Consider the following 72,089-nt stretch of genomic DNA (forward strand, 5'->3'; position numbering starts at 1 on the left):
AAATTAACACAATTTAGCAGTTTCTAGTATATCTAACTATATAATTGTACGTGTTTGAGATCCCATAAATAGTAAGTACTAAGTTACACAAAATTACGCCTCCCTAGAGTTAGATGACTCTTAAGTGAGCTTGTTGAACAATATTTTAACATGGCATCAAAAGGTCACATATATACTCAGATTTCACGTTAGGATAGGACAGGGGTACAGCACACCAGCAGGATAGTATTTGAAATTTCACTTTTACAGAAGGAGTTCTCATAGCCGTCCAGTTGTTAGACTTTTCCCTTCCCCTGCAAAGTGACACCTTAGGGGAAAAAAGGTGAGATACGGAGGAGGGTGTAGGATTCACCTTGGCTTAGACTATACAACCACCATAGGAGTCAGTATCTCCTGTCACAGCTCCATCAACATAGCTTCCAGGGTCCCTCTAGTGACATGTCTAGTCACTAGAGTTACTGTTCTCAGGAATGCCCAAATCTATGGCTTCTCACTAAGAATTAATAGGTGATTCATCATCTTTTTACTCCAGACAAATTTACCAATTAAACCCTTTTTTCCCTAAGAAATATTTCTTAGTAGAATAGTTGACAGTCCACCATTATGAGGTTTTCAGTGAACAGAGCTAGAAAATTAACCCAAGATAAAATTTATCCTTAGAAAAAAATATTTGCAGGTACTTTAAGACAAATAAAGTTCACTTTCCTTCAAACTTCAACTTTTTTCATCTCAAGTTTTGTCCTTTATCACTTTATTTCACATCCTAGCACAACCAGACATTTATACTTTAAAACAAATAATCTTCTTTGTTCTTAATAAACAAAAATTTGTCCACTATTTGGCGTATACATTTATATTTCCTTGCTACCAGTGTATTTAGTAGAATCTCAACTGCCCGTGTTAATTACAGACTTTAACCAAAGTAATTGCTGTAGATTGAATGTTTGTGATCCCTCAAAATTCATATACTGAGACCTAACCCCCAGTGTTATATAGTATTTGGAGGTGAGGCCTTTGGGAGGTGAATAGGTCATGAGGGTGGGGCCCTCATGAATGGGATTAGTGCCATTATTTAAAAAAAAAAAAAAAAAAAAAAAAAGGAGCTCTCTTGCCCCTTCCTCCCTGTGAGGACACATCTTTGAACCAGGAATTGGGCCCTCCAAAAACCAGATCTGGCTACACCTTGATCTTGGACTTCCTAGCCTCCAGAACTATGAAAAGTAAATTTCTGCTTTTTATATGCCACCCGATCTATGGCATTTTTGTTATAGCAGCCCGAATGGACTAACACAATAATGAACTTCTATTTCCTCACTAGCATAGAGAGAAACAGGAGGTTGATACTTGAGAATTTCTGTCACACACAAGCATCTCAGCAGATCAGCAATTACCACACATTTTATGAATTCCTGCAGTCACACACATCCTGTTCCATGTTTCTTAAAGAGGTGAAAATAAACATATGCCTTAATATGGTCTAAAGGTAGCTAAACAGCCTATCAAACTTATCTGATGGCCATTCTCCAATATATAAAAATAGTAGGCAAGTTAAAACTATATCTGATAATCAATGCTTTTGCATTCTATTTTATTAAACATTGTCTAGGTATCCAAACATTTTTCATTAATTTTCAATTTAGTGTTAGTCCAAGGTATGAAAGCTAACAAAGGATATTGGAAATTACATATAAGATGATACATTACAGAGCAACACAACTCCTGTTGATAACAGAAACATTTATCAGAAATAAAATTCAGTTTGGTTGAACACATAATTTTTATGTTTTTAATAATGCTATATATCCAGAAGTAATGTTAGCTCATCTCATCAATGAAACCAGTATAGGAAGTTTATTAAATTCAGATTAACCAGTTTTTCTATGTGAAAACAAAGTCAGAAAAAATAAAATGCATGTTTGTGTTATATTCCAATCTGTCATAAAATGGTGAAGAAAAACATAGTTCTTTCTAAACCAAAATGACCAACCTGTTGCGATTTGTTCAAGGGCTCCTTCTGAATACCTGAACTTGGATTCTTTCATGTAAACGCTTCTGGGCTAGCAGTTTCTGTTTGAAGCTTTTTGGGTTTTTCTTCCTTAAAAGTCTAGCACATTTAAATTATTAGAAATTCAATTTCCTTCTTCTCTGGAAATTCCCTCATTTTAAATTTATGAGAGCACTTATTCTCTGTAGCCAATCAGAACTGGAACTGTACTAAATTGAAGAGGCTTTAAAATCTAATTTATGAGTTTTCTCCTAGAGCAAGAAAATATTTGACACTCGTATAAGGAGGATAAAATATTTTATCATTCAGGGACATGCAGAGAACTTTCAGTTTCAGTCTATAAATTCAATGATCGGTGAAAAATATGAACACAGATAACTTGTGAACACTCCTACAGAAAAAAATAAAATCAACAAAAATGAACAGCGCAAGGAAGCCATTTCCTGGGAACGCATATTTATTTATTTAAAAAAAAAAAACTAGGCTTTTACCCATTATTGAGACATAAAATGTACAGAACAGATGGCTCTGGCCCCTTCTATCTCCCATTCACTCTGGAATTTCGAGCCCTCAGCATAAGAGAGACGCCTGCAAGTTCACTGCTCTACTTCACATTTTGAAGGTTGCACAGACTTTCAGATGCAAATATTGGGCACACAGACAGGACTCCAGTCTCTGATAGGAGAAGCACTTGGCAGCCACAGGTTTGCCCTGGAGACAAGATTACTGCCATGCCCTTTCTCACCAAAGTAGGCCAGGTCTTTCATATTCTTGTCTGAAATATATACTGCCCAGTATAACTGGGTCTTCCCAGTCTCCAAGTATAAGTCACCCTTGGTTTACAAAGCATTCTCTTTCTAACTTTTGAAAGATAAAGACAATTTAGACAGATAAATGGACAGCAATCTGACTCATGACAACTCTGAAAATGAACCTCATCTGTCTTTTCTGATTAGTTATAGAACCTCTGGAATCAGGCAAGTCAAGGAGACATAAAGACTCTCAAAGGCACGCTTTTTGTGATGTTTCTTGATCCAAGGGCTGCTCTTGGATTTAAGGCTTACTTTTTAGACAAGCAGATCCTGCCAGTTTCACTAGCTGGGCTTGTTAGATTATTCTTTAATGTAGTGTTCTCATCTATTCTGTCTAATTTCTAAGTTTTTGGTAATACTTCTTAATATAGTAATATCTAATTATATTAATGTTTGTAAATTTATTGTAATCAGCAGGAAAGAGTTATTGAGCAACCTCTATGCAAGGAATGTAAAAAGTCATGATACATACTTCCTAATTGGGACTAAGAAGATGGGTACATATATAAAACTTTTATAGAAAACAAAATGAAGGCAATGTTATAAGCTTCTAAATGATGGCATTGGACAGCATTTTCCAAATTATATTCCACACAACACAAATCCTGAGAATTGTTCTGAAAGAACAATGAAAATGAAAACAAACCCTCTGGGTTCAAATAAGTTAAGAATCACGTCACCATACCATCTCATTTAGGAGATCCCCCATACATCTTAACATAGCAAAGGCTCTGAGATACCCTAGAGAAAACCAGACCTATTAAACTTTATTTAAACTAGGATTTGCCACATTTATTTCAACATCAAACTTCTTTCACCAATGCCTATTAACATCTTATGGAAATGGGCTCAAAAGAGCAAGGTTTTAATTCAACAAATATTTATTGAGCTGCAGATACATGCAAGGCACTGTGCTAATTGTTGAGGTGATTATGGTTTTGAACAGGATAGAAGAGGTACTGTTGCTCACCGGGTAAACATGTTAACATGGAAAAACGACACTGTGCAAAATAACTGCAGATTTTGATAACTGGTATGAATGAATAAAACAAGATAATGTGATTGAGAGCCACTGAGAGGGGCTAACTTTAGACTGCGTGGTGACTGAACTACAGTGAACAAGGGGGAGTATGAATTTGAATAGGGAGCCAGAAGTCAGATCCTGCAGAGTCTTACAGGTCATGGTGAGGAATTTTGGCTTTATTCTAAGAAGAGTGGAAAGAATTTGAAAGAATTTTTTAAAAGTTACTGAAATTATTTCATAAAAATTTTTATAATATCACTCTGGAAGGATCAGACAGGGAAAATGGGAAAGCAGGTAACTGGCTGCCTTCCAAAAAGGAACCAATAATAGTGTACTGGCAAAGGCAATAGGCATAAATGGAAAGATTCAATATATATATATTTCTTTTTCTCTTTTTTCTTTTTCTCTTTTTTTTTTTTTTTTGATGAGGAAGATTGTCCCTGAGCTAACATCTATGCCAATTTTCCTCTATTTTGTATATGGGATGCTTCCACAGCATGGCTTGATGAGCAGTGTACAAGTCCATGCCTGGGATCCAAACCAGTGAACCTCGGGCAGCCAAAGTGAAGCATGCAAACTTACCCACTATGCCACCGGGCCGGCCACTTAGATATTTTTAAGCAAGGATTAATGCGAAAGCAGCAGAAATGAAGAGAAACAGACAAATTATGGGGTTTTTTTCTTTTAGAGGTAGAAATGACAGGGGCTATCTCAATTACTAGTAATAGAAAACTGAATTGTTTAGATCTACTACCAACAGGAAGAAAAGATAAATAAAAAGCATCAAAAAACTAACAAGATAGAAGGAAACTACAATGCTGGATTCTTAGGGTAATTCTGGCCCCAGAGAGGTAAGCAAAACACCAGAGCACCGAGCTATCGTTTTCCCTGACAGCATTCCCAATCATGGCAAACTTGGGATTCATCTCAGAAGTTTTGCTAAGGGGACAGAAGTTAAGGCCCAGGGTCTTCCCTTGATGCGGAGCCTTATAGGAGACACTCTTCATCTTAAGCTGGGACACAAAGAGATATGTCTTCAGGATAAGTGGAAAACAGAATTAAGCTTGCCTCCCATCTGAATTCTAGAGAATTGTACAGTGGGTTGCTAGGACAATGAGCAGAGGGGGAGAAAACAAAGGAGAGGAAAAGATCTTTGAGAAGTTGGGGCCACACAGAGCCCCTCTCAAAGGTGACAAACTTAGTACATATACTGGGAACCTCAGACTTTGCCTTCGCTTAAGGATACCCCTAACAAATAGTGTCCTCAAGAGCCTAACAGGCAGAAACACAAATCCTCTGTGGATGAAGGCATTTCCTCCTAGGTCTTAGAGAATCCCACAAATAACTTTTCAAGGGCAATGTGCTGACAAAGCCAAAGATAACTGTATACTTTTCTATTACTACTGCAATGTAACAAATTTGGTGACTTGCACAAATAAATTTATTATCTATAGTTCCATAGGTCAGAAGTCTGACAAGCTCTCACTGGCCTAAAAATCAAGGTGTGGGCAGGGCTGCATTCCTCTCCGGAGGCTCTAGAGGAGAATCTGTATCCTTACCTTCTCCAGTTTTGAAGGACTGCCTGCTTTTCTTGGCTGGTAGCTCATTTGTTCCATCTTCAAAGCCCGCAGAGACGAGTCAAGTCCTCACACTACCATCCCTATTCCTGCAGCCAGGACAGGCTCACGGTTTTTAAGGATGCATGTGATTACATTGAGCCCACCTGAGTAATCGAGGATACTCTCCCCAGGTGAAAGTCCTTAATCTTAATCATATTTGCAAAGTCTATTTCCCCAAGTGATGTAGCAGGTTGACAGGTTCTGAATATGTTATTTTGAGGATTAGGCCACAGACATCTTTGAGGGCCATCATTTTATCTACCACAATATACAATGAAACAAGGTGCCATGCATTAAAAGCCAACAAGCTCCGTAGACAGATGAAACAGACCCAGACTTCAGATAATGAGCTAAGCATACATCATTTACAAAAGAACTCTCAGGCTTAGATATTTTAGTAATTATGTATAAAGAAGCAAAACACAGGTTTGTATGTTTATCAGAGTTGGGAAGGGCAGACTTTCCACCCTTATCCAGGCAGCTTTTGTTTATCATGTTATTAGTTCAGCCTTATGTTTCACAGATGTTGTTCCTGCTGGAACGACTGGTTTGGCAGTTTCCCTCCTATTCCCAGAACATTCAAGATACAATTGCATGTCTTCCAGTTTTCAATGCAACTGTTGATAAATCGGCTCTCTGCCTAATGTTGTTTTTTGGAAAGGTAATTTATATTTTTCTCATTCCTTTTCAGTTATTATTTTTTCTTTAATTTCTGTTGCTTATGTATAACTTGTAGAGGTATGAATTTACTTTTATTTATATGATTGGAATATGTTGGGCTCACTCCTTGAAGTGGTAGATTTTTGTGCTTAACCAAATCTATAAATTTTTTCATATATTATCTCTGTAAATATTTCTTCTATCTGACTCTCTTCTTTTCTCCATAATTTTCAATTAATGTAAGACCTTCACTTTTAACTTCTCTTTCCTTTTTCTCTTCTTTTTATCTATCCAGAATGCATTAATGTAAAAATTCGTCTGATGTAGTTTCTAGTTAATTTATTTTCCTACCTCGTCTCCTATCTGCTGTTAAACCAGTCCATTGATTTTTTTTGTTTTCATGAGGAAGTTTCGCCCTGAGCTGACATCTCCTGCCAATCTTCCTCTTTTTTGATTGAGGAAGACTTTCCCTGAACTAACATCTGTACCAGTCTTCCTCTATTTTGTATGTGGGTCCCCACCTTAGCATGGCTGCAAATGAGTGGTGTAGGTCCGCACCCAGGAGATGAACGCAGGCTGGTGGAGCAGAGCGCATCAAACTTAACCACCAGGCCATGGAGCTGGCCCCAAGTGGGGCCACTGAATTTTTAATGTGGGTTATTGTATTTTTTGGGGATGGTTGCTTATCATTTCTCAAAAAAATATTTCCATATCCATTAACCAGCATGTTGATACATCTACCTGGTGTTAATGGATGAAGGTGTTAAATGATAGAGAAGTTTAAATCAATTGCCATGATGGAATGGAAGAAGCTCTTGGTTCCCTCATGAGCCAAAGTGAGTAGGACAGCAGAGGTCTAGTCTTTAAAAAAATATGCTCAGGTTCTTAACTCTCTCCTACTTTGTTAGGGCTGGGAGGCTGGATGTTAAAAAGCATGCTGCCCCCTAGTTCTTACAGAGAAGAGAAGAAATGCTTCCTGGTTGCTAACTCCTATGGTGGGGAACAGTTAGCTTCCCCAAGCAGCAAGAAGAAGGAATATGTCAGCTAAAATGTATCTAAATATCATAGAAAACAAATCTACGTGCCAAATCTTTCTGTCCACTAAGGCAGAAGAAAATTCCAGTGAATTCCCAATTTGTGAAATAGAATGGACATCTTTGCAAAGTTGATGTTGTAAAACCATCTCCATCAGAATGGAAAATTTGCCCACCAGAATATATACAAAATTTGGAAATACTTGCCTCACTTCATTACAATGTGGAAATATTTCCAGCTGGGATAGTATAAAAGCCAATGGTTGGCAACCTATGGCATGCCTACTACAGATGAAGTTAAAATAGAAAGAACCTAGACAAAATTATTAAGTAGGGAAAATGTATTTTGGTTCTTGTTCATTCTACCTTTTGTACCTCCATTCCCAATCACGTGGACATATTGTGGTTCTGGCACCCCAAACTGACTCTTGATGCTTAGAGCTCCCCACATTGCACTGTAATGACCTATAAATGCTTTAAATTTTAAATATTTTTTGATCAACCTCTCACTACCGAATAGAAATAGACGTTAATAGACTGATTATATTATTGTGTGTTACTACACCTGATTCCAGAATTTCTCTAAAAAGTAATTCAGATGGTAAGATATTAAAGAAATATGTAGGAAACATGTTAGAGGGAATATTTTTGGAATATGATTATTTTCGCCCCTTATACTCATCAAAAAATAATATATACACACATATACACACAAGCTTAGAAGAACGTTGGGAATATTTTCAAGAATCTTAAGAAAGAACTCGTCATGCTATGACAGTACAGAGCTAATAAGATTAGACCATTGATTATGAAGAAAACCAAAAATGTACCATAATGGATTCATTTTATGCACTAAAAACAAAGGTCTCATATTCTTAAGTTGTCCCTTTTTTCTTCCTTACAAAAGAGAAGTATATTTTTTTAAATTTTCTACATCTCTCTGGGAATTGACTATATGTCACCTTTCCTTAGAGGAAACTTGGTTTTACGAAATAAAGGATAAGTCATAATTAGCTTTGAGTTCAGGAGACAAAGCCACATATTCATTTCACATAACTACTTATGTTTCCTAGTTCCTCTCCTGAAGGCATCTAATCACAGAAAGCAAAAGTGGATGCTGGCCTGAGAGACTAATCTGCCCAAAGGACTACTGAAATGAGAAATCACTTTTTTAAGTACACAAGGGGCCAAATCTATGGAGAAACTGACCAAAAATAGAGAAGAGAGTACTCTCCAGAACTCCATTTTCAATTAAATTTTTTTATATAACTGGTACTTGAATCATTTCTTCCAAATTAAAAATTAGAAACTACTCCCAAAGTCTCATCTATGTCATCTGTCAGACATCTCCCTTGATGAGGCTCCTGGCAGTCATTGCCAAGTTAATTGTACAAAAGGGAGGTTGTTTTTCCGTGAGTCCTGGGAATCAACACTTGAGACTGAGGCTGAGAAGAAAGGACACAGCTGGTCTGGTTCCTCTCTGGCATAGCTCCCAGGTATGCAAAAATCACATCATGTCCCCAGTCTTTTATCTCTAGAATTAGAAATAATCCTAATTTTTTGTTGCTGTTCTTGGTAAAAGATCTGAAGGACAAGGTTCAAATAGCTACAATTCTGGGCAAAGTTGCAGTGTTTGTCATTAAGGTAAGTATAGATTAATTTGTTTTCTAGCACATTAATTTTTCTATCTTATTCACAGCTCTAATAGGTTACATTGTACTCTCTTTTGAAAATAAGAGTTCAATTATGACTAATAACCTATGGAAGATAATGTTAAACAAGATTAAAAGTATTGCTTCCCTAGTTCCATTTTAGGAGCTGTATCTACACATCCTTACAGGGTTCCAGAGAGACACAGAATTGAAGACAAAAGCTACAATAAACAATCACCAGCCATGAGGAAGTCCTAGTAGGTTATGGAATTAGGAAAAGAAAATTAGTTTGTTGATGTTTCATAGATGCATTTTAAAACTACAGAAATGCTAGCTCTTCCTGTTTTGTTTTTACTTCCATGGATATATGATTTCTTAACTCTTACGTAGCCAGAGCTGGGAAAATTACAGTAACACTTTTAACTAATGAAATAGATTCCATGATATCATTGCAAGCTGAGAGAAGCAGACCCAGGCAGGAAACCCGGCCAAACCAAGTTATTGGCAGGGAGAAATTCAGAGTTCTGAAGGAAGTGCTGGACACAAATGTACTTATACCAATACAGAAGGCTCCTTGGGAGAAGTGAAGTACAGTGTTTCTTTACCTTAAGTAAGGAAACCAAGTTAAACTATTTTAGGTCTTTGTTTTCCCCAGGTTGCTATATATTTTCTTTATTGGATTGATCATCAGAAATAGATCATTAAATGATTTGGAAAATAATCAACTCAATTTGGATCAGAATACCAGCCCCTATTTCTTCTTAAATGCCAAGTCAATCTATCTCACTGGCTGCTTTCTCCAGTTGTTTCCCCTTTCCAAGGACTTAATGGAGTCTTTTTCTTCTAATAATACCTTTAGAGAAATTTGAATTAAAGTAGCAGTGGCCTAGAGGAGACTCAAGAGCAGCAAGCAAAAAGCAGGGTTCCTCAAAGGAAACCTTTGGGGTCCAAAAGTGCTGCAATTACTGAGTAATTCAGTCCTGAAGGAAAAAAGAGTATTAAAGGTACATCTACACACCCTAGGACCCTGGCCATGTATTTCCACACTGCTTATACATCCAGGGTGTGGCCTCGGTGGACGATTTTCATACTCAGCTGTACAGGGCATCAAGCAGTTCTTGGAACGTAGTTCGTGCACCCGCTTGCTGTTGTTCCAAAGTGTCTTCTCAGGACTTTCATGTGTCCTCTCAATACGCTCATGGGTCATATTGAGGCCCTTTTCTTTCTCTTTTTGGACAACTGAGAGAAAGGAAAGGACTTCAATAGGACCCAGGGGACCAGTGAATGTGCACTTTTGAGGTATGCTGGGTCAACCTCAGGATCTCATATAGGGTGACCAACCGTCCCTGTTTCCCCAGAGCTGAGAGGTTTCCTGAATCACAAGACTTTCAAAGCTAAAATTGGAACAGTCCTAAGCAAACAGGTACATTTGGCTACTCTAATCTCACACCATATTGGCCTACCACCTCCTCTTTTGGCATGCCCTTGCTCTCATATACCCCCTCCAGTCCCCTCCCAGCTTCAAGGTCTGATGGAATGGTTATTTCCTTGCATATGTGGAATGATTAAGGCTTCCAGGTAAAAAGTTAACTGAATTAAGAGTCGACTGGAGACACAAATAATGATTTATTCAAGCAATTACAAAGTACATGTTGCCTAAAAGATAGCATATTAGATACTAAAAACAATCCAAGATGATTAACATTTGTCCTCTATTGCCAGAGGTTTATAGTCTAGTAGGTAAATGAAGACAAAAAAAAAAATCCATAATATGAATAATAAGGTGTAAATTCTTTAATGTAGAAAAATACTGTAGCTGTTAGAATGTTACTTCTTATTCCTTCTAGCTTAAAAAATAGTGATGTTTTTGTTTAGTATTGATTCAGCAAATATGTTGGCATGCTTCTGAAGTAGACTGCACCATGCTAGGCATTAGTAGTATAAAGATGAAAAATACAACCTCTGCTTTCACGAAGCTCACAGACTGGTAAAGAGATAGAAAAGTGACCAGTTATGATAGGACATAGTACAGTAAATTTACACACACATACTTTGGATGCTGTGGCGGAACAAAGGCTTAGTACATGATGGTGGAGTCCAGCAACACCTAATGAGGGAAGCAATCACTGAACAGTGTACATTGCAGGTGCATTATGCAGGAGGGAAAAAGTGAGTCAATAAATAAGTAAAAAGAATGAGAAAGAGAATTGAAGGGATCCAGAAAGGATAAGAAAATAGAAAAAGAAAGAAGGAAGGAAGGAGGAAGCAACAGACATCTTAGCTAGAGAGAACAGGAGACTAGCATGTCATTTGGTGGAAGTGCAACTATTCTTACTGGGGCACAGGACTTAAGGGGACACAGGGAAAGAGATGAGGTTAAATATGTAGATAAAGACCAGCTCATGAAGGGCCTTATATGTTATGCTCAGTTTGGATTTGGTCTCATGGTGATAATGTCTCATTGCATCACAGCTTACAGACTAAATGAACATCTCTGGATCAGGATCCCATTCTGAGTCAGTGAGTGAATTCATCCTTCTGGGTTTTCCCTGCAGCAAGGAGATTCAGGTCGTCCTGTTTATATTGTTCTCCGTCATCTACTTCCTGACTCTTATGGGAAACGGAGCCATTATCTGTGCTGTGTGTTGGAACCAGCATCTCCATACCCCCATGTACCTCCTGCTGGGGAACTTCGCATTTTTAGAGATCTGGTATGTCAACTCCACTGTCCCAAACATGTTGGTCAATTTCCTCTCAGAGACCAAGGCCATCTCTTTCACTGGTTGTTTCCTGCAGTTATATTTTTTCTTTTCCATGGGTTCCACTGAGTGCTTCTTTCTCTCAGCAATGGCCTTTGATCGATACTTTGCCATCTGTCATCCTCTGCATTATGCCACAATTATGACTGGACAAAGTTGTTTCAACCTAGTGATTTCCTGTTGGGTTTGTGGCTTTCTCTGGTATCTAGTGCCCGTTATTCTCATCTCCCAACTACCTTTCTGTGGCCCTAATGCAATTGACCACTTTGCATGTGACTCGGGCCCATTGCTGACCCTTTCGTGTGCTCCTGCCCCCATATCCAAGCTTGCCAGCTACACCCTAAGCTCCCTCATCATCCTCCTTAGCTTCCTTTTCATCCTCATCTCCTACGCCCTGGTTCTACTTGCTGTGCTTCGGTTGCCTGTGGCAGCCAGTCGGCATAAGGCCTTTTCAACCTGTGGGTCCCATTTGGCTGTGGTGCTGCTATTCTATGGCACCATAATGGTGATGCATGTAAGCCCAGGATCCAGCCACTCTACCTTGATGCCAAAGATCATGACCTTATTCTACGCAATGGTGACTCCACTCTTCAACCCCTTGATTTACAGTCTCAGGAATAAGGAAATGAAAAATGCTCTCGGGAAAGTTTAAAATTTCTGTAAAAGTCTTTGTCAGCAGGCCCAGGAGGAGTGTGGAATAATCTACTTTAGTGTCTTATGGGTGAAATGGCCACCCTTTTACCTTCACTCATTTGTAAAGTTATTCATTCAATAAATAGTCAGATTGCCTCCTCCATGTTAAACACTGTGCTTGATACTGGATTATGAAGATAATTATGAAGATAATTCAGACACAGTCTCTTTCCTTAAATAACAGTCTAGTAGGGGAGAAAAGCAGGTAAGGAAATAATCACCATAAAATGCAATAAATGTTTTAATCATTATATGTACAATTTGTCACAGAAACACAAAGGAAAAACACACTAATTTAGTCTAGGGTTGTGGCAGATAGGGATTAGTGTTAGGGAAAACATCAGTCAACAAAGTACTAGAGAAGTGTATTTTGTGGTGGGGGGGAGCCTTGTATTTCTGTTCAACTTTTAGCGAGATTTCTTTTTCAATCTTGTGATATCTTTGTAAGGATATGGGACTTTAAATCAGGTATCTGGATAAGAAATCGATTCTTCCATTAATCAACTATGGGAATTTAGCATGTCAGTAAATTTCAACTAAAATTAGAATGGTAATTCCTACCCTAGAGAACAATTTGTGTGAGGTTTTAGTGAGATAATGGGTATAAAAGTGCTAAAACAATTTTTAGCACATAGAAAGTATGCAATAATTATTCATTGAAAATGAATGTTCGTGAATTCTGTATTTTCATGTTCTTTATCAGAATTAAAAGAAATTGCAGACTCCCCCATGAAAGTCCCCTCCTATTACTTTTGGCAAAGCCCTTTTAAAACAGATCTCCTTCTCAACTTTCCTTGGAACATAGATTTCTTCCATTTATACCCCAAATACCCTGTGTTTAGTTTTGTTTGTTTTGGTTTGGGTTTGGGGTGTGTGTGTGCACACAGTGTTCTAGAGAATTAGTCTTCAAACTGGGTTTTTATACCTCTGGGATACATGAAGACTTTCCAAGAGATACACAAGTATGGATAGTTCAACTTCCAAATCCTCAACTTATATATGTACATTTTCCTAAAGTTGCTGCACCCAAGAATACATCTGTTGCTGAAGTTTCAAATGGTCTGATTTCACACATCCTCTTTCACAATTACTCTTCTCCCACTTCAAATATAAACCCTGCCTTTCAGCTCTTATGACCTTAATATTTTACATTGCCTAAACATACAGACTTCTAGTTGTGGCATTAAGTGAATAATTTAAAATACCGATCTCTCTACTGTTAAAGTGAGTGAATTTAACTGTCAGGTAATAAATCCTTTTGTAACAAGTTGTTTAAAATTATTCATTTCCAACAGATTTAAAGGAGGTTGTCCCAAAAGAAGAAACTGAGGCAAGGACTTGGTGCAGGTAGTTTATCAGGAAGTGATTTTAGGAGTTAGGAATGAGGAATGAGAAGAAGCTACTGTAATCAATGAGGACTTGATTCCACTGGAACGTCTGAGAATTGTCCATCTGAATGGCATGGGGCTATGGCATATCATCTAACCATGGTTGTACATGGGGATCTTAATGCCTCATGTTTCCAAAATGCATTGCCTAGTGCACCAAGCCAGCTACTGTGACTTCAGAGAAGTCCCTAGGAAGAAAGCAGAAAGACACATGGACATGGCTTGAGGTGGGCAGGTTGCCAACAGACTGATTCTGAGCCCCCCAAGGACTGCCCACCAACTCTGCAATTAAAATCAGAGGTGGGTCAAGAGGCCCAAAATCATTCACTACATAGGCTACTAAATTGATTGGGTAGCAGATAATTACAAATAATTTTGTAGTTAATAATCAACATGTGGTAGTGATAAGAACCAGACTGCTTGAATTCAAATCCTGGCCTCCACCAATTGCATGACTTCATATATGCCTCCATTACCTTATATTTAAAGTAGAAATAATAATAGAATTTTCTTCATCATGCCGTTGTGAAGATGAAATGAATTAATTTGCTTACTAGAGAGCCTAGCAAAGAGGGAACACTAAAATATTTTCGTTATTATGATATTTCATGCTTTGGTCCACAGGGAATTTGTTCTCAGTACAGGTTCTTTTGGAAATTAATTTTCTGTCCAAAAGAAAATTTCCAATTACTAGAATGTAGCTGAAAACATGGGCATTAGAACAAAGAATTAACTAGTCAAAACAATGTACACTCAGGTAAGAGAGAGAGAGAAAGAGTATAGAGTATACCAATAATATAGACATTCCTGAATCATGAAGTGGAAATATTAGTGTGTTGAAGAAAAAGCAGGCTTTTTCAGCAATATAACTGACAAAGAGCATCTTAACATGAGTTATGGAAAACTGGAAAAACTGAATTTCCGACACAGAAAAACCCACTGTCCTTATGTGAGGAGCATAGGATATGCATAAAATTATTAGTATAGTTAAGACATTGTAAAATAAATAAATAAATGCAGCCCAGAACAAAATATATTATTATATGTTATTATTATACCCTCTTATTTCATGAGAAGAAACTAGAACTTGATGTCAAATTTCCACTTAAATAGTTTCTTGTATAATACATACAGTTTATTGAACACATTGTGTCTAAGATCATAATTATATTTCTTATTTTGATGTATAGGTGGGTCTTTCACAGCTAATCTGTTCTCTGTCTTCTTCAAATTCCTAATTAACCTCCCCACTTCAAGTATTGCTATAGATCATTGATTCTCAACTAGGAATATATATCAAAATCAGTGGGAGGTTTTTTCCAAACTAGACATGCCAGAACCCTGTCCCTGGAGATTCTAATTCAGAGGATAAAGGATGGATCTAGAGCATGTCAATCTTGTAACAAAATGTCTATAGACCAGTCTTATGTGCACACCCCAGTTGAGAAATGCAATTTTTGGTAGATATCCAAATGTATTTTACTCAACTTTTGACATCAAGATCTTGATACACAGAGTGACAAAACCAGGAAAGGAATCTCCCTTATAGAATGTTGCGTAACCAGGCTTATTTGTGTCTAAATCTGCACTTTTTTACATAGCATTTAGACTGTGAAAATCAAGTAACAAAATATTATACACCCCATACTCCACTCTACAGCATTCATTCTGATAATCCTGTTGCTACAAAATTGAACTCTTTCCTCGCTGTGGCAAGCCACAGTTCTATTTAATAGTATCATGTTCTTTGTAGAAGTGGTGTTACATATCAAAAGAAAAACTCACTATTGTTATTTGTGAATCAGAGTTGTTTCCACTGCTAAATCTGGAAAGGACCATTTTTGAACAAGGAAAATGTTTTTGCCCTGGAATCCTTATAACCTTCATGCTATAGACTGAATGTATATGTTCCCTCAAAATTCATATGTTGAAACCTCATCCCCAGTGGGATGGGATGGTATTAAGATGTGGGACCTTTGAGGGGTGATTGGGTGATAAGAATGAAGCCATCATGAATGAGATTAGTGCTCTTAGAAAGGAGACCTCAGAGTGCTCCCTCACCCCTTCCACCATGTGAGATGGATAGCGATAAGACAGCCACCTATGAACAGGAAGCTGGTCCTCACCAGACTCTAAATCTGCTAGTGCCTTGATCTTGGATTTCCCGGCTTCCAGAACTGTGAAAAAAGATTTCTCTTGTTCATATTCCACCCAGTCTGTAGTATTTTTGTTACAGCAGCCTAAATGGACTAAGATACTTCCAGAAGTAGATAGCTTTTCAGCAACATGGCCTTTCCAAGCCTAAAGCCCCACACACCCAGTCTGGTTCTTGTGGTGTCATACAAAGACAAAACCATCCCCCCTTGGCACCTTTGCACAGCCATAAAATATGTTTATAATTGAAAAACTCTCTGTACAGTTTTGGATTTTTTCCTTCTAAGCACAGTGGCCACAATCAGGATAGCATTTGCCAAATAACGAATAATCATTGTTGAGCCATCTTTACCAAATAACAAGGTTTACATGTCATCCAGTCACAGGTTCTCAAAAATGGAAAGAAACTTCTAGATAATCCCATTCAGCTATACATCTATTGCTTCACCCCAATGATTGATTGCCTAACCTATTGAATTCCCCCCAGTGAAGGGAAAGTCACTTTCTTCAGAGGTCACCCACTACATGTTTTGAAAGTTATTTGATTTCTGCCCCAAAATAAAATACTTCTACATAATTCAGTCCTTCATTAATTAAACACAATTTATAGACTTTGTAAAGTGTTTCAAATGTCCAACTAGGTCCTGAGATAATAGATCTAAGATACAAAAAATAATTCATGGAGGAAATGGACAAGTAAATCAATAACACAATATGCTTTTTTGGTTTGCTTGTTAAGAGGCAGTGACTACTCAGTGTCCTCTCCATATTCTTCAACCTTCTCCCAAACTCTCATGGCTAATTCCCAAAGAAAGAGGAGTTACTAATTTGATTAGTCAAAGCCTGAAACATTGTAGTCATACTTTACTATGGAAGTAGGATAGTAATCTCTAAAATTCTGGACCCAGTTTTCCTCCTGGTCTTTTACTTCTTTTACCCGTGAGGTAAGAAGCTCTGGTATTACCCACTCATGGAAGGACTGTCACCTCTTCTATTTCACTTCTTCTCCTTCGTGTAAAAGCAGATTTAAAAGGGCCAATCATATCTCCTTCACTTCCTATCTCCATCTGAACCAGGCCTCTCCTCTCGAAACTCTTCCTTCCTCTATTCCAGCTTATCTGGGCTTGCACCTAGATGAGTTTTTAAGCACGAGATCTGAGTTATAGACCCAGTCATCTTAGATTCAAGAGAAAATTTAAAAATACCCTTCTGTCCTATGCCTGAACCAGCTTCTTCAATGAGTATAATCTTCCATGTGCCCAGCTATTTTTTAAAATGGCACTCCATTTCCCATGGATCTGTTGTTCTTTGTGCAGATAATTCTGTCAATATACAGTCTCCAGAGGAAGGAAGAGTGGTGAGATTATTAAAAACCATCTCTGAAGTCTTGATATCATCTATTCAAACAATATTGATGGAGGCTTTAGTAGATGTCAGGCACTGAACTCTGTCATGTATTTAAAGTCTGTCCTCATAGAGCTTACAACCAGTGGGTGACACAGAGAAACAAGCAAATAATTTCTGTGTTATGAGGAAAATGTTATGATAGGGAAGTACAAATGCTATGAGTCACACAGAATGAATGCATAGGCCACTTGTTCCGGGCTTTCAGTGTAAGTGGCACCAAGAGGAAACTAGAGGGACAAGAAGGAAGGACAAGATAAAGAATTAGAGGAAGAATGTTCTAGGCAGAGATATGGAATGTGCAAAAACCTGGAGACGAAGCAGAACATAGAATGTTCAGGAAACTGAAAGTCCTTCAGGGTAATGGGAACAGAGGATAATAGTGAGATAGAAGGCTGGCCTCTCCAGGCATTAGAGATTTATATAGGAGCATACCTCAGGCCACAGGGCTCAGGGAGTATTTCTCCATAGGAAGTTACACTCCTTGGACCTTCCTTCCACTGGGTTTGGTTCCACCATTTGTGGCCATATATAACAGTTGAATTTCTTTTCCACTTAAGAATATTTAAAATATTCTAAGTCAGAGGTCTTGTTAACCTCAAGGTGTCACTTCTGAAAGTCAAATATCTCTAGTTTTATATATTTTTTAAAAATTCCCATATAATATATTTCAAGTTGTCTCATTCTCTTCATAATTTCCTCTAATTTTGCTAGAGTTTTTTTTACATTTCTTTTCAACCAAGATTCCAGAACTGTGAGTAGTACACAGGAGAGCAGAGTTTATAATTTCTCTTTACCAATGTAGTGTATTATTAGCACAAGCCAGAAATCTCACTTGTTCTGGCAACCAAAGTCAATATGCCATCAATTAAAATTTGTGTCTTTTGCATGCATTCCTTAGCAATATTTTCCATTCCTGGAATGTGTACAGACACTCGTACTGTTTACCATGATTATAGGACTTCATGTTTATTCTGTGCAAACACATTGTGATAGATTACCTATTCTGTCAGGCTATTAAAGAATTCTAGATGATATTCTGTAAGCAATATATTCACTATTTATCCCAGCTTCTTTATAAAGGTAATGCTGATTACGTTTGAATTTTATATGCAAGTATATAACATAACTATGTCTATGTCTATATACAAATCTATATCTATCTGTTGTATACAAAATAACTATGTAGTTTTTCTTCCAGTGTAAAATAAATTCCTCATACATCAACCATATCTCAGATAGCAGCAATTATCTTTGGAAAAAATACCAAAAAGCCACTACATGAAGGCCTAGAGAATCAACTACAAATTTTCAAGGAATCTTGGAAGAAGGGACAGACATGAGGTGAGTTTCACATTTTTAAGGCTTTCACCTGAGAACAAGTTATAGTCACAGGACAGCATGGAGCAACTAAGGTTCCAACAGGAAACAAGTGTCTTTCAGGTCTGACCTCAGAGCAGGAAGACAGACCCCAGAGAAACTGCAGCCTTCAGAGCAGGAGAAGGAAATCCTGAAAGGAGACTGCAGAAGAGATGGAGAGTCCCAAGATCCATGTGAAATCTCTGCCTAAGTCTCCAGCTGATCCCTGAACCACACATTCAAACTCAATGCAGCTTGAAACTAAATTTAAAAGAATTGAAGTAAGATTTGAGGTGCCCCCCACCACGGGCAAGAAAGAGTTTGCAATTTGAGTCTGCCAAGTTAACTAACCACTAAAGCAAAAGCTTTTTAACTATTCATGGAAATTAAATAGTTCAGAGTCTTCATAACATTACATTACCTACAATATTTGCAATATTAAAGATAAAATCCAAAATATTTGACATATGAAGAACCAGGGAAATATCATACATTCATAGGGTAATCAAAAGAGGCCAACATCAGATGGTATAATTATCATATAAAGACTTTAAAGCATCTATTATAACTCTGTTCAAAAAGAAAATGTGCTTATAATGAATGAAAAGACATAAAATCTCAGCATAGATTTAGAAAATATAAAAAAGAACCAAGTAGACATCTAGAACTGAAAAATATAATAGTAAAAATTTTTTAAAAATCACTGCATGGGCTTAATAGCAGAATGAAGATAATAGAAGAATTGGTGAACTTAAAAATAGATCAATAAATCATTGACAAACACCCTTTCATGATTAAAAAAAAAAAAAACTCAACAAATTAGGAATGGAAAGCGTAATAAAGACCACATATGAAATTCACTCAGCTAACATCACACTCAATGGTGAAAGACTAAAATCTATTCCCTTAAGATCAGGAATAAGACAAGGATGTCCACTTTCACCACTTCTATGAAACATAGTATTGGAAATTCTAGCCAGAACAATTTTCCTTTCATAAGAAAAGGAAATAAAAGACATCCAAATTAGACTACATCAGACTAAAGAGCTTCTGCAAGGCAAAGGAAACCAGGAATAAAAAAAAAAAAAAGACAACCCACCAACAGGGAGAAAATATTGGCAAACTATATATCTGACAAGGGGTTAATTTCCAAAATATTTAAAGAACACATACAACTCAACAACAAAAAAACAAACAACCCAATCAAATATGGGCAGAGGATTTGAACAGACATTTTTCCAAAGAAGACATACAGATGGCCAACAGGCACATGAAAAGATGTTCAACATCACTAATTATTAGAGAAATGCAAATCAAACTACAATGAGATATGACCTTACTCCTGTCAGAATGGCTATAATTACCAAGACAAAAAGTAACAAATGTTGGAGAGGATGTGGAGAAAAGGGAGCCCTCATACATTGCTGGTGGGAATGCAAACTCATGCAGCGACTATGCAAAACAGTATGGATATTTCTCAGAAAATTAAAAATAGAAATAGCATACAATCCAGGTACCCCACTACTAGATATTTATCCAAAGAACTTAAAATCAGCAATTCAAAGAGACTTATGCACCCTTATCTTCACTGTAGCATTATTCACAATAGCCTAGATGTGGAAGCAACCAAGTGCCCATTAACTGATTAATCGATAAAGAAGCAATGGAGGAACTATATATATATATATATAATGGAATACTACTCAGCCATAAAAAAGACCAAATTCTTCTATTTGCAAGAACATGGATAGACCTTGAGGGTATGAATTAAGTGAAATAAGCCGGACAGAGAAAGATAAACACTGCATGGTTTCATTCATATAAAGATAAGGAAAGAGATGGATAAAAAGAACAGATTAGTACTTACCAGAGGTAAGGGAGTTCAGGGGTGGGTAAAAGGGGTAAATGGGCACATACATATGTTAATGGATAAAAATTAGACTATTGTTGTTGAGCATGATGTAGTCTATACAAAAAATAATAAATAGTAATGTACACTTGAAATTACAAGATGTTATAAACCATTATGGCCTCAATAAAATAATTGGAAAAAAAAGACATCCAAATTGGAAAAGAAGTAAAATGATCTCTGTTGATGATGACATTATATTATATGTAAAAAACCCTAAAGACTCCACAAGAAAACCATTACTACTAATAAAAAAATTTAGCAAAGTTGCAGGATCAACACAAAAATCAGTTGCATTTTAGGATGGGCTCAATGCAATCTCTATCAAAATCTTATCTGCATTGTTTGCAGAAGTAGCAAAATCCAACCTGAAATGCATATGAACTCTCAAGGGACCTCAAATAACAAAAACAATCTCGAAAAACAACAAAGTTGGAGACTTCACACTTCCTGATTTTGAAACATAATCAAAACAGTGTGGAACTGGTGTAAAGACAGACATAGAGCAATGGAATAGACTAGAGATTTCAGAAATAAACTCTCATGTGTATGGTCAAATGATTTTTAGCAAGGGCAGCAAGACCATTCAATGGAGGACAGGGCAGTTTTTTCAACAATTGGTACCGGAAAAACTGGATATCTGCATGCAGAAGAAAGAAGTACGACCCTTACCTTACACCATATAAAAGAAATTAATTCAAAATAGATCAAAGACCTAAATATAAGAGCTAAACTATAAAACTCTTGGAAGAAACACAGGGAGAAATCTTCATGACATTGGATTCAGCAGTGATTTCTTGGGTATGATACCAAAAACTCAGGCAACAAAAGGAAAAGAAGATAAATGGACTTTATCAAAATTAAAAACTTTGGTATATCAAAGGACACGATTAACAGAGTGAAAAGGCAACCCACAGAACTGGAGAAAATATTTAAAAATCATGTATCTGATAAGGGGTTGATATCCAGAATACATGAAGAACCTGCTTCTTCCTCTTTCATTCTCTGGTTCAACCAAAATAGCTTCCTTATCCTAAGGCTTTCTTCCCACCCACTCCTGTCGCCTTCGTCCCCTCTCCTGTCAGCCCCAAGATCCACACCAGAGCCTAACGGCCCTTTCCCCCCAAGTTCCCCACACACAGTTTCTCTTAGACTGCCCTCCTCTTTCAGTATAAATTCTACTTGTTCTCTAAATCACTGCTTCTGAAACTAACTGAAGTGAAGGATTAGCAGTTTTTTTCTCCAACTCATTGCAGTTAATAGTTTTGTAAAATAAAAATTGATAACTAGAAAATGAAATATAAAAACATAAATACTTAAAATATTATATTCACCAGATATAAAGCTAGTCTCTGTAAATGTGTCATGTTTACTCTTAATTTCTGTATTTGCCATTGACAGGTAACAACAATTTGAGAAGTACATTGGTCCATTGGTCACAATTTGAGTAGCACTGTTCCACATTGCAGTTCAAGCCAAGTCTTCAAATGGCTTTCTAAGAAGTCTCTCATAATGAGTTTTGACCTATAAAGATCTATGCCTTCCTCTGAATTTCTTTAGCATCTGTAAATATAATGCAATATTGCCAAGCATCTGGGAGGTCTTTTTTTTACTTTGCTGCACCAGATGTTTATTTTACAAATAATAAAACATAAAATAAGAAAGAAGAATGTCATTTATTCGACAAATACTTAATAAAGACCAATAAATGCAACATATTTTATTATCTTGATTAATTCAAAGTTCAATAACATCAGTTCTCTGCCTTCACAGACCGTACAGTCTGAAAGGAGAGAAAAGATAAGTACACAAATAAGCGTAACGTAAAGCAGCTTGAGATAAGTATCATAACAAAGATACAAAGATGGCTAAATAAAATTCAGAGATGGAAAAGGTGCTTTGGTTAGGGGAATAAGTGAAATCATTATGGAAAAACATCGTTTGAACTAGATCTTGAAGGATAGATGGAGTTCATGCAGGTGTAGATGGGGGAAAGGAGGATTCCAAATAGAGAAAATGACCACAGAGAAATAAGCACAGGAAAATGAAAGCTATTCAGAGAATGAAATTCTGTCCAATTTACCTGTAAAAGGGAGTAGGGAAAGATAAGACAGGAAAAGTAATTTGAGCCCAATTTATGGAGAACTTGAGAATTTTTGAATGAAACCATTGATGGTTTTTGAGCAAACAATAAGATCAAGGCTATGTTTTAGGAGTTTCTAGGGACTAAAGGATTATGATGTCGGTGTCACAATCCAATGTATACATCAGGATAGATGCAGAGAGGGCTGATGACCACTCTGAGTTTATTATAACCAGCATTTCAATATATACATAGCTTACAGCTGTTAAACATACACAGGTGTTCTGGATGAAGTAATTAGCAAATGCCAAGAATTCTTAGTGATTTCTCAAGGAGCCGTCCCTTGGCCTCTGTTTTGATATTATCATGTTATTGCTGTGCTTCTATATTTTTATCTCGGAGCAGGCAAGGTCTCTTAGGCAACGGTCCCTCCTGCTCCTGATATGGATATCGTTTCTCCATCTGTGCCCCCGGGTGGCCACCGCCTGGCTTAGGTTGCCCCCCCCCAGGGGGTCTTACCTGTCATTGGCTAACCGGCCTTCTCACCTCTGGGTCACAGTTTCTTGACAAGCTTTTTCCAGTGATTATTAACCCTTCCTGTGTCAGGGGCGGCTACATATGATTAGGAAGTAATAAACGTCTAAATAATCTTATTCCCTCTTAGTCTTTCAAAGCGAGGAGTATACTTTTAGATATTCCTGAAGCAGTCTGTAGCACACAGACGAGTGTTGCTAGGACACAGCTTCTTGATGTCCGCAATCACTTTACACTGTACGGTGTGAGCATTCATTCCAAACTGAGTGTTTTGGTAATACTACGTAGAAATCAAATGCCTCACGTTAAAGTGGAAGGGACATTAGTCAATGAAAGCAAATCTTTATCTCATATTAACTGGGAAGCCACATGTGCCTCTGAAGTATTTCAGTCAATTAGCTTAAATATTGACACTTCTTGCTCTGTTCTCTCATATCTAAAGAATTCTGCCACACTGTCCTGAAAGTTATTTCTGAATTCTACAAATTCTTGTTGTCAGTGTCATACGATGTGCTGTACCTCAATTGGGCTCTTTGCATTTTACCTCTGTATACTCCAATATATACAGAGACATTAGAAATGTTCTTAAACTTCATGTCAGAACTTTCAGTGAGACACTGTGTCTTATTGTTCCTCAAACTGTTTTCTGGAAGCTTTTTGGAATCCATATTCCAGTCAGGCAAGCTATTTGTAAATAATAGTGTCTCGGAGAAGTTGTTACTTCTCTTTACTGATTCCTCAGAGAATACGTAATCATTAACTTCTTAGAGACCCATTGGCTTGGAGGGGAAGGACTTTCCTAATGATATAGAGGCCAACTCCCAGGAGAACATGTCATAGAGAAAATCCATTTTTATTTTTTGTAGAGCAATAAAACCCTTTATTCAGCTGGAGACAGAGTATATGGTTTATCAAACACATCCTTTAGAGATTCGATCATTGTCAAAACTATAATAGCTTTATCTTTTCAGCACTGCACAGGGTCATGACACCTCTGTGTCAATTCCCTTTCAGTGCATAATTTATTAATGTTGACTTATTAATGTTCCTGGTTTGGAGCATTTAAAAAAGATAATATTACTAAAAGAAACACAAAGATAGCTTCTATCAAACCATTCTAAAGGACTTCTCAGAGCACTGGTGTGGAGAATAGATTGGAAAATAATTCCTTTTGAAAATTTTGTGTTGTGCCCAAAATGTAAGCCCTCACAACTTTTAGGACTCACACCCCTGGAGATTAGACACACACACACACACACACACACACACACACACACACAAATTCAGGAAACTTGGATCACTGACGTCTTTTCCATGAGACTGCGGAATGAAAGAAGTTTTATTATGACAGAAGAAAGAATTTGACTTCTATCTTCTAGTGGAAATGTTTAATTCTAAACACGCATATAATACAAGTCAATCTCAAAATTTTATTTAAAAAGGCTGCAAAAAGTAAAGTCCTATACCTAGCTGTTACTTTGGAAACTTCTGTACAGATGAAAAATTAAGGGAAAAGTTAAAGCCACTGTTTTCTGTTGAAGACATTCCAACATTTGCAATATTAAAAGTCAGTGTTGGTAAGTAACATTTGGTATTACATTTTTATGATGCTCAAACTAACAATAATAGCAACAATAATGAAAAGATAATGGCTTTAAAATAATTACTACCAAGTTGCTGTAAAATATGTCCACTTCTTTTTCATATTTGAATGATATGTTAAGTAATATATTTAAGTGAATTGTAAATAGTAAAATTAAAATCTTCTTTACTGAGTCTATTGCACTGTAAGATGGGTTTAGGATAGGAAACTAGTAGACTTATTAAGTGTTAACTTTTGTGTTATATGCTATCCAGAATGTGTTGTAGGGGAGGAAGACATTTCCTCTATCCAAAGTGGGCTCGTCTGGCCGGAGAACGAATTAAATTCACATGAGACAGAATAGCAACAGAAAATTAAACAAAGCTTTATGGGGACCATGGCCCAGGGCCTTTCTTCCCGAAGGAAGAAAGGGCACCGAAGAAGTGGGGTGCACAGAGTAGTTATATACCCCCAGAGAGGATGTTTCACATAGGATTGAAATGCCCCTTTTACAATAGTCGCCAGACTGCTCTGTTGGCACAGCAATTGATGAAACAGCAGGTAGGTCTGCTGTCTCAGTGAACACAGCAGGATGGCTGGTCTGTTGTCTCCAGCTGAGTGGTCACAGGTGAGCGCCGCAATCAGTTCCTAGCCTAGGGAAAGTTGCTTAATCCTTAAGGAAATACCAATGTTGGGAGGGGGAGGGAAGTCAGTTACAGGAGGTTACCAGACAAGCACAATAAACAAATGCAGATTTAAGTCCTTGCCTTCCCCATTGATTAAGAGTTTCTAGAGATAAGGTCATCTCCCCTTCTTCCTGGTACAGACAGGGAGATATCTTTACAGATGGAGAGTTCCTTTACAATGTAAATGTCTCTTACAAAGGGTAAGTAAATTCTACTTTTCAGTTTCTTTCCTGTCTGCAAAGTAACTAGCCTCAAATAATCATCATGCCAAAGAGACATACCTTGGGGTGGCCAAATCCAGGTCCCCACACTATCATAGATCATCCCTGCCACAAAATAGCAAGCTTACAAATGAGATTAACTTTATCTAGTTGTATCATAGTTACATAGGAAGAGAGACATCTAGAAGAAGGCAAAAGTTTATTTCTGTGCAGCCAGCCACCTGCTATGCCCAAAACTCAGAGTAAATAGCCAAGAAGTAGACTACATTCTCTTCCCACTCTCTCTGTCTGATGATTCTTTTGAAAAGTGACTCCATGCTCATTGCCTTTCCATGCTGAAAAAGGAGCACATCTGAAACTAGTTCTAACTGATGATAATATGTCTCTTGACTTTGCAGGTTACTGACCCAATGAATGTCTCTGAGCCAGATTCCAGCTTTGCTTTTGTAAGAGAATTTTTACTCCTAGGGTTTTCTTGTGAGTGGAAGATTCTGATCCTCCTCTTCTCACTCTTCACCACAACATATGCTCTGACTATAACAGGGAATGGAGCCATTGTTTGTGCTCTATGGTATGACCGGCGACTCCACATCCCCATGTACATATTCCTGGGGAATTTCTCCTTTCTAGAGATCTGGTATGTCTCTTCTACAGTCCCCAAGATGTTGGTCAACTTCCTCTCAGATGAAAAGACCATCTCCTTTGCTGGCTGCTTCCTCCAGTTTTATTTCTTTTTCTCTTTGGGAACATCTGAATGCTTCCTTTTGGCCGTCATGGCCTTTGATCGGTACCTTGCTATCTGCCGTCCCTTGCACTACCCTAATATCATGACTGGGCATCTCTGTACCAAACTGGTCATTATCTGCTGGGTTTGTGGATTTCTGTGGTTCCTGATCCCCATTGTTCTCATCTCTCAGATGTCCTTCTGTGGTCCAAATATTATTGACCATGTTGTGTGTGACCCAGGGCCACTATTTGCATTGTTGTGTGTTTCTGCCCCAAGAATCCAATTGCTTTGCTACACTCTAAGCTCATTAGTCATCTTTGGTAACTTCCTCTTCATTCTTGGGTCCTATACTCTTGTTCTATTAGCTGTGTTGCGTATGCCTTCAGCCACTGGGAGACATAAGGCCTTCTCTACCTGTGGGTCTCATTTGGCTGTGGTATCACTGTTCTATGGCTCTCTAATGGTCATGTATGTGAGCCCAGGACTCGGCCATTCTGCTGGGATACAGAAAGTCGCAACTTTGTTCTATGCTATGGTGACTCCTTTCTTCAATCCCCTCATCTATAGCCTCCGGAATAAGGAGATAAAGGCAGCCCTAAGGAAACTTCTGGGGAGTTTCAACACAATCTAGGATCGCTCCATTATCAGGTTAGTACAGGCTAACAAAAAGCAATCAGAATTATATAGTTATCCAAATCTTCAAATATGGGACTAGTGAAATTGACTATATCAGCCTATGAAATTAAGCATCTATGGGGCCATTTTGAATCATAAAGTGGCTGGATTATATAGATAAATGCAGTTGTTGGGTTCTTCTTTGGCACTTAGACCGTATATTAACTAAGGAATGTACAAATTGGGGGTTTTGGGGATAGTCCTGTGATTCTTCTACGATAAAAGTTCTTGTGTTCTATTTGATAATTTAGGTTAATAGTCCTGGGATGAATAAGATTATAATAGTACCATTTTGTTTGTTTAGTTAGTTGGTTGTAAATAACAGAAGGAAATGTGCTCTTTTCTGGTTGTGATTCTTTTCATGTTTGACTTTATTATTTTAGTGATATGGTCACTCCTGGTAAATAAAACCTTAGGAGCAATTATCCAAAATTTCTATGGGACAGTAATAGTATGCTAGCCTAATGATATCCAGGCCTATGCTTGTTTTCTTTATACATTCCCCTTTCTAAGCCTTTAAAGGGCAGATTTTAATTCTGTATATAACACCAACAATCAAAATATTCAGAACTATAGTATTCTGAGTACTAATATTTTAACCTAAATGAAATGTTACCAAAAACTTCATGGGTAAGCTAATTGGATTTTAGATAATAGAACATTTCCTCCTACTGACTTGAGAGGGAAATGGTATACCTGGAGATAAATTACTTAATTTCAAAAAATAAATAATGGTTGTTATTTGTTGCTGAAACAATGTTAAAACAACATTAAGGAAAATTTTTAAAGAAAAACACCTAGGATTTAATCATTGAAACACAACTATTTTCATTTATATGTGTGCTTTATTTAACATAACATCAGCTTGTTCCTATATTATAGAAAGTTTTTATAATTATTGTATTTTTGGAACTATAATATTCATTCAACTAATATGGTATGGAATGAAAATTTTTATGTAGTGAGATGAATGTCTTCCTAGAAAGAGGATTGTCCTTCCAAGTAGCTTTAAGTTGACTTGTGAAGGATATAAGAAAGGGAATTTTCAGAAGGGGAATTAGGAGAAAAATGAATGCCACCACTACCCAATATTGACCACTTGCAGAATAAGTACTCAGGGATTCAGACCCTTCTTCCATCCGTTACCAATCCTTTTGTTGGACATTATAGTTATTTCCATTATTTTACTGTAAAACTTAATATCTCTAGAAAATCTTCATAAATATGTTCCATAAAGATATTTTGCAAGCCTAAGTTAGGATTCATCACCTAACCCAAAAAAAACTGCCCCAGAAAATCTAGGATGGAAGAATACCATATGCACGTAACAATTTTCCCTTTATGTTTTTTTTTCAATTGCAGTAACATTGGATTATAACATTATATAGCTTTCAGATGTACATCGTAAAATATTTCCAATTCTGTGTAGATTACATCATGTTCACCACCCAAAAACTAATTCAAAGTCCATCCCCTCACATGTGAGCCTAATCACCCCTTTTGCCCTTTTGCCTTTAGGGTTTTTATCTTAGAAAAATTTCCCAGGAAAGATATGGATTACTCAGTCCAAAGGAGAGAAATGCTTTTGTGAGTTTTGAAATGGACATTCCAGGCAGGACAACTATTTGTTCCTTGGATGTGAGACACTGTCAAGCTCCTTAGTAAATCTCGCTGATCAGAATTCTGCCATATCTTCTCTCACTAATCTAGTCCATTGAGGATGTTTTCTAACTCTATCCCCTTTCCCAGGGTGCACGACTTTTAAGTTTCCTGAGATCAGATAAGCAAAGAGCTGAAGAAGAACAGGTAGTTAAGGATGAAAATATTTCCACCATAAAGTCAGCATTTCCTACCTTGAGTTACTCAGTTAATATGTTTGTGCAGCAACTAGATTTTCAATGATCTCTTCTTACAACCCCAAACACTATGATTGGTTCACAACCCTTTACATAGTATTAAATTATTTGACATACCACTACAACATATACAATATTTTTTCAAAGCCAAACGCTATCCTAAAGAGAGAGAGAATGAGAGAAAGAATGTTAGGGATGGCAGTAGGGAGATAGTGTTCTTTTTTTTGAGCATTTGAACTTACAAAAGAACACAGCAAGATGATATATAACAATAAGTGTGCTGGTTAGTGGTTTCCTCAGGGGAAATGAAAAGAGAGAGTCAGCATTTTCTACTTTAAGATATGAGTCATTTTGTTATTAGCTGCCTTGAAACCCTTGGTAAACTGACCAAACATTGAACCTCCCTCAATTACAACTAACTCCCTCCAAAGTAAAATTTACTTATAAAACCAAATATTATGTACATTCAAGATTTCAGTAAAGATAAGGTCATGGGGCACACAGGAAAAGAATATTACAAGAAAAGAGAAAGTGAATTTATTATTTTAACAAGTTTAGATGCAAATTCACCACTATGGGGTCTTCTCTTATTGACAACATTAAAAGGAATAATAATGAACATTTTGAGCCCCCTGTTTTGTGCCAGGCACTGTTCTAAGTCCTTTACATTTGTCACTTTATTTACTACTCATGACAACCCAATCTATAAAATACAGCTAATGATGATACTTTTGTCACAGAGTGGCTGTGAGTAATAAATGAGGTTAATCAGAATAGGATTTTATACGAAGTATGTATATAATTGATTTCAGTTAATATTATTATCATATTTCTTTTGTAAAGCTCTTTATCATTTACCAAACACTTTGATACAGTCTTTCAGTCCTTCCACACAAATTCTGTGACATAGTTAGGGTAGATATTCTCGTACTTATTTCATAGATGAGACCCAAAGAAGCCAAGTATGTTGTCCAAGGCCACTTAAGTAAGTGAAGGAACCTCTTCTGCTTACTTCGATATCACCGAGAATTCTGTTGTGCCATATTTTCACTCCTGGAAATTACATCTATGACCTATGCAATTACCTTCATAACTATACGACAATCCAGGTCAAAAAGCTGGACTTACTTCAGAAATGACTATTATAGAGGAGAAATGCATGAAGGAGATACACTTATAAGAGATTTCTTTTCTGCTGTTTTCAGAAAATAGCTACATAAATTATGGGAAAATTTATGTAAAAAATATTTAATAGGTAAAATGTTGTGTTACTGAGTGAAAAAGGCAGATCATGAAACACAATTATTATATAAGCTTATTTAAATATAGAATAATGGTATTATGGGTAATTTAGATTCTTTTTTCCCTCTTTTATGTTAACATATGTTTATTTCCCAATTTTTCCATGATAAACATGTATATCTCATTTAATTTATGAAGAATGAGTTTAAAAACTAATATTTAGAAAGGGATATATAAGTTACAGCAATTCTCCTAGACATATTGCTTATCTAAGCTTTCCCTCTACTTTACATGTTAGGAAAGGACAATGCTACTGTCTTTGGTAAGTCTTATAATATATGTCTTTCCAGAGCTTCTCAAATACTTTTCCATGGGGGTCACTTTGTGGAGAGGAGTAAATTTGGCTCCCTAGTGCTTCTATTTCACTCAGAATCAGCCCTTTCTCTAAAGGAAATAGAGGTTCTTGGCAGCAAATTCTGGCTTTGCAGATTTTGTTCAAGATGTTTGGAACAGAAAGAGGAGATGAAATAGAGAGACATATCACACAATTGAATGAAACTCCAATGTATCTTCCCAAACAGGAAAATTTTCCACAGGGGCTTCCCATCTACATGTTTCTATATCTCACCTAAGCCCCCTGCTTACCACTAGTACAAGAACTAATTTTCGTGAAAACAGAGTTTCAATTATTATGCTTTGAACACCTACCCTTTACTATTTCTGTTTCTTTTTAGCAATCTATTTGAAATGTCCACCTCTTTTAAAGAACACATGACATTTATCTATCAAGATATATAGTTTAAATCATCTTAATAAAAACAGAGCCTTTACAAAAAAAAAAAAAGCAATCATTCAACTACCTTGAAAGAAGCCAGAAATCCAGAATTGGAAGAAATAATAATTATTTTTTATTAAATAATTCAGATACTACATATTTCACCCACTTGAGTGAAGGAAACAAAAAGGAAACTCCAGATCTATCCAGGGATCAAGAATTGTCATATATATTAGACTCAGATTCAGCTGCATATAATAGAAACTCAAGTAACAGCAATTTATACAAGATGAAGATTTAGTTTTTTTCTCACATATAAACTTCTAGAGCTAGGCAATCCATGGCAGTCCAGAGGTAGGCAGTTCCAAGATGCCATCAGTGACTCAGACTCTCCTCGCTTTTTGATAAACCCTTTTTAGACATATTTTCACTCTCAAAGTTATCTTATTATCTGAAGATGGCAGCTGAAGCTTCAGACAGCAAGACAGAGGCTAACTTACACTCCACTTATAGCTTTGATTGAACAGAAGTAAGTCACATGACAACCCCTACATATAAGAGAGACTGCAACACTTAATTTTTTTAAGCTGGGCACATTGTCACCAGAATAGAATTGAGGTTCTATTAGTTAGGGAATAAGAAAAAGGTATAGTAAGTATGCAGCTAACACACTCTGCCAAAAATGTACTGGGCATAGAATTACAAAATGAAGATAATGATGAAAGTTCAGAAATAGCCTTTTTTCTCAATGCTACCTCTTTAGGAGCTTGATACTCAAACAAATCTTTAAATCCAAATAAACAACAAGAGAGACTTTTAGTGGATAGAAAATTTTTGAAAGACAAAAGTGTTAATAAGAACAAAAAAAAGAATGAGGCACTATAAAGCCTAAGATTTTAGTCAAAACTCTTGAACCTGTGTGAAAAAACATATATAAATGTTTCTCTGGTCCTCAACAAACAAAAGCACCTTATGTGACGCTTGAAAAAATGAATTCTTGGGACAAAAGATGAGAGAAATCTTTTAGTGACTCCATAATCAAGCTTATATAATTGTTACTCCAAAAACAGAGGCAGAAAAAAATATTGTCCAAAAAGAGTTTCAGTCAATTCAAGTATGATATAAATCAGAATGTAGGAGATCCTTGTTCTCTTTGAAATACTAACAACAAAACCCATCCTCGCTCTGATTTCGTGATGTCCCTCCCAGAAGTTTCTCAATGGCTCATATCCTCTGGAAAAGATCCTGCCATTCAGATAGAAATCCACTTTTCTCTTTCTTCTTCCTTCTCTGCACTCCTAACCTCAGTTTGAAGGTCAAGTTCCTTCTACTAAGATGATCGATTCCTCCGCAATCTTCTTGCTACAGAGAAACTTAATATTAAGACTATTAGGAGGACTGAGAGGAAAAACGTAGAAATGAAACCAGCAAACAGTTAGCCCTTCATGATTAAGTAGCTAGGAACTAAAGTTTTTTTTGTTTTTCTTTTTGCAATTACTGATTATAGCTTTTAGCTATTTACCTACGCATTGTTAAGTGTGCTGTTTAGGCAATATGCTGTCTTACTCCCACTAGGTTTCTATGGATAACATCTCCCTGGAGCCTGGATCACATGGTAATGGCTCTTTGAGCTGTTTTCCAGGAATTAGAACCCATTGTCCCCTTCAGGCCAGTTGAGACCACCAACGTATTAACTGGGCCCATGCAGATGTCTGATAAGTGACCTTTTGACATCAAGAGGCTAAAAATTCCACCCTCAGATGATGTTAATGCCACCATTTTGTGAACATGCGTCCTACGAAGAGCCATGAAGTCTGACTACGCTTGCACAGCTTGTCAATTACCTCACCTCACCTCTCCTCACCTCCAATCATCTTTCTCCACATTTGAGACCACCTTGCCCCCTACCCCATAAATATCTTTGACTCCCTATTTTCAGGGAAGCAGATTTGAGAGTCATTCTCCTGTTTCCTCATTTGACTAACTTGTGATTAAACCCTCTCTCCCCTGTAATCTTGTTGATGTGGGTCAAGGCTGCCCCAGGGAGAGAAGACCAAGGACTCCTATCCTATATCCCAATCTATATGACCTGATTCATATCTAATGTTATATGGCCACACAATAACCAAACCCCACCTGCACTGATACCATTTTAATGACTTTTTACATGATCTTTCCTTTGTCTAGTAAAAGTAACTTATAAATTTAGCCCTACCATCAGCACATTGCAGCTCTTCACTGCCCATTGGTCTTGTCACCATGCTTGCAGCTCTTCATTGCCCATGGGTCCTGTCCCCATGCTATTCTCTGAATAAAAGAGCACAACTACAAGACTTTGAAAGTCCAAGAAATCTTTCTTTCAACTCCTTGGCCTGCTGAGCCCACATCATTTTCATCTTGGTGTTTGGCTTTCCGGGTGATCAGCAAAAAGGAATCTGATTCGGTAACAGAAATGGTAGAAATATTTGGTCACTGTTACTGAAAGGAAGAAAGAAAACTCTCCTGGGAAATGGGGAAGGGAATTGTTCTTTCAGACATCAGGAGGATATGATACAAAAGTAGTGAGAACTGAAATCCCCAAACCAGACTGGAAAGAGGAAATCATCAAATATAAAACGTTGTTAAGAGGGAAAAGAGAGAAAACAGTGCTGTTTTGGGAGAAAGTAAGAGGTTAACAAAGCACTCTTCTCTTTTTCCTGGCACATCCCACCTTCAATTTAACAGGGGTGTCACACTTGTGTGTGAGAGAGGGCAGAGGCCATTGTGGAGGAAAGAATCACAGAAGGAAAGGCTTTTACACTTTTGCTGCAGGAGAATATGAGAAAGAGCCCTTCCTGAGAAATTTCAACTCCGTCTCCACTGACCTCCATTTCCTCTGCTTAAAGGTAAACAAACAGCTGCCCCAGTGCCAAGTAAGGTTTGTGGACAAGTTGGAAGAACAAGTAGTGGAAACTGACAAGGAAGAAAGCAAAACAGGAGAATGTCCCCTCCACAGAGATCCTGGTCCTCTCCAGGAGAGACCAGAGGGCTCAAGCTTGGCAGGGGCTAGGCAGAGCTTAAGGGGAACATTCAGGGAAAGCTTGCCACAATTCAACTGGCCAAATCAGGAACTGTCATTTGTGGACAATCTAATTGATGCCTCAGGTAATACCATCAAATCTGATTTCCTAAGGACAAAGGACAACTCCAAAGCACAGAATTGTTCTGTATTCCTAGGATCTCTGCCCCAAGGTCATTGTGTCTTCTTTGTCTGAGATCTATTCCAGACCCTAAAATCTCCCTATATACTAGTAGGGAAGCCCAAGAATAATGGGGTATGCTATTTGACACAGTCAGGTACTGAAGTCTGGGCTCAAGAAATAGTCTTTTAAATAAAAACCACATGATCATCTCAGTAGACACATAAAAGCATTTGACAAGATCCAACAGCCATTTATGGTAAAAATTCTTAACAAAATGGGGATAGAAGAAAATTACCTCAACATAATAAAGCCCCTATGTGACAAATTCACAGCCAACATCATACTCAGTGGGCAAAAACTGAGCGTCATACCTCTGAGAACAGGAACAATACAAGGATGCCCACTATTATCACTCTTATTCAATATTGTACTGGAGGTTTTGCCGAGAGCAACTAAGCAAGAGAAAGGAATAAAAGGAATGCCAATTAGGGAGTGAAGAAGTGAAACTCTCACTGTTTGCAGACAACATGATCTTGATGCGGGGTTGGTGAGCCGAGGAGTCTAAAGAAAGATTTCTTAGATTCTCAAGATCTGGCAGTAGTGTTCTTTTATTTAGGGAATAGTGTGGAATAGCATGGGGACAGGGCCCATGGGCAGTCAGAGCTCCTGCTGCTGCTGCTGCATGAGGACAGGACCTATGGGCAGTCAGAGCTCCTGCTGCTGCTGCTGCATGAGGACAGGACCTATGGGCAGTCAGAGCTCCTGCTGCTGCCCTGAGTTGAGGGTTAGGGCTAATTTTATAAGGCATGGGTACATGACTTATTTTTACTGGAAAAAGAAAAGATGATGTAAAAAGTCATTAAATGATTTCAGTGCAGATGGGGTCTGGTTATTGTGAGGTCATATAACTTTAGATACGAATCTGGGCATATAGATCAGCATGTAGGTGAGGATGCCCCGGGCTTCTCTCCCTGGGGCGGTCCTAATTCATACCATAAAAAAAGTCCACTGGGTCATATAGTTTGGCATGTAGGCCAGGTCACCTTGGGCTTCTCTAGCTGGGGCAGCCTTAATCCACATCAATCTTATATGTAGAAAACCCTAAAGAATCCATCGGAAAACTATTAGAAATAATTCACAACTACAGTAAAGTTGCAGGGTACAAAATCAACTTACAAAAATCAGCTGCACTTCCATACTCTAATAACAAACTTATAAAAAAAGAAGTCAAAATACAATTCCACTTACAATCACAACAAAAAGAATAAAATATCTAGGAATAAATTTAACAAAGGAAGTGAAGGACTTATCCAATGAAAACTATAAGAGGTTATTGAAAGAAATAGATGATGACATAAAAAAATGGAAAGAGATTCCATGCACATGGATCAGAAGAATAAATATAGTTAAGATGTCCATACTACCCAAAGCAATCTACAGATTCAATGCAATCCCAAGCAGAATCCCAATGGCATTTTTCAAGGAAATAGAACAAAGAATCTTAAAATTCATATGGGGACAACCAAAGACTCAGATTTACTAAAGCAATTCTGAGAAAATAGAACAAAGCTAGAGACATCACAACCCCTGGACTTGAAAATGTACTACAAAGCTATAGTAATCAAAATAGCATGGTACTGGAACAAAAACAGGCATACAGATTAATGGAACAGAACTGAAACCCCAGAAATAAAACCACATATCTAGGGACAAAGGTGCCTAGAATCTCCAATGGAGAAAAGATAGTCTCTTCAATAAATGGTGGTGGGAAATCTGGACAACCACTTGCAAAAGGATGAGATTAGACCATTATCTCATGCCATACACAAAAATAAACTCAAAATGGATCAAAGACTTGGACATAAGTCCTGACCTTAAAACTCCCAGAAGATAATATAGGTAGTACACTCTTTGACATTGAACTTAAAAGGATCTTTTCAAATACCATGTCTTCTCAGACAAGGGAAAAAAGGGATTGGACAGGACAGGATGGATGCTATGGTTGCCAGCATGGAGAGCAGCAGAGCCACCCTCTGTGTGCTCAGCTGCCAGGCCCTGGGAAGTCCCTGGTGCAATCTGGAGTTAAGGCTTGCCACCTACCACTTGGTGGCCAAGCCTGGGATTGCTCGCCTCCTGCTACTGTTTCTGGAACTTATGAATTGGTGGCAGCTGCACAGCTACCACTGCCTTGCCTGGTGGCTGCAGAAGGACTACTTAGACATAGCTTTAGCTTTCTCCATATCGTTCCAGGCCTCTCAATCTATATATCCAGGAATCTTCCCGGATTTTCATCTTGGATTTCATCTCGTAACAGAATATGCTTGGGATTGTCTTTATGATCTTAGGCACAACAAATCCTACCATTTGTGACAACATGGATGGATCTTGGACAGACATTATGCTAAGAGAAATAAGTCAGACAGAGAAAGCCAAATACTGCAGGATCTCACTTACATGTGGAATACAAAAAAAATGTAAACAAAGAAAGCTTCACAGTAAAGGAAATCAGATTTGCGGTTACCAAAGTGGGAGGAGGTAATTGGAAGAAGATGGTCAAAATGTACAAACTTCCAGTTATAAGACAAATAAGTACTAGGAATGTATGTACAACATGATGACCATAGTTAACACTGCTGTATGATACATAGGAAAGTTGTGAAGAGAGTAGATCCATAAGAGTCCTTACCACAAGGAGAATTTTGTTTTCTTTTCTTGTTATCATATCTATGTGAGCTGATAGATGTTAACCAAACCTACTATGGTAATCATTTCACAATATATGTAAATGAAACCATCATGCTGTACACCTTAAACTTACACACTGATCCCTGTCAATTCTTTCTCAATAAAACTGTGAAAAAAAATTTTCAATGAACTAAGGGGACCTCAGGCAGACAGTGAGGAACCAGAAAAGGGGTTAAAGGACCCTGAAACTCTAAGGACTTAGGATATGGAGATCAGTCTTGGAAGAAGCTTAGACCTGCCCACTGCTCTCATTTTACTGCTTCATCTATTAAAAGGATCCTCAACTGGAATAAAGGAGGAGGTAGTGAGAAATTGACTTCAAACTAGCCGAGTTCAGAATGAAGTCAACAAGCCTCTTCACAAGCTTTACAAAAGTCTCCTCAATTGGCTACAGATTTCCATGTTACAACCTGCCCCCCTCATGCCTCTATATTATAACATTGGCAAACAATGGAGAAGGGCTCAGTGGAAATAAGAAAAAATATATTTAGTAAGTCTTCCATACAGAAAACTGTAAAAGTTTATTGAGAGAAATTCAAAAAGACAAATTAATGGATAGAATATGCCAAGTCTGTGGATTGTAAAAGTAATTGTTGTGTAAATGACAATAACTTTCCCCACTCAAAGCAATCCCAATCAAAATTCCAGCAATATTAGTGCAAATTGACAAATGGATTCTAAGTTTACGTGGAAATACAATGAACTAAGACTACCAAAAAGAGTTTAAAGAGAAATAAGTTGGGAGGATTTATGTTACTAGCTATCAAGACTTACTAAAAAGGTACGATCATTAAGAGAATGTTTTACTAGTGCAATAGGTACAAAAAGACAGATGGAATTAAACAGAGAATCCAGAAGCCAATCTGTCATATGTGGACACTTAATTTATGATAAAATTAAGACTTCATTCCAGGGGTTGAATGAAGGTATTTTTTCCAAAAAGAAAAAAAAAATAGAAAAGTCTAAGTGTCTAGGTCAAATGCATTTTCATGTATAAAAATAAAATTTGACCTCTTTTTCAAACTATACACAGAAATTAAACCCAGGATGATTGCAGATCTTAAATGTGAAAGGTAACATATTAAAGCTGAGAAAAAATAAAATTCAAATGTTTTCATGACTTTGAACTAAACAAAAATGACTTAACCATAAAGGAACTTGATTTGTAAATTGAATATATTAAAATTAAGAAATTCTGTCCATTAAAAAAATTATGAGACTGGAAAAATAATCAACATAAATGGGAGAAAATATTTAGAATGCATATAACTGACAAAAGGCTTGTTTTCAGAATATATTTTTTAAATATTTAAAGTTATGATAAATTCCCAATAGAAAAATGGGCAAGACTCTTGAAAACTCATTTCAAAAAAAGGGTATTTCCAAATAGAAGAGGATGTGTTTTCCTAAATTATTTTTTAAAGAACTGACATAACCAAATATTGGCAGAAAATACAGAATGACGAGGATTATCATGTACTACCCAAGAGAATGTACATTTGGGCAACCATTTTGGAATACTCTTTGACGTTATCTGTTAAAGTTGAACATAGGCATTTCCTAGGACCCAGGAATTTCATATATATACAACATAAATTCTTGCAAGCATACACCAAGAGATATACATAATACTATTCATTGCAGCATTTTCGTAAGAACCCCAAACTGGAAACAACCCAAATATCTCTACAACAATAGGGTGACTATCTCTATATATTTACTCAATGGAATATTATACAGCAATGAAAATAAATGAACTAAGGGTATATGAAAGACCACAGATAAATCTCACAAATTTAATTATGAATGAAAAATTCCAAACATAAAATAGACACTGTTATGATTTCATTTATGCACATTTCAAAAACAGGCAAATTGAAGGATTTTTTTTCTCTTCTTTTTTTTTGTGAGGAAGATGGACCCCGAGCTGACATCTGTTACCAATCTTCCTCTTTTTCGCTTGAGGAAGATTGCCACCGAGCTAACATCAGTGCCAATCTTCCTCTATTTTGTGTGGGATGCCACCACAGCATGGCTTGACAAGCAATGCTACATCTGCACCCAGTTTCCTAACCCGCAAACCCCAGGCTACAGAAGTGGAGCGTGGGAACTTAACAACTATGCCACCAGGCCAGCCTCTAAACTGGCCATATTAGAAATAAAGACAAAGGTTATTTTGAATAGAGAAGTATTAATAGGAAAGGCCACAATGAGGCTTCTATGGTGCTAAGTAATGTTCTATTCTTTTAGTCAGGTGGCGGTTAAACAGGTGTGCACTTTTAATAATTCAGTGAGCTATATAATTACAATATGCATACATTTAGGTACAATGTTTTGAAATTAAAAAAAGAAACAACCCTTAAGCCAGATCACTTTATTCTCTGCTCAAACACCTCCCCTGACCCTTTCTTGCAGTGAAAGCCAAAGTCTTTACAATAGCCTACAAGACCCTAAATGATCTGCCCTCACCTGTTTTCTCTCTGCCATCATGTCCTGCTACTTTCCCCATTGCTTACAGTGCTATAGCTACGTAGGCCTCTTTGCTGATTCTCCAGCATTTTATGCTTCCTTCTGCCTCTGGTTCCCATGATTGACTATAATTTTTGCCTGCAACACAACTCCCCCATATATCCATACAGTTTGTTTTCTCACTTCAAGACACTGTTTAAATGTCACCTTCTCTGTGATGCTTTCCTTACCACTTTATTTAAAATCATAATCTCCCATTCATTCTAACATTCTCTTCTAACTCTCTGCTATTTTTTTATTTTTATTTTCCAATATACTACATAATTATCTCATTTATGTTATTTGTTTTCTTCTCCCTCCGACAGAATGTAGATACTGTGAAGACAGGATTTTTGCAGTTGTTTTCTACAATATCCCTAGGATCTGAAATAGTGATTGGCACACGGTAGGTATTCAATAAATATTTGTGGAATAACTGAATACTAGTTAAATTTCTTGAACTGCCAATTCTTTTTTTCAAGCTTTATTGAGATATAATTGACATATAACATTGTGTAAGTTTCAGGTGTATAACATGATGATTTGATAAACGTATGTATTGTGAAATGATTACCACAATAAGGATAGTTAATACCTCCGTTAGCTCACATAACTGCTTTTGGTTTTTGGTTGTGTAGACATTTAAGATCTATTTTCTTGGAAACTTTCAAGTATATAATGCAGTATTGTTAACTGTAGTCACCATGCTGTACATTAGAACGTATTCATATTATAGCTGGGAGTCTGTACCCTTTGACCAACATCTCCCCATTTCCTTCATTCCCCTGTCCCTGGAGATCACCATTCTATTCTCCGTTTCTATGAGTTTGAACTGCCAATTCTTTTTGCTCTACATAAAATGCAACTCAAGTATCTCTAACAAACTATGCAAGGGCAGATATTTGACGAGCAAGGAATGACTTCTTCTTCTTCAAAATAAATATAAGGAATCCAATGGCAGAGCTTCCTATTGTAGCTATCATGACAATTCATATTATTACTTAATTATTCCCCAGGAACTTTAAATAATGAATGGTAAGAGAGAAGAAAAGAAAAGTTAAAATCAACTTCTACATCTTCACTATTCTTTAGGGAATACTAAGACTTGATGTTTGATTATAAGTAAGTAAACATCCAAAAATTATCTCCTTTCTTGAACAAATATGATCAAATCATCAAGAGAGAAAACCCCAAATCCCAAAAGGTCATGAAACTAGGAAATAGCCATATATAATACCTTCCTCTGGCTTTCATTTTAACTGTAAACATGTGCTTTGAAGTTGGTGAAAAGACATACTGTAGGGTTCATTCTTTGTAATCCATGAGAGATTACAAACTGGATGACTCAGTTTCTTAGAAGTTTGTCACATGCCTTTTGCTCTGTGGAGTAATATTTTATCTCTCCATCTCTGACTTTCTTCTTAGCATTCATCCAAGGACAGAATGGAAACTGCATTACATGTGAGCCACATGTGCTGCAATTTTTTGCATTAATAATTTAATAGGAACCATGTTTTGTTATTTTTGAGGAAACCGAAAATATTTCATTAGAATTGAATGCTGTCAAAAAAGATAGCCTAAAAATATGAATTTCCTTCTTGTTTCTCTGAGTTCTGGAGGATATTTTTTACTTAGTTCATATATCCCTTTAAAAGAGGGGTAAGAGATATATACCAAGCAGCTTAGGATTTCACATGAAGATGTATATTAATATTTTTTTTGAGGAAGATTGGCCCTGAGCTAACTACTGCCAATCCTCCTCTTTTTGCTGAGGAAGACTGGCTCTGAGCTAACATCCATGCCAATCTTCCTCTACTTTATACCTGGGACCCCTACTACAGCATGGCTTTTGCCAAGTGGTGCCATGTGAGCACCTAGCATCTGAACTGGCGAACCCTGGGCAGCCAAGAAGCAGAACTTGCAAACTTAACCACCGAGCCACCGGGACGGCCCCAAGATGTGTATTAATTGATAAATTACTGAAGAAGGACGTATTTTGATGATTTTTGTTGCTTGGAGAGTAGAGGAGATATGTCAAATCCCCCTTTCCATAGATATCTTCTTTCCCAAGCTCATATATTGCCTTTCAGTTCCATTAGATTAATGAGCCCTGGTTTAATGTGGATTATTTCTTTTTAAAGTAACAAAAGTTTTAGCATGTATGAGTTTTGTTCTTATTTTTGTTGTAGATACAGGATTTACTCTAAACTCCAGCACTGGACAATTACTAACCCTGGGTAATACTCCAAAACAAGCAGGGTAAGTATCAACAATGATTTGAAATGAATCCTCTGTCAATGACCTTTCTCAAAGTAAAATAAATTAAATGAGATTGCTGAGACTAGTGTTCTGAGTAAATAGGATACTGGAATGTCTAAAAGACAAAAAGATGATCCACTGTAATATAAAAATATATTCAGAACAAGGTGTTATGGGACATGATTCCTCGAAAGCCCTGTGTGAATGACTGTATTTTTTCTCTAAAAACATTAACAAACTGTTTTAGACAACCTATAGAACCACGGATTTAGCTGGCTTGATTTACTACATCCAGATTCATACAATCCTAGGGCAATGAGAACCTACGAGTAGTAGTCTTTCCAATTTAGATGCCGTTTAATTCATCAAATGAAAGAGTCAGCCCTTTACATGATCTGACCTAGGAATCCTAATATTATCTCCCTATACAAAAATATGTCAAGGCAAACTTCCCTGACTCAGAATCTTGAAGTCCCACCTTGAAAACACTTCCTGGATTTACTAAATATTCCACATAAAATGCAAAATTATTTCCAGGAGGGAAAAATAAATCAAAATTAGTACAAAAATATATTAAACTTTTACAGTTAACCTCTTGATTATAAACTCTGTGAGTGTAAGATTTTTATATCCACAGCTGTTTCTCGAACACTTAGAAGACCACTTGACACAATAAAGAAGTTTAAAAAATAATTTTGAATTAATTACTTTGTCAAATGTAATAGGTCAGAGTAAGGTCCTGAGGAGACAGGAGAATTGAGTTTTGATTCAATAACAACTACTTGAGATGGAAGTAGCCAGAGAGAGAAAGAAGAGAGAAGATCTTTGTTTCAGATTTGCCAAGATAGGAAAGACCTAGATGGGGCTTAGTGAGATGTAAAAAGATTCCAAAGATCTGTCTAAAAGGAACATGCGGAAAAGGGCTGTGAATGGAAGCACTCACAAAAATGTAAAACCTATCTATCTTTCCATTTTTCTTGCAGCCAATTTGACCATGGGTACCAAGTAGAGGCATAGTGAACTTGGCCACAGTCACTCAGACCAGCTGCTGTCCCTTAGATCAGTTCCCATAATGAGCATATCTAGTTCATATATGCACATGGGAGTATAGAAAAGTATTTAGCCAGAGCAATTTAGAGGCCAAGGTATAGGTCTCTTTCTCATGGTGTATAGGGCATCCATTTGCCCAAAAATGAAAGGAAGCATGTATAGATACATGAAGTAGCATAAAAGGCCATATACCCTGGAATGATAGAGGAATTTTTTATTGTCACTTTAAAACACCATGAGTAAGCTGGAGGACTGAAAGTGAAAATGGACATTAATTTGTGTCCTGTAATGGCACTACATTCAGACAAACTTTTAAAAAATATCTTGATTTAGTTTTTTATTATTATATCTGTTATAAATCATAAAGAATCAAGTATTCATAGTACTGTTGAAAGAAGTTTGCGTGCACAGAAATGTAGTATCAGTAGTGCAGGTAAGTAGATGAAAGAGTAGACTAGGTAACGTAGAATCACAAAAGTTAGCATTCCTAATATCTAGTCTAGTGTCCTTCGAAAGGTAAAAATTTGTCTCTGATTCATTTTTTCCTTCTTTTCTATTATTCTGACTTTTTAAAATAATATATGTTCAGGGGCTGAGTCTCGAAAGTCACAGTTTGTTGCTTAAGCAAAGTCTGTTTACTACTTTATAAAATAAAACCTTTAAAAATTTGGTGTTTTCATGAAGAACCAGCATACTCCATTAAAGTGCAGTAACCAATGTCATCTCCATGTCTTCCAGACTAATGAATACATCTGGCAGAGAAACCACCAGCTCCGTCAGCCACTTTATCCTCATGGGCTTTCCCTCGAGCCCAGAAATGCAGCTGCTCTGCTTCGGGCTCTTCTCCGTAGCCTATACCCTATCCATAATGGGGAACGCAATCATTGTCTGTGCTGTGTGGTGGGACTGGCGCCTTCACACTCCCATGTACATCTTCTTGGGGAATTTCTCTCTCCTCGAAATATGTTATGTCACCACGACCATCCCTAACACATTGGTCAACTTCCTGTCCTCCAGCAAGTCCATCTCCTTTGTGTGTTGTTTTACACAGTTCTACTTCTTCTTCTCTTTTGGGTATGATGAGTGCTTCTTCCTTTGCATCATGGCCTTTGACAGGTACCTTGCTATCTGCCATCCTCTGCATTACCCACACACCATGACTAAACAACTGTACACTGGTCTTGTCATCTTTGGGTGGTCATGTGGGTTCATCCTCTTCCTAACCCCAGTTGTTCTCATTTCACAGTTGCCCTATTGTGGCCCAAATATCATCAACCATTTTGTGTGTGACCCTGTCCCATTGATGATGATGCTGTCCTGTTCTGAAGACACCATCACTCAGATCACCTACTCTACTTTCAATGATGTTTTCATGATTGGCACCTTTCTTTTTATCCTTTGCTCCTACGCTCTGGTGATCCTGGCTGTACTACGGATGCCCTCAGAGGCTAGCAAACAGAAAGCTTTCTCCACTTGTGCTTCTCATCTGTCTGTGGTGATCCTGTTTTTTGGCTCTGTTATGGTGATGTATGTTAGTCCTGGATCAGGACACCCAGTGAAAATGCAAAAATTCATTACCTTGTTTTATTCTGTGATAACACCTCTGTGCAATCCTATAATATACAGCCTCAGGAACAAGGAGATGAAGGCTGCTCTGAGGAAAATGTTTGGGACTGAACAAGGTGTTCATAAATATAAATGAGAGCCAAAGCCCGTCTCTCAAATGCAACTTACCCTAATAAGACATGAGTGATATATTTATCTACAAATCCATTGTTTTATTAAGAAACTGCTATAAAGAGGACCCATTATCATCTTAAACACCACTCACCAGAAGATGCACTAGTCTTATTTAAGAAGAATATGTTGTAACAAATGAATTCAATTTTGTTTTGAAGTTAATATCAAGTGAGTAAAATTTTATGTACCTGGGCCAACCAGTCCCTCTATATGTAACTCAGTTTCTAACAAGAAGACAGAAGTCGGCTTTGTATTACTGAATCGAAGCAACTAATACAGATGTAATAGTGATCATAGATTGCTTTGAGGATTAACACTATAAGCTAATAATTCTCCACTGGGACATACTGGCTGATAAAGAAGATTCAAATTTGAAGGAAGTCCACCTTGCCAGAGTTTAGCATGTGTTTTTGTTTTAAGGAAACAGACTAGCAGCCTTAGCTGGATATTAGTGATTTTTAAGAGTGCACAGGACAAAGATTAAGAATTTAAAGAGTATTAGTTACCTGCAATATACTAAGTTAAGAGCTAAACATAAAGACCAGGAGATTACTCAGAGCATAACTCACTGTAGGGTAAATCCAACTTACACAACAGGTTCTGATGCCATATATGATTTAGTGTTAGTACTGTGTGACTTATTTTAATACTTCCATAAGCATTCTTAAAACTATTTCTATAAAATATTTAACATTGTTCCTTTAATTATGAATTTTATTTTGTTCTGTTGCCATTTTTTCAAACATGAATCCCCTAAACATAATTAAAAGAAATTATGATATAAAATATATTTTACCGAATTTTAATTTGTAGCCTTCAAGAAAAGATTTACTCCACAAAGTAATGTGCAGCAGCAATTGGACTTCATCTCCTAAAGAACCTGGGTTGAGAATATTTTCTGAGCTTAGAATGCAGAATTTCTGAGTTCTGGAAAAGAAGTGGTTGTCTTTATTCTACTTCACATAAGAAGCAAATAAATGGCTAACCAATTGCCTGACAACTATTTTATATAGGAAGAAAATATAAAAAATTTAGAACTTCATCCAAACTAACTTCAATATGAAGTTCAAAGGGCTGATAATGTTAACACTGATTTTCATCTGTACAACTATTCATCTTTCTTAGTTATATAAGAAAAAGGGATAAGAATTAATGATTCCTAATAAAATATTTTGTTGATTGTTTCTGCAGGTTTACAGTGCCTATATTTGTAATTAGCTTTAGGTTAATTATTAGCCAAATTTTTCTCACTCATCTTAAATTCTACCACATATTAAGTTTGTTGCCACTTGATAGACTTGTAAGTTATTTGGAATGTTAAGAAGCATTTCAGGTAGAATTATTGCACCAACCTATCTTCCACAGTTCATACCTGTGACTTCATGGTGGGAAGTGAGGTTTCATAAATCAACTGACAAAGGAGGAAAGGAACCTTAGGCTTGTTTCACAGATTGTCTAAATATATACTAGTGCAAGGAAGAAATGTACTACTGCTGCACTACAACTCCTCTCCAGAGTGGCCACAGAGTGTAGTGGGGGAGAAAATCTTCACAAAGCAAAGAGCTGGGCGAAACCTACTTAGTTATCTACTTTCATATGGTGGGAGAAATAGCCTGATCAACAAGATAAGGACATTCACAGACTAATGACTGTTGCAAAAAGTTTTCACTAATTGGTCAGGGGCCCAAAAGGAGCCAGATAAGAAAATCAGAGTCAAAGAAGTTTGAAGAGGTGCTGGCCCAATGGTGTAGTGATTAAGTTTGCACACTCTGCTTCAGCAGCCTAGGGTTCACGGGTTCAGAACCTGGGTGCAGACCTACACACCGCTCATCAAGCCATGCTGTCACTGCATCCCACATACAAAATAAAGGAAGACTGGCACAGAGGTTAGCTCAGGGACAATCTTCCTCACCAAAACAATAAAAGGAAGTTTGAAGAGGCAGCATATGGATGGACCTATGAGAGTGAGCACAAAAGTATACAGATCTTTATGTCTCAAATCAACGTGCACTGGAGAGGACCCTCGACAGCAGAGACATCCAACAGCCAGGTAGAAAGAATGAGTCATCCAGGACATGTCAGGCAGCTCTCCCCTTCACCTCAGTGCTTACACAAAGTGCTCATGAAAAGAGTGGTAGGGATGGAGGTTATGCATGAGACAGAAAATAGGGCACTCTCTTACCAGGGTTGGTGAAGCCACTGAGCCACTGGCGGTGCAGCCTCAATGAGAGGCCAATGCTAAGCCCTCAATATGACTTCTCCCTTTGAGAAAACCACTCAGAAACAAGTAGGAAATTGATCACCTCAAATTCCTTTCATTCTGGAAGGTGCAAAGATTTGCTCTTTCTGTGATTTATTTTTTCCTGAATGTAGGTTTGTCTTCCTTTCTTGCATAGCCTCTGTCTGCACCACTATCTTCATGCTTACAGGATACCTGATTTACTAACATGGAATCCCTGCACAAAATTACCACCCCAAGGAAGTGAAACAAGAGTCATGTGAGCACAGGATTCATTGGTCCTACCATATACATGGAAGCAGTTTACTTGATAGAAGTTGTTAGTACAGTCGAGTGATTCCAACACCTTGTGACCCTGTGCACAGCAGAGCAGAACTCTGCCAGGTCTTTTGCTTCATCCCCTCACCTTTTGGTGTTACTCTGCTCTATAAGACAATTCCCCACTGCTATTCATAGGGTTTTCATGGCCAATTTTATTTGAAAGTGGGTGTTGAGGTCCTTCTTCCCAGGCTGTCTTAGTCTAGAAGCTCTGCTGAAAACTTTCCACCATGGATGACCCTGAAGGTCTTTGAAATACCAGTGGCATAGCTTTCAGCATCACAGCAACACGCAGCTGCCACAGTATGACAACAGACAGATGAGAGATGTGGTTCCTGGCTACTTGACAGAATATAGGAATGTAACATTAAAGGCTAACCATGGTTCCTCAACCTAGGTATTATTGACATTATGGGCTGAATAATTCTTTATCATGGGGAGCTATTCTATGCAGTGTAGAATGTTTAGCAGCATTCTTGGCCTCCACCTGGCAGATATCAGTAGCAGACCCTACTGCTACTGGCATGACAAGTGTGACAACCAACAACGTCTCCAGACAGTGTCAAATATCCCCTGGTGGGTGGGGGGAACCACCCCCATTTGAGAGCCACTGGAGTAAGTAAAGATATTGGTTTGAGGCTACACTGCAAGTTTGGGACTCTGTTCTCCAAAAAATTTTACACACATTTAATCAGTGGCCAATAAAAGAGGCTTCACTCCCAGCAGCTAAAATTACATCAGTCTGAGAACCAAGAAGAGAAAGTAAGTTCAACTCATAATTTTCAGTGATTCACTTGCAGAATTTGTTCTTGCTGCCTCTGCAAATTTAAGTTCTGTCAGATAAATTATGGTTACCAGAATGGGAGTAGGGGAAGCTTCTATGAGGGGCCAAGTAAAGATTCTATTAAACCTGAAGCTATGACTGCTGCTGTTTGTAACTCTCTTGTTGGTGGGCCAAGAAAGAAGGGATTCATTATACTGGTCAGTGTAATCTATGACAATTATCCATGGCTGCTCCTACATGTCAGAGATGGGTGGAGTATATTTGGAATTGAGAACATTCACGGGGGCTTCTTTTGGTGCTTTCATGTTTAAGAAAATGCAACACACACAGCCTGAAAAGGGCAAAGCAATCAAGGACTCAGAATCCTTAGAGAGAAAAATCTCAGTGACCCCAGCATGCAAGCAACTTAGAGCATCTAAATTGCTCATCAAAGATGAGGGATATCTACAATGGGTGGTAAAGGAGGGAGATTATGAATATCAGTGATGGCTGTTCATTAGCCATTCTGCATGTAGTCATTTTTATAGATTGCAGGCTATGAGTACTTGAAGATGCAGAAATAGAGTGGATATAATACAGAGAATAAATAGATTTAAATAGTTCAAGTAGAGGACTATAGCAAAAACATTTGGTATCGTGCATAACATCTATTCAGCCCAACTCTATATTCAGTTACAGCTGCTTGGACAGTTGCAAGCTTGGACTCGTAGTGATAGTGTTAACCTCAAGAGTTCCACACATCTTTTCATTTTCTGACTTGGAGCCTTCTCCAAAGCCTCTGGGGCCTAGTCAGCTAGAGAGCAAATGCAAGAAGAATATAAGGACAGTAATACTCCAGAGACAACTATCAACCTAACTGGCAGAGTGGCCAATGGATAAATGCCTAGCTTCTTAGACATGCTGGTAGAATCAAGCCCCTGATGCCCCAATTGCCTACATCAGAGACCTTGAATAAACTGACATTAGCTCTTCGTGCTTCTAAGTCTCACTCTCACTGTTCTCTACTCTTCCTTCCTAGGTAACCTCAAATAAGCTATGTACCCGAGTCTTTATCTGAGGTTCTGATTTGGGGAGCTTAAACTAAAACAAATATTAACTGTGATCTTTCCCAATTATACCTTTTATGATCAAAACACATGAATGTGTTTACATGAAGTAAAGGGTTTGTGCACACATCTCTCCATCTCTGTCTCTGTTTCCACTCTGTCTCTCTTCTCCTAATCTGTTTCTACTCCAGGTATTCACATCCTTCTCCATTATTCTGTCTGTTATTTACTTATGCTTGCTAATCTTAGTTGTTGTTTGTATCTTCGAATACACAAAGAAGCTTAGTTGACAAAGTGTTTGAAGATTTCTAAGTTCTAAAACTTTTTTTCAGGAAAGTTTTGTACTTTTTTCCATTTAAATATTAGAAAATTCTTTTTTTTTTCTGTTAAATATTCCCCTGGGTCATATCACAAAATAAAGATAAAAAGCAAGTGAGAAATAAAATAATAAATCTTTATTTTTCATAATAAATTATACACTTCTTTTCTCCCTCCCTCACAATTCTATGAGGCAATTCCCTTGACCTGATGATCTCAATCTGAAAATCCCAGAACTCTAAAACATTACTTGGTCACCACCTTCTACTATAGCTAATTAGTTGCCTCTCTCCAAATGGCAGTTTTATATAGCTTCTCATCCTAGAGAGGGTGGTGGAAGGATGTGGGCAAAGCTCATGCACAGGAGAACATTTAGTTTGTGGAACTTCTCTGACTCTCTCACCGTGATACCATCTTGATCTTTTGATAGATTAGGTAGATGGTGATGGTAAAGAGGGGCAACGGTGTTGGTGGACTCTCCTCTACCACAAGAAGAATTTCCTTCTCAGGTTCCCATGCTTCCAGAGAGGAAGGATGTAACCAAATGTTTAGCAGAAATTGCATAGGAAGGAAGGGTCAGGGGAATCGTATAGAGAAAGACACAGGAAAGAAAGTGCAGATGATTTTTGATGGGAAGCCAGATTTGAGAATCAAGGTATGGGAGAAAGATAGAGTAGTTACCAAAAGCTTACAATTATTGCCCCTGCTTTTAAAATATCTGATCTATATTCTATTTTCTCGTTGTGCCAACTCATCTTTGGCTTCACTTGTTGTATTGGCCAGCATGTAGTTTGTTCAGAAAATTTCAATGTGACCTTTAGCCCCCATGGATCTCTGTCTCTTTCGGTACCATATAATTTCTTATATACCACTTATTATGCCAAACAAATATACTACTCTAAAATTCTAAGTATTAAGTTCCTGAGCATTCCTGAATGCTGTCACAAAAATATTTCAGCTAGCGTTTGTCCAAGTTCACAATGCCCGTCTTCAACAAGAGTCTCACAGTTGATTGGAAACTGTTTATAGATTTCTGCCACTCTACAAATTTTCTACACATAGCATATTGCTTTATTTTCCCAGCTTTTCCCCAAAACCTCTTCCCTTATGTTACTGAAATTGTCATTTCTAATTTTCCTTTCTCCACTTTGTCATCATTCATTACCTCACTATAGTCTTAGTTCTCTTTCTACCATTTGATTTCACCTGCTTGCTTTAATGGCACCAATGATATCTCAGACCTAAATCCATGCCTTTTTCTTAGTCTTTTCCAGTTTGATCACTCTGTATCATATGAAAGTGACAGCTCTTACTTAGTTCTTTGATATTCATTTCCCCCTTGTTTCCAGTTGTTTGCACAGAAAAAAAGCTTTGTAAAGGCAGATAATACATAAAAAATGTTAGTAATAGTAATAAAATAAGGATGATGACAAAAACTATGTATTTGACCTTTTGTAGCCAGGTATGTTTCCTCTATTAACTTTTGTTTTTACATGTTATTCTTTAAGCAAATCTTCCTTTATGACTTCAAATTTTGGATGAATTACAAATGTTTGTCTCTAGCTGTGATCTTTCCTGCCTGTCAATTACTATAGCTTTTTATGAATACATAGCTTCCTGACTTTGCTGAATCTTTTACTGGCAGCCAAGCTTTGGTGTATTTTGTTTCTTTTCCATTCTGATGAGCAACATCTCCTCCCCATTCCCCTTAACTTGTCATAATAATATGGGAATTTAAGTCTTGACTGTGCCACTAGTTGCTATGAAATCTTGGGTAAGTTAAATTATGTATGTGTTAAATGTTTATGTGTGTAGAATGGAATAGTCTTCTGAGTAAAATGGAATATTTTTATTTTTCCAGCTTTGAGATATAATTTATATATGAAAATTCAATAGAATATGTATAAAAATGTTATTTTTGGGCCTGGCTCTGTGGCCAAGTGGTTAAGTTCGTGCGCTCCGCTGCAGTGTTTCATCATTTCGAATCCTGGGTGGGGACACGGTACTGCTCATCAGACCATGCTGAGGCGGTGTCCCGCATGCCACAACTAGAAGGACCCACAACAAAGAATATACAACTATGTACGGGCGGCTTTGGGGAGAAAAAGGAAAAAAAAATCTTTTAAAAAAAGTGTTATTTTCGAAGTCAATTTAAATTTCATTTCCTTATACATCTCTCAACTTTTTTTCATGGAATACTGTATGGTTTTATTTCCTTGCATTATTCTTCATGCTTTTAATATATTCTGTGTTTAAGTTGAATATTATTGTGGTAATCAGCATATACATGATCAAATGATTAAAAATTTTAAAGAACAATTTTTTAATGTTGCTCTGGAATTCACCTTTAGAAATAAAATAAAGATTTAATGTAGCTCTAAAAAAATAGCAAAAGATCTCTTTGTCATAAGAAAACTTAATGCCTCTCATTTCTCTTTATTAACAGCTTCCCTGCTTGGCTAAACTAGGAAGACTGAAGACTGAAACAACCATAGGTGATAATTCCCCAGGCCACATGATCTCAGTCTGGCAATCCCAGATCTCTGCAGCATCACTTCGCCACTACCCCTTAAGACTGTAATTAGCTGCTACCTGACTATTTTATACAGCGATTTGTGTGTGTCTGCGATGATCCTGCATAGGATCCAGCTGATTTGGGGAGAACTATATCTATTGGAATCTTTAATGATGCTGTTCTCTCAGTTTTCTTGGCAAAACAGGTAGGTAGGAGGGACAGAAATAAAATCTATAGTGAATAAATCAACAAGCCTAGGTTTTGATGTTCCAAGAATGCAAAAGTTAAGCTTTCCACAACTCTCTGTGATGTCAGCCTTCTATATGGCAGGTTGTGCTGGGACTAGAGACGGAGGACGGAGCAGAAAGCAGGCCCATGAAGGACAGTCACTGTGTATGGGTACTTGAGGGTATGAGTAGGGGAAAGTGCACACCTAGGACTAAAACAATGAGAATAAAGCTTTAAAAAGAATATCAGGGGAGACTCAGAGTTTATCTTATAGCTACTTATCTTCCTTTTCATGTTTCTCAACTGTTTAGTCTTATTTTTTTTTTATTTTTTTTATCTCATATGCTTTTCTTTCTGGCCTGTTATTTATGGTCAGCCTGGCCACCTGGTCAGTCTATCTGATCCCCAGACACCTTTCATCCTTTTGTTAACGTCTGTCTCACCCGCCATTCCATTTCTCAGTCCTTGTCATCCTAACTCTTTTCAATTGATTTCAAACTGCTGAACATTACTGGTGTGTGCCACAACAGAGTGGCATGTAGGTTCTATAAAAACTTAGTCATCTACCCCCTATTGGAGATTTTTCACTAATTCATTCTTTGTTAACTCTATCATTTATTATTTTATTCATTGATTAATGAACCCAATTAATATTTATAATGTGTGTCTATGAGATACCAGGCCAAAACTGCCCATTTACAAAGTAGAAAATGTAAGAAAATTGAGATATCAATTTTCTTCTGTTTCTTCTTCTTCACTCTATCATCCCACTTTCTTAGTTGTCACAAAATTTCTCTATTCCTCCCGTTCTTCTCTGTTTTCCTCCTTCATTCTTGATATGCTCTTCTCTGTTGTCTTCTCTGGCCCAACGCTGGTTGTCCTCCAACCTCTGTGATTTTTCTGCTTAATTTGTTGGCTCCTTTGCCTCCCTTCACAATATCAGTATAACAGTCTGTATTATTTTATTTTATTTTTCATTTTTTCTCTATACTCTCTCCCGCAGGGATCTTATTGTACATTTACTTATTACTCTTTTATGGATTACTATGCAATTACACCTTGAATCTATACTTCTTTCCATATATTCTGTCTCACTTTTCCACCTGGACATCTCATTAGTATCTGAAGTCCAATTGCCTAATAGAAAAGTGAGCATCTGTTTTCTCTACCCTCACAAAGTCCATGTCCAACTTTCTTATTTTTAAAAATTGATCCACCATTGTCTGAAACATTCTTGCTCAAATTGTGGTGTCATCTTTGACTTCACTCTCTTCATGTTCACTCCAACTTTAATCAGTCACCAATTCCTTTGGGTTTTTACTACTCAGTATTTCTGCTTTCTGCATCTACAGCTAAAACTGTGTAGTCCTAGTCCAGCTCTGTAGCCCCCCAGATCTGCTTTATTTCATCATTATCTTGAGGACTCCCTATCTCCATTGTTTCTTTCCACTGATTGACCCATCACACTTACAGGTGGAGCATCTTCCCTAGTTACTGGCCTCATCATCAGTTCCTTGCACCCACTCCTTCATTGACTCCCTATATTTATTTAATAATTCTTAAATATCTAAATCAGTTCCCAATGTTAAATAAGAACTAATCTCTACCATCTTTCTCATTTTATTTTCTTCTGTTCTCCAAAACAATATTTATGCTGTAGACAATCCGCATGCTTTGCCATTACCCAGTGAATGCCAAAATTACCTATCTTTCAGATTTTATCATCTACTTAAAATGACTTCTTTAGATCCTATGTTTATGTATTGTAATATTTATCATCTCTTAAAGCTATACACAAATGCTACCTCTGCTATGCTGCCTTTTCTCATCACTATAGTTGTCTCTTTCCACTCTTTTCATAGGTTAGAGAGTCTATTCCACTTCTATGACATGCATCATACAATGCCTGATGTATCTTTCTATACATGTTGGACAAAGACTGACTTTGTGCAACATTGTTCTATCTTGAAATCTAGCACATACTAAGCACATCCATTTTAAATTAACAAAATAAATAAATGAGAAGTTAAGAATGGAAATAGGACATAACTAAGACTTTGGTCTTGAATAACCATCTCACTTTATAATATGACTAAACTGCATCTGCTTTCTCCACTGGTACAATTAAAGTGGAGGTAAAAACTGAAGAAATTCTATATGACTCATGAAAAAGGCAGTTTAGGAGAAAGGTCTGCTTTGCTCAGCAGCTAGTATTGTGTGTTTTGGCTTCCTTGCTTTGGCAGAGCAACACAAATTGGCGCCTGGATGGGCACAGGCTTCAGAAATCCCTTGAAGCACCTATGTTGGCCCTTTCTCCCTTCTCTCCTCTGTCTTATCCCTAATGACAAGGCAAATATCCAGTGTAATATGAAGTGATCAGAAAAACTTAATTTTCTTATGTGGGGAATTGAAATTTATAGCTTCGGATTGTGGGGATAGCACTGGTGGAAGGGGCACAGCCTGATCAGAGCACAAAGCTTCTTCCTGCCTCCCTCGGGTAGTCTTTGATTAGTACCTTCACTTAGAAGGAAAATTGTTATTTGAGAAATGTACGTAAGTGATTGGATGCAAGTATAGACATGAAAGCTATACCTAAAATCAAGTCTAATTTCAATACTTTAGACTAATGGCAAATCCAGAAATTTGAGGAATTATATTTACACTTGAAAGTCACTCGTGTAGTCTCCAATATATAACAGATACCATTTATTGTGCCATACTATATCCTAGGTACAGGGTTAGGTATGTTTATATATATTATGTCATTTACTTCTCATAATAGCCTGAAAGGAAGGTATTATCTCCATGTTATTTATGAGAAAACTGAAGGTCAGAGAGGTTAAGTAACTTTGTCATACTCACATAGCAAGTAAGTGGTGGAGCCTAGACTCAAAAATAAGCCTGATTGATGTCAAAGCCCAAGCTATTAACTGTTCTATTACAATATATGAAAGTCAACCTGTGAATTTTTGTATTTTTAGGGTTGAAGATGATAGAAATGAAAATTTTGAAATGGTTTCTGGACTTTTGAATGTGAGCATATAGCAGGTGATAACTCCACCATGTAGAAGAACCACAGCTTTGGAAATAGCTGTACTGTGACCTTCAGCAGTAGAAGCCAACTGGACAGAGAACCCTCCTGGGATGCCAGAACACACAGGAAACACACTAGGGAGAATTTCATGTGCCTGTTGTCTGTTGTTCTTCATACCTCCTTCTCCTGCTTAGTATATGGTAGACTCCTCAAATGATAATAACAGTTAAAATCTTTACACAGAATTACACATGTATATCATCATGTTGCATAAAAGGCGATATTTCCATTCATTATCATGTGTGATTTTCACAGAAACTCTTGAGTTTGACAGGGCAGGTAATAGAAGCATCTGCCTTTTCTCTCCTTCCTTAAGTGCAACCCAATGTCAAAGTCAGGAGCAGCCCTGAATCAATGAATTAAAGGTGAGAGATTGATGTTCAAATCTTTAACTCGGATTCTCAGAAACAAGTGGCTACCATATTTCATACTACCTGAACTGTGTTCAGCTCCTTCTCTATTCTTTGACGCCTTCTTTTTTCTTTCTTTTATCATTGTGCATATCTTTATGTCCCCTTTCCCCACCTTTACCATATTTTAAAACTTCATCTTTTCTCCCATCTCTCTGCTTTATTTTTTTCTGTATTTCAGATTATTCATTAGACTTTAGCAAAATAAATTGAGTGTTGGCTGTAGGTTTAGAGATTAAATGCTATCTAATCTCCACCAAGTAGTATGGTGTAAAGCCTTAGATGCCTACTCACTGGGAGACTACTACTCACAGCTATTATAAATTTTTAAATGAAAAATTTTCCCTTATGCATATTGTAATTATTGGAAAAGATGACCAAGAGAGGAGAGAATCAAGAATAATAAAGATTATTGAACTGAAGGCATGACCTTACTCTATTCAGGAGTTACTAATCTAACATCCCAACCAGGAACTACCTACTAACTTTCCATAGGTGCCTGGGTATATGGTATGGGCTATATACACACGAATAATGATAGTTAATATTAATGAGTACCTTCATACTATATAATTCAAGGTATTTCCCATACATTACATATCTTTTCCTTCTCTTTTCCTTTCAATTTTCACTAATTCCAGAAGGGACAGATCAATATCTTTGGCCCTGGCATAGCCTTCCCCACATGCTTTTGCTGATGCTAGGTTTCTTCTGCCCTTGAATGTCATCTACAGCAATTTTTCCCCCCAAACCTCACCAAGTATTCATCTTACTCTTCGCTTGACATGCATACCACATTAGATTGTATTTTTTATGTGTGTAATTCATGTGTTTTCAACTGTTTTCTTAATCCTTTGACTTATAGGAATTAGCAAGATAATAAATCAGTATGAAGGAAAATTGCCAATCAAAGCTACAAGAAGTAATTGTGATTTTAATTGACTTTTGGGGATAATGAAGTTTAGAAAGGCCAAAAGGACGGGTCTTTTACAAACATCAAGTTAAGCTATTTACAGTTGTGATGACCAGTTACATAACCAGCAAAATACAAAGAATCAGTATACAAATCATAATAGTAATAATCAGTTTCTCAACTATAAATTGCTTTGAACCAGTCAAGTAATCTTTAATTTTGCACACATTTTATATAATATTTATTTATTGTTAGCTTGCTATGTAATAATTTAGTATTAATAATGGATACTTTGTATGAATGTCTCTGGTTAGTTTGGTTTTACCCAGGAAAAATCACTATTTTGAGGGGCTTTTTTTGTTTTTTTACTCCCTTATTTTCTCTAGGGCTTGTCTTTCTGGAATAGGAATCAAGAGACCTAGGTTCTGGTCCCCCGTGCTGCCAATTGTGTGAATCTTGGAAACTCGGTTTACTTTGCTGGAGCTCATGTTTTTCATCTGAATGATGACCAGCTGGAGTAAATGGTCTTTATATAATTCCATGAGAATTCTCATCTCATAACACTTGGGACATGAGCTTTTCTTCACTAAGAACTTGGATGTTTTTCAACAATTAGTGGGTTTCCTGGCCCCCTCACCAGTGCCTCCATTGCCTCCCATGTATGTTCATCCCATCAGTCCTCTCCTGTGTTGACTCTCCTGCCCTGATGAGCAGCATAAGCGGTTGTTTTCTGCCCCCTACTCCAGGCCCCAGGTTTCTGATAATAGAAAATGTGCACCCTAAGACTATGGACTAGTGGCTCAGGAAGTGACAGTATATTCACTATTTGTAGGTGAGAACAGAAGGTGATTCATGCCAGCGATGGTGACCCAGAATTGGAGTCAGGACACAGTGACAGCCTCTGGGAATTTTGCAGTCTGGGATGAATGAAGGCATCAGACAGATGGTCCTCTGTGTGAGAAGGTCTGGATCACAGCTGCAAAAATGAATGGTGTCAGTATACCTGTTCTACTGTATTTTGTCAACTCCTAAAGTGATTAACTTCTGTTAAGTGTTTTCAGAAACATCTCTCTATTACAGGGAATGATTGAGGTGGGTATGTGGACACAGAGAAACATAACACTGTTCTCTGCTCACCCTCCACTTCACATATAAATACAATCCATATTGAAGGACTAAATCTACAGTGTCACATCATTTATGGTTTAAGATCAAGAAGAAAGCTCATCTGCCCTCCTAAAATGTGACTTCTTAATGTTTAACATTTCTCTTATTTTATCATAATAAATCGAGAGTATAAAATGCAAATTACCCTGAAGGTAAAACATCTGAATGGATTTCAGTCACAGTAAGCAGGCTAACATCAAATAGCAGAAGAGGTTACCCTGCAGCCAGTACTGAGTACTTCAAAGGGTTGGGGGATGCCAATAGACATAAAAGGTGACACCAAAGGGAGGCTGAGGCACTGTTGAATTAAAGCTTAATATCCCAACTATTCCAAGTGCTGCCCCTCAATACGTTCCTGTGTATGGACAGAGAAAATTTGTTCGAAGAGATATTTTATATTCTTGGTGGTGACTTTAGGCATGTGTCTTGGCAGAAACTCTGATGAAATCTCCCAAATACACATTTGTTAGGCCTGAAGAAAGCTTTGAATAACTAGGTGGCATAGGCTCCTTATGAATGTCTCACTGTGTCTTGAAGCCATTTTAGGGCTTCGTAATTATGAAAAATATGGTGAGAAGAAGAGGCACCTAGAATAGCAGTGAACATGATAAAGCATGGTGGAAAGTAGTGGTTGTTCTATTCCTTATTAGAGTCCACATGCTTCCCCTGTTCTACTATACTTGCAGGCTCTCTAATTTGACATATCCTGATCTCTTTATTCATAGTCTCAATCTTCGGCCTATCCTAAATCAGTCACAACTCATGTCTCAGGCACCTCTCACTCCAGGTGACAATCCATTTGTTAATCGTTTTCCTCTCATCCCTACTTTCTGTCAGCGAATTGTGAAAGCAAACTGGGGGAGAAGTGGATTATGAGAATATACCGAAGGTGAAATGGAATATGTTGGAAATGAGGAATAGCCAATATCAGAAGTAATTTAAACAGCTGATGAACATCATGAACCCTCATGCATCTCTAATGAGTCGAAATCATTTGTTTTAGTTTAAACTAATTATCATATTCAGTTCATTCTAGACCTTTTTTAGATTTACAGTCTAATGCTTGCTCAGCCATCTTGTTCTTGCTTAATCTGTTAATTTGAGAACAGAACATTGCAGCGAGAGTGTTGGTAATTGGTAAAATATGTTGCAGCTCACACATTGTGATAACATTATGTTGATTTTTGGTTTTTGCTTTTTCATATTTGAGGAACTGGACAACTATATGCTTGTCATTCCTAAGGAGAATGATGAAACATCAGTAATTCTATGATGTATTATCATCTCCATAATCACAATTACCTCCTCATTTTCTTAGTTCTCATAATTTCAGCATCAGCCCAGTTGGTTGGATCAATGGATGGAGGGAATCACTCTATTGTGTCTGAGTTTGTGTTTCTGGGACTCACACATTCATGGGAAATGCAGCTTCTCCTCCTGGTTTTCTCCTCTGTGCTCTATGTGGCAAGCCTGACTGGAAACATCCTCATTGTGTTTTCTGTGACCACTGATCCTCATTTACATTCCCCCATGTATTTCCTATTGGCCAGTCTCTCCTTCATTGACTTGGGAGCCTGCTCTGTCACCTCACCCAAGATGATTTATGACCTTTTCAGAAAGCGCAAAGTCATTTCATTTGGAGGCTGCATTGCTCAGATCTTCTTCATCCATGTCGTTGGTGGTGTGGAGATGGTGCTACTCATAGCCATGGCCTTTGACAGATATGTTGCCATATGTAAGCCTCTCCACTATCAGACTATCATGAGCCCACAAATGTGCATTTTGTTCCTGGCTGCTGCCTGGGCCCTTGGTATCAGCCACTCACTGTTCCAACTAGCATTTATTGTTAATCTACCCTTCTGTGGTCCTAATGTGTTAGACAGCTTTTACTGTGACCTTCCTCATGTCCTCAGACTGGCCTGTACAGATACCTACAGATTGCAATTCATGGTCACTGTCAACAGTGGGTTTATCTGTGTTGGTTCTTTCTTTATACTTCTCATCTCCTACATCTTCATCCTGTTTACTGTTTGGAAGCATTCCTCAGGTGGTTCATCCAAGGCCCTCTCCACTTTATCAGCTCACATCACCGTGGTCCTTTTGTTCTTTGGTCCAACCATGTTTGTCTATACATGGCCACACCCCAATTCACAGATGGACAAGTTTCTTGCTATTCTTGATGCTGTTCTCACGCCTTTTCTGAATCCAGTCATCTATACATTCAGGAATAAAGAGATGAAGGCAGCAATGAAGAGAGTATGCAAACAGTTAGTGACTTACAGAAAGATCTCATAAATTATATGATAAAGACTTCTCACTAACCATGGTGTAGCCTTTTGTTTCTATCTTTGATATTTTAAACTCAGGAACTTTGAGGCATTAAATATTGATTTGAATATCATCATATCTGAAACGTAATTTTTAACGTACGAATGTATTTATGTCTTGTGAAGAGTGAACCATGAATACAGTATACCTATCTATGCAAGTCCCATTCAATTTCTTTCAGCAATGTGATATAGCTTTCAGCGAACAGGTCTTGCATATCTCTTTGAGATTTATCCCTAAGTATTTCAATTTTTGATGCCATTTTAAATGGTGTTTTTCATTTCAATTTACAATTGCTATTGCTAATATACAGAAATATAAAAGATTATTTTGTTTATTGACGCTGTATTTTACAAACTTGCAAAACCTATTACTTCTACTAATTTTTTATAGATTAAGTAGGATTTTCTTCATAGATATTCATGCTGTCAGCTAATAAAGATATTTTACTTCTTTTATTCTACTATGGACCATTTTATTGATTTTTGTTGCCTTATTATTGCACTTACTAGATCAAATGGTACAATGCTAAGGAGAAGTGGTTAGAGTGGATGTCCTTGACTTGTTCCTATCTTATGAGAAAAGTATTCGGTCTTTCATTTTTAAGTGTGATACTAACTATATATTTTCATAGTTTTTCATAGATGCCTTTTATTAAGATGAGGAAGTTTGTTTCTATTAAGTTTGCTGAAAGTTTTCAAAATCAGGAATGGATGTTGGATTTTGTAAAATGGTTTTTTCAAGTTTAGTATCAGGGTAATGCTGGCCTTTTATAATGTATTTCTTAATTTTAAATTTATGGAGTTTTTTAAGAATTGATACGATTTCTTTCTTAAATGTTTGATAGAATTCACCAAGAAAGTCATCTGGGCCTTGAGTTTTCTCTAATTAGCATGACGAAAAATATTAATGTATACAACTCACTGGTAAAGGTAAATATAGTGAAATACAAAATATACTAATACTTTAATAGTAGTGTACAAATCACTTTCAACCTTAAAAGGCAAAAGTAATAAAAATAGCTAACTACAATAATAAAATGAAAAGATGTAAATTGTGAAGTTGATAACATAAAGTGTATACATGGGGGAGGGAGAAGTAAAAGTGTATAATTTTTGTATGTGATCAAAGTTAAGTTGTTATTACCTAAAAATATTCTATTATCACTGTAAGATATGTTCTGTAAGCCTCATGACAAACAAAAATAAAAAACCTGCAGCAGATATACAAAATATAAAGAGGAAGGAATCAAAGCTTACCACTACAAAAAAAAATCATCCAATCAGAATGGAAGATAACAGGAGAGAAAGAAAGAAAGGAACTACAAAACAGTCAGAAAATAACGAGCAAAATGGTAATAATAAGTTCTGACCTATCTATAACTACTTTAAATGTAAATGGATTAAATTCTCCTGTCAAAAGATACAGAATGACCAAATGGAAAAGAACCAAGATCCACCTATATGCTGCCTATAAGAAATTCACTTTGGCTTTAAGGAGACACACAGGCTGAAAGTGAAGGAATGGAAAAAGATATTCCATAGAAAAGGGTAATAAAAAGAACACAGGAGTGACTATTTTTCTATTTGACAGAATAGACTTAAAATCAAAAATTGTCACAAGAGACAAAGAAGGTCATTATATTATAATAAAGGAGTCAATTCATTAAGAGCATATAACAATTGTAAATAATGTGCATCCAACATCAGAGGCCAGAAATTTATAAAGCATATATTGACAGATATAAAGGGAGAAATAGATAGAAATACAATAATAGTAGGGGACTTCAATACCCCACTCTCAATGGTGGATAGATCATTCAGATATAAATCAACAATGAAACAATGGATTTGAACAATTGTATAGACCAAATGGACCTAACTGACATGTACAGAAATTTCTATCCAGCTGTAGCACAATACACAGTCTTTTCAAGTGCACACAAATCATTCTCCAGGACAGATCATATGTTAAGCCCCAAACAAGTCTTATTAAATTAAATAAGATTGAAATAATTTCAAGTATCTTTTCTGACCACAATAGTGTGAAACTAGCAATCAGTAACAGAAGGAAGATTGGAAAATTCAGAAATATGTGGAAATTAAACAATACACATCTGAAATAGCAATTGATCAGAGAAGAAGTCAAAAAGGAAATAAAAATTAATCAAAAAGGGGCCAGCCCAGTGGAATAGTGGTTAAGTTTGTGCACTCTGCTTCAGTGCCCAGGGTTCACAGGTTCAGATCCTGGATATGAATCTATGCTCCACTCATCAAGTCATGCTGAGATGGCACCCTGCATACAAAATAGAGGAAGATTGGCATAGATGTTAGCTCAATGACAGTCTTCCTAAAGCAAAAAGAGGAAGATTGGCAACAGTTATTAACTTAGGGCTAATCTTCCTCACATAAATAAATAAATAAGGAAATAAGGAATCGAAAGGGAAATAAAATAAATTGAGACAAACAAAAAAGGAAAAAGGAAACACAACAAAACAAAACTTATGGAATGCAACATAAACAGTTCTAAGGGGAAGTTTGTAGTGATAAATGCCTACATTAAGAAGAAAGAAAGACCTCAAATTAACAATCTAAATTTACATCTCAAAGAACTAGGAAAAGAAGAACAAACTAAGCCCAAAGTTAGAAGAAAGTAAGAAATAATAAGGATTAGGCCAGAAATTAATGAGGGAGTAGAAATATAAGAGAAAGCTCAACAAAACTAAAAGCTGTTCTATTTAAAAGATTAAAAAAATAGAGAGAACTTTTGCTAGAGTAATATAAAGGGGAATAGACAAATAAAATTATAAATGAAAGAAGAGACATTACAAACGATACCACAGAAATACAAAGAATCATACTGATTACTATGAAAAATTATGTGTTCACAGACTAGATCACCTGGAAGAAATGGATAAACCCCCAGAAACACACGACCTGCCAAGACTGAATCATGAAGAAATAGCAAATCTGAATAAATCACTAATGAGTAAGGAGATTAAATCAGTAATCAACAACTTTCCCACAAAGTCCAGGATCAAATTGCATCATGGTCAATTCAACCAAACATTTAAAGAAGAATTACCATCAATCCTTCTCAAACTCTCCCATAAAATTAAAGAGGAAGGAGCACTTCCAAAGTCATTTTAGAAGGACAGCATTACCCTGAAAGCAAAGCTAGACCATGACACTACAAGAAAATAAAACTACAGGCCAATATTCTTGACAAACATAAATGCACGAATCATCAACAAAATACTAGCGGATCAATTCAACAGCACATTAATTGATTATACACCATAATCAAGTGGGTTTTATCTCTAGGATGCAAAGGGTGATACAACATATGCAAATTAATAAATGTGATGTATCACATTATTAGAATGAAGGATAAGATTCATACAATCATCTCAATACATACAGTAAGAGCATTTAACAATTATAATATCCTTCCATGATAAAGACTGTCAACAAATTATGTATAGAAGGAATATACATCAACATAGTAAAGGGCATATATGACAAGCCTACAGTTAACATCATACTTAATGGTGAAAAGCTGAAAGATTTTCCTCTAAGAACAGGAAAAAGAAAAGGATGCCCACTCTCAATTAATCAACATAGTAATGGAAATAGCCAGAGCAATTAATAAGCAATTAGTAAGGAAAATTTAAAAAGTGCATCCAAATCAGGAAGGAAGAAATAAAATTGTCTCTGCAGATGGCATGATGTTATGTGAGAAAACCTTAAAGATTCCACCAAAAAACTGTTAAAAGTAATAAAAGAATTCATTGAAGTTGCGAGAAAATCAGCATACAAAAATCAGTTGCATTTCCACACAGTAACAATGAACTATTTGAAAAAAATTAAGATAATAATAATTTACAATAGCATGGAAAAACACAAAACACTTAGGAATAAATTTAACCAAGGAGAGGAGATATCTATACATTAAAAACTATAAGATCATGAAAGAAATTAAAGAAAACACAAGTAAATAGAAAGGTATCCTCTGTTAATGGATTGGAAAAATTAAAGTTGTTAAAATGTCCACAATCTTCAAAGTGATCTACAGATTCAATGCAATCCCTATCAAAATGACATTTTTTCACAGAAATAGAACAAAAAATCCTAAAATTCATATGGAACCACAGAAGATCCTGAATAGCCAAAGCAATCTTGAGCAAGAAGAACAAAGCTAGTGGCACCACACTGCCTGATTTCAAACAATATTACAAAGCCATAATAAAGCAATACGGTATTGGCATAAAAACAGACGAATAGACCAATTTATCAAAATAGCGAGCTCAAAAGTAAATCCATAGATATATAGTCGACCAACCTTTGGAAAAGTCACCAAGAATACTCAATTGGGAAAGGGTTGTCTCTTCAAGAAATAATGTTGCTAAAATTGGATATCACACGCAGAGACATAAAATTGGATCCTTATCTCACAGCATATATAAAAATAAACTCAAAATGGATTAAAGACTTAAATATAAACTCTAAAACTGCTATTAGAAGACATAGGGGAAAAGCTTCTTTGCATTGGTCTCAGCCATGATTTTTTTAATATGACGCTAAAAGCACAGGCAATAAAAGCAAAAACAGATGAGTGGGATTGTATAAAAGTCAAAAGCTTCTGTAGTAAAAAAAAAATAAAGAAAACAATCAACAGATTGAAGAAGCAACTTATGGAATTAGAAAATATATTTACAAACCATAGCGTCTAATAATGGTTAATATCCATCTAAATATATAAGGAACATCTACATTTAAACAAAATGAAAATAAATAACCTGATTAAATAATGGGCAAAGTACTTGAATAGACAATTCTCAAAAGAAGACTCACAAATGGTTAACAGGTATGTGAAAGGTGCTCAATATCACTAACCGTAGGTGAAATGCACATCAAAACCACAATGAGATATCACTTCACGCTTGTTAGAATGGCTATTATCAAAAAGGCAAAAGACAATGAGTGTTTGTGAGAATGTAAAGGAGAACACTTGTACACTGTTGGTGAGAATGTCAATTGCTACAGCCATCATGAAAAAGAGTATCAAGGTTTCATTTTGGGCAACCAAGATGCCCTTCGATAGATGGATACATAAATACACTGTGGTATATCCATACAATGGAGTATTATTCAGTGCTAGAAATAAATGAATTATCAAGCCACGAAAAGACATGGAAGAACCCTAAAGGCATTACCAAGTGTAATAAGTTAATCTGAAAAGGTTACATACTGCATGATTCCAACTATATGACATTCTGGAAAAAGCGAAACTGTGGAGATAGGAAAAAGATCAGTGGTTGGGCAGAAGGAAAGAGAGATCAATAGGTAGAGCACAGGGCATTTTTCAGGCAGTATAACTATTCTGTATGATGCTATAAGGGTATACATGTCATTATACCTTTGTCAAAAGCTATAGAATCTACACCAAGAGTGAACCCTAATGTAAGCTATGAACTTCGGTTAGTAATGATATGTCAATATTTTTCATTGACTGTAACAAAACCTAGCATGAGATGTTGATGATGGGGGAGTTTGGGGTTGTGTGTATGTTGGCGGATTACATGGGAACTCTGTACTTGCTGCCCACTTTTTACTAACACTGCTATAAAAAATAAAGTCTACTAATTAAAAGATCACAAGCAAAAAACTCAGTTGGTAAACAGTGCTCAACTTCATGGTAGGAAGGATCACTAGAAGTTGAGATAGATACAGAGGCAGTTTAGGTATAACTTAAACTGCACCTTCTGTTGTTCTCAATAATCACCAAGTATAAGAACTTTCTGATACCGTTTTCAAATTTGATGTACCCAAATTTAACCATATGTCGCTAGGAATAATGTTTATTTGGGAGATTACTTAAATTAAAAATATATGTATTTTTATTTTTGCTTAAGTTATTTCTAAGTAAATCTAAACAACCGTAACTGGGAAACTTTTAACTGTAGGATGCTCCCTTGGTGGTGATTTATGGGTGCTTGATTATTTTAACACTAGGGATAGAATCTGGTATGATAATGCCACCATGATTAAGTGGTGTGTAAAGAATGCTTTGTAAAAGAGAGAACATAATCTCTATGGGTCTGTGCTGGATGGGGGAAAAATAAATTGATGAGACACTCAAAATAATAATTAGAGAAAGAACTATTAGTATTGTATTAGCTTATTCTCTATCTTAAATTTGGAGGGAGATGTTTTCAGTTGTGAGGATGAAAACCAAAGCTACTAATATTTGTGTCTGAGATCCAGAGATGTTAAATATTTTGATGTAAGATGTTAGTTGTAAGGGATAAGTACCAATATTGTATGTGCCACTTCCACATGATTATGGAGAACTGCTGTGCACATTCAATTTTATAGCTTGATGGATCACAATGCCAAGTTTATGATGTGAAGCTCAGGCTGCACAGCATCTTTGTGACACTTATTCAAGTGTTCACTCTCTACTGAGGCCCAGAAGGGAAGTCAAAAGTTCTTTCTCAAATATATATTAGTATATAAAAGTAGATTAGTATTGAAAAGTAGATTTAGTGTCTGCAGAAGATGGCAAATATATGCTCCCTCTTTAGGTCTGGAGTTTTGATTCTCCTAAAGAGACCTTCCAAGGGCACCATTCAGTGTCCCTTTATGTCATAGATGCTTTATAGCATTTGCTGAATCATATGGACCAAGTGTCAGAGCAGCTTTCAAGGCAGTCTGGGGCTGCTGTAGAGCCTTCTCTGATTCCAGGCCTTATTCAAAATTGGAAATCTTTTGGGTTACGTGGTTATTATATTGAATTCTCTTGCCAAAAATGAGACACATGTTACTGCCAAAATATTAAGTGACACAGAGAATTGTGCTTATTTCTTAGTGTTTTATACAGTAGTATATGATGCAGCTACTTGTCTACTTTGCACAAGATATCTTGGTCATCCTCAGACCACAGTACACCTAGGAATTTCACTGACGTGACAAGCTCCTGAATACTTTTGTGATTTATTTTCCACCCTATGGCACACATATATGTCTTGCCAAGGAATCTAGAGTGGTTGCTACTTCCTGCTTAGCAGATCCAATTGACATATTTACAATATAATGAGCCATCATGATGTACTTTGTAATGGAGAAGTAATGAAGTTCCCTGCAAACTAGATTATTACACAGGACTTGGAATGCTGAGATAGGACAGTGAAGGTTTATCTTTGACTCTGGCTGCTAAAAGCAAACTGCTTATGATGATCCTTGCTAACAGGTATAGAGAAAAAAACATTGGACAGATTAATAGTTGTATACCTGGTATCAGGGCAATTAAATTCATCTGGAACAGAAGCTGCAATTAAGTCACCACCTATTTAACTTTCTCCAAGATCCATTTGTCTTCTGCACAAGCTAATAGGTGAATAAGAATATGGTAGTAATCACCAACCCTTCATTTTTCAATTCTACAATGGCATCACTAGTCTCAAAAATTGCTCCAGGAATTTGGTATTGTTCCTGGTTTCCTCTTTTGGTGTGTAGAGACAGTTCTAGTGGCTTATACTAGGCTACTGATACTATAATAGCTCATATCCAACGTGTCAGAGAACATTCCATTTGCTGAGTATTCTATTCCAACTATGAATTCTAGAACTCCTGCAATAACCACAGATGGGTTGGGGCCCACTGGGCCCACTCTGAGACACAATCAAGGAAAATTTCATTCACCACTTGAACTCTGTCAGGCCCGTCTCTGACTGGTGGACCACAGTAGTATTTCAAGTCTCCAGGAATTCACATAAATTATGAGCTATTGTCCAGTAATTCTCCAAGAGTCTGGTTATTTCTCTTTCTCCAATGTGCAATCACTCTGGTAAACAATCATAACTTTGAGGAAAACTATGAGAAATATTTACAGTATACATTGTTTTGCCATGTACTGTGGTCCTTCTTCAAGGAGACCCAGGGTCCTTTTTTTTTTTTTGCAAAGGGCTCTGCATTTGCTAACTGGCCCAGGTCTGGACATTGTTGAGATGTTGTGAATCTCTGTTATTATTTGCCACATTTCTGATCACCAGACATAGAGATTTTCTGCTTATCCAAATCAAATAAGACTTTAATAGGCTTCCCACTTATTTCAGTTCTAGAGACACCATGATTAATTATCCACTGCCAAAAGTGTCAGGTCAAACTGTTTTAATTACTGCTTTGGTTCTCTTACCAGTTATGGTAACGACATCCACTTTATGTCTGGCTATTAAATGCTGCCACTTGGACACTGCCACTCCAGCAATTCATCATCCTCATTGAATTCAGAGAGCCAAGATCAAAAGCAGTGCTGTCTTTCCTGGTCTAAAGCAAATAGCAATCATAGAGCTTTGCCAGAATGCTAGAACTCCTTTCATGAACTTATTTCTTACAACCTTTATTAAAGAAGTGTCCTCTGGATTTTCATGGGGAACATGGAAGGAAATGAGTGAGCAATATTGCAATCTTTCTTGGCCTTTGAATACCTTTTTCCACTGTAAACTAAGGAGGTTCTGACAGATCAACATTATTCTATGTATGCTAGCTTTGGGTCTAACTTTGTTTTCAACTAAATAAAGAAAATTATCACAGTCTCTTCAACGTATGGTGATGGAAAAGCTGGAGAACCACATGCAGAAAGATGATATTGGATTCCTATCTTACATCATGTACAAAAATTAGCTCAAAATAAATTAAAGACTTAAATGTAAGACTGAAGCTATAAAACTCTTAGAAGAAAACATAGGGGAGAATCTCCTTGACAGTGGTCTTGGCAGAAATTTCCTGCATATGATACCAAAAGTACAAGCAACAAAAGAAAAATTAAATATGTGGAACTGTATCAAACTAAAAAGCTTCTTTATAGCAAAAGGAAAAATCAAGAAAATGAAAAGGTAACCTCTGGAATGGGAGAAAATATTTGCAAGTCATATATTTGATAAGGGGTTAATATTTATAATTTATAAAGATCTCATAGAACTCAGCAGCAAAAAACCCCAAACAATCTGGTTTAAAAATGGAGGGGCTGGCTCGGTGGCACAGTGGTTAAGTTCAAACACTCCACTTCAGAAGCCCAGGGTATGCGGGTTTGGATCCTGGGTGTGGACCTAAACACCACTCATCAAGCAGTGCTGTGGGGACCAGCTCTGTGGCCGAGTGGTTAAGTTCACGTGCTCCGCAGCGGCAGCCCAGGGTTCGGATCCTGGGTGCGGACATGGCAACACTCTTCAGGCCACATTGAGGCGGTGCCCCACATCCCACAACTAGAAGGACCTGCAACTAAGATATACAACTATGTACCGAGGGGGTTTGGGAAATAAAGCAGAAAAAAAAAAAGATTGGCAACAGTTGTTAGCTCAGGTGCCAATCTTTAAAAAAAAAAAAAAAAAAAGCAATGCTGTAGTGGGGCCCCACATATAAAACAGAGGAAGGTTGGCACAGATGTTAGCTCAGGGACAATCTTCCTCAAAAAGAAGGAGATTGACAACAGATGTTAGTTCAGGGCCAAACTGCCTCACCAAAAAAAAGGAAAAGAAGAACAGAGAATCTGAATATTTTCCCAAAGAAAACATACAGATGACCAAGAAGTACATGAAAAGATGCTCAACATCACTAATCATCAGTGAAATGCAAATCAAAACCACAATAAGATATCATGTTATACTTGTAAGAATGGTTATCATCAAAAAGGCAAAAGATAACAAGAGTTAGTGAGAATGTGGAGGAAGGGGAAACTTTGTGCTTTGCTGATGTGAATGTAAATTGTGCAGCCACTATGGAAAGGAGTATGGAAGTTCCTCAAAAAATTAATTGCATATGATCCAGCAATTCCACTTGTATGTATTTATCTGAAGGAAATGAAAACACTAAATCAAAAAAATATGTGAACCCCCATGTTCATTACAGTATTATTCACAATAGCCAAGACATAGAATAAACAACAGTGTTGGTGTCCATCAATGAATGATGTCACCAATGGATAAAGAAAATGTGGTGTATGTATGCAATGGAATATTATTCAGCCATAAAAAAGGAAATCTTGCCATTTGTGGCAACATGAATGGACTTTGAGGACATTATCTAAATGAAATAAGTCAAACAGAAAAGACAAATACTGTATGATCTCACTTATATGTGGACTCTAATAAACAAATAAACCAAGAAATGAACTCATAAATACAGAGGACAAATTAGTGGTTGCCAGAGACAGGGACTGGGAGGGTGGATGGTGGGCAAAATGTTAATAATACTGTATTGTATGTTTAAAAGTTACTAAGACAATGGATCTTAAAAGTTCTCACCACAAGACAAAAGATTGTAACCGTGTGTGGTGATGGATGTTAACTAGACTTATTGTGGTGATCATTTTGCAATATATGCAAATACCAAATCATTAGAATGTACACCCAAAACTAGTATAATATTATATGTTGATTACACCTCAATAAAAAATGAATTCTCTAAAGTTGTTTTATATTATCTGGAATTAGTTTTCTGATCAAGGTAGACTTAAAAGTATTAATGACCCTGTTGTCAGCAATAAAATGGATACTGATAGTCCTTAGCATGCAATGGCAAAACAGTTACATCAATTATCACCTATAGACACTCACAGTTGAGTGTCCATAGAAGGTAAGGCTTCGGATGATCAAGTAATTGCTGTCAGAATATTTTAGTAAAAATAAGGAGTCTAATGAGTTTGATTGGTTGTTTATAGGTGCATGGGACATCTTGAGGAAACAGAATGATGAGTTTAAGGCTTTAAGTTCCCATCTCAAGACCAAGCAAGGGACCAGAAAGCCTCTATTACTGCCCTGACAGAAACTTTTAACTTTTGTAACTACAGGATCATGTCTTCTGGGGGAACTAAAATTCGAATATGTGGACGACTGAGTTACAAGGTAAACTGAACTCACAATTTCATACTGTCCCTTAAATTAAGGTTATGGGATTGATTGAGAAGGGCTGAAACATTGAAAATAAGATGAGGAATATTGGCAGGTTCCAAAGTAAATCAATCCCTACATTCTCCCAATCCTCCTTTACTGGTAGATTCTTTATCTAAAGAGATTTGTCTGTGCTTATCTGAAGAAACTGTAATGTCTCTTCTGAGTTGGTTGCCATACAGGGGAGTACGGATAATCCTCAATTCCTGCTCCTTCACATTGCTCCCAGTCCTGTAACCAGACTTTAGTTCCAGAAAGCTCCAATAAGTCAGGGACAAAGTGGGATTCATGAGAAGATGTAAAACACACTGAAAGAATTGCAAGATTTTACATATTTATATCAACAGAAATCTATAACATATATATGGGAATGGATCCTAAGGGGGTTGGACAAGGATGGAAGGAATATAACGTTGACTTGGGCCACATTTAATGATATTATTGTACTAAGCAATGATTCTGTATTCAATATGTTAGCTCAGATGTCTGGGAATGACTGTAACAGTTCGCTTTGTTTGGTTGACTACAAATTTAAACTCAAAGCTAGAATACCTAGAATGAATTGGTCTGCCAGAACCTCCTTAAGCTTACTGTGAGAAGCAAGTATTCAAAGGCTGAGGATGATTGCAGTGCTGCAATTGTTGATGCTGTTTTCCCTTCCCTATTATCTGTACTCAATTATCATCTACTTTCTTTGTTATTCAAGGGCTTTCTTTTGGCTTCATGGCCAAAATAAAAAATCTCAGTAGGAGAAGAAAATGGTAATTTACAGAAAGAGATGTCACCCCCAAGTGACCCATTAACTACTCTTTCCGTTAGTTACCCTGGGAAAACCAAAATGATTCTAGGGGACAATTCCCATAATAGATTGATTTCTGGCTGGCAACACCAAGTCTCTGAAGTCCCACTTGGTCACTATCCAAGCACAATTAGTGCTGTTAGTTAACTGCATTTACAATGGCAGCATTTTGTGTAACTCTTTGCACAGAGGAGAATTATGCAACAGACAGAAACTTTCAGAGCTGTTTTGAATCCCTGAAGCTGCAGTTGTTTTATGCCCTAAAGCAGAGGAGCAAAATTTCCTCTGCTCGTTGTGTTTCAGTATTAAAAATACATGTGCACTGATGGGAGTCGCCTCTGTCAATGGTAGTTGGATATAGGTCTCCAGACAAGGGTAGTTATAGGTTGGAGGTTTTGTGCTGACATTCGTTCACCATGCTTTCACTTTGATTTATTTATTATTTTTAATGGAAAAATAAAACATGATACAGAAAATGGCACAAAACAAATTTATGGAGTAATTAATTTTTATAAAGTAATCATCACCCAGGTCAAGATTTAGAAATATGTCAGGTGTCTCATCCCAGAAATGTTCTCTATGACTTGTCCTAATCACAACCTTACTGTATAATCTGTTATAGTAAGGATTCCTTGCATTTTTTTA

The 72,089-nt window shown here is 36.9% G+C and overlaps 4 protein-coding genes across 4 annotated transcripts; all 4 read left to right on the forward strand.

The window, feature by feature from the left end:
* The first annotated feature begins 11,290 nt into the window (after nucleotides 1–11,290).
* On the forward strand, nucleotides 11,291–12,217 carry LOC124235964 (olfactory receptor 11G2-like). Its single transcript, XM_046654538.1, has one exon. The coding sequence runs from the start codon at nucleotides 11,291–11,293 to the stop codon at nucleotides 12,215–12,217; it is 927 nt and encodes a 308-aa protein (XP_046510494.1).
* A 13,744-nt stretch (nucleotides 12,218–25,961) lies between these two features.
* LOC124235962 (olfactory receptor 11H12) lies at nucleotides 25,962–26,936 on the forward strand. The gene has a single exon (XM_046654535.1). It carries the CDS (start codon nucleotides 25,989–25,991, stop codon nucleotides 26,934–26,936), a length of 948 nt encoding a protein of 315 aa, XP_046510491.1. The 5' UTR covers nucleotides 25,962–25,988.
* Nucleotides 26,937–43,324: 16,388 nt separating this feature from the next.
* On the forward strand, nucleotides 43,325–44,299 carry LOC124235116 (olfactory receptor 11G2-like). Its single transcript, XM_046652734.1, has one exon. It carries the CDS (start codon nucleotides 43,325–43,327, stop codon nucleotides 44,297–44,299), a length of 975 nt encoding a protein of 324 aa, XP_046508690.1.
* A 14,426-nt stretch (nucleotides 44,300–58,725) lies between these two features.
* On the forward strand, nucleotides 58,726–59,664 carry LOC124235932 (olfactory receptor 4F3/4F16/4F29). Its single transcript, XM_046654479.1, has one exon. It carries the CDS (start codon nucleotides 58,726–58,728, stop codon nucleotides 59,662–59,664), a length of 939 nt encoding a protein of 312 aa, XP_046510435.1.
* Nucleotides 59,665–72,089: the final 12,425 nt, after the last annotated feature.

The sequence above is a fragment of the Equus quagga genome, chromosome 2 (genome assembly GCF_021613505.1).
Source record: "Equus quagga isolate Etosha38 chromosome 2, UCLA_HA_Equagga_1.0, whole genome shotgun sequence".
NCBI lineage: Eukaryota > Metazoa > Chordata > Mammalia > Perissodactyla > Equidae > Equus > Equus quagga.

Coding starts and splice junctions, on each gene's coding strand:
- LOC124235962 (XM_046654535.1), top strand. CDS start 25,989: ATGAATGTCTCTGAGCCAGATTCCAGCTTTGCTTTTGTAAGAGAATTT.
- LOC124235964 (XM_046654538.1), top strand. CDS start 11,291: ATGAACATCTCTGGATCAGGATCCCATTCTGAGTCAGTGAGTGAATTC.
- LOC124235932 (XM_046654479.1), top strand. CDS start 58,726: ATGGATGGAGGGAATCACTCTATTGTGTCTGAGTTTGTGTTTCTGGGA.
- LOC124235116 (XM_046652734.1), top strand. CDS start 43,325: ATGTCTTCCAGACTAATGAATACATCTGGCAGAGAAACCACCAGCTCC.